This window comes from Pezoporus occidentalis, unplaced genomic scaffold (assembly GCF_034315485.1).
Source record: "Pezoporus occidentalis ecotype Australia unplaced genomic scaffold, CSIRO_AGI_Poc_V1 ctg61, whole genome shotgun sequence".
Taxonomy (NCBI): Eukaryota; Metazoa; Chordata; class Aves; order Psittaciformes; family Psittacidae; genus Pezoporus; species Pezoporus occidentalis.
In genome coordinates, this window is record NW_026915955.1 from 1,233,554 (window position 1) to 1,305,642 (window position 72,089).

Below are 72,089 nucleotides of genomic sequence, written 5' to 3' on the forward strand. Positions count from 1 at the left end.
CTGGGAGTGGGCCAGCCACTGCAAATATTTCTATACTGGTATAAATTACAGATGTAATAGCTTACACATAAAATGCCTCAGCTTTTGTTCCTAGGCAAGATTTTAGTGAAATGACTTTTATTTGAAAAAGACAGATATTTGTGTGTGGTGTTTGTTGTGAAGGTATTTTCTGAAGTGCACAGAGCCCATCACTGATGTCAGCTCCTCCCCTCTAACCTCTGTGCCTGCACAGGATGCAACACCAGAAGGAGGTAAGCCAGGCAGGGACTGAGGATGGGGTTTAATGCAGGTGTGTACACTGAGTGCTTCTGTCTTCCTTTCCTTCATTACTACCAAGTTATCCCCCTTGCCTGTAAGGGCAAACAACAGGCTTTAGGACTGGCATCAAAGACTGTTCAACACCATCCCCTCTAGCTCTTTGTCAGAAGAAGACATTTTCTCGTCCTGTGAAGTGTCCTTTTTAGCCTGGAGAAGCTTAGAGCCGATACCACATGTAGATCTCTCAGGAGGCAGCAGAGAGTGCTGTTCAATAAGCAGTTACTTTTTCAGTTTGGTTCTCTCTCTTCCCCCCAGAGTTTTAATACAAAAAAAAAGAAAACATGAAAAGGTGAGAAAAATAAGTATTTGACTCCTTCTGATCATAGGAAAGAGCCCTCCATTCTCTGCAAATTAAGTGGTGTACTAAGTACAAGCTGGTGTGGGACCAAATAAAAGACATTAACGTCTTGTACAATCTTACATCTCTCTGTGTGCTTGGCAAATCCTTTTCTTCTGCCTGGGCACCTCAGCAGCACATTAGTTTAAGGCTAGCAGGGGGTGCATAGGGCACCAGATTCACAGCATGTCATGAGGAAGGTGTCAATTACCTGCTACGAAGTCCAGAATTCACCCTTTTAAAATTGCTCTTCTGCTGTTACCACACTCTGCAGACAGGAGCAGCACCCTTGTTCTGGCAGTCATCAAGGCTGAACAAGCAAAATAACTAATTTTTTAGTGCCAGTCAAAGTATGTGGCTTTTCTTCTCAGGAGACAAAAGAAAAATGAAAACCTTGGTTGTAAAAGCAAGATCAGCAGGGATCTTGCATTAGATGTGATGAGGTAGTGGAGGAATAGGAAAACTCTAGTGAGGGCTGCGAAACAGGAATAAAGGGAGGGAAGCTAGAGAAAGGAAACTATAGCAGCAAACCAGCTGGGAACTAAATCCAAATAAATGAAGACAACCCCTAGTCCAGCAAGTACTGATTGAAAGGGAGCAGCCCTACTTTTCCCATTGCTACAGAATCTGAAAACTGAGAGTTTTCAGTGAAAATTAAACTTTGAAGAGGATACTGTATAGATGCATCTATTTTAGTGTCCGTGCTGGGGTTGAGGCTAACAAATATATACAAATATTTTTCTGATATGAAATCTTTTCGTCAACTTGCAACTACCAAAATTTCTAACCTGTTCCAATGTCATACATTTTTTAAAACCATATACATAGAGACACACTCTACAAAATGATGTTTAGACAAACTAATAAAGAAACAAAACAAACTTAACAAACTAAATAAACTAAACAAACCAAACTAAAGAAAAGAACAATTTCTGAGTATCAATTTAGACAAACAGATATGAGTCCTTTAACAAAGTTTTGGTTACGATCATGATGCATGCAAAAATATACTTACAGAAAAAGGAAGTGTTTGGAAAAGGCATGTTTTATCTTTGGATTGACAAACGAAAGTTCTTATCTTGTTACCAGACTGTCTTTGGCCAATAGAGGAATGTTCTGTAAAACAGACAGTTTTTAACAAATCTAAGATTACCTTTCTGGATAGTAAAACCCCAGAACTTCAAATAGGAGATGAACAAGTGATTGGACAGATTTCATAATCTAGAATTCTTGGCTAGTTGTCTTTTCCAGCCTTCCATAATTTCAGTTTGCCTAATTGTCCCAAAACTCCTTTTAATAATTCCTTCTCTCTTCTGCAGCAATATACTTGCTGTACATTTCTGGCAGCCCTCTATCTGTGTGGTATCCAGCTCATTTTCACAGATTTATCCTCATTGGCCTGCTTGAAATGGTTTGGAGTATGTTTTAGTTGAACTGCAGATATACTTCTGGTGATGGCATGGGAAGGCTACTGAACTTAAGACTTCTAAGTCTGGTTCAATGCATTAGATATGAAGCTAGTTGTTCTTTCCATCATGCCTTTCAAAAATACCTACAGATTTCATATACAAGGAGCATCTCTCTTCTCTCTTCATCTCAGTTCTTCCCCATCTTAGCTAAAAAGCACTAACCTTTGGAGATATGTTCGCCTGGACACATTTATCTTTAACTTTTTTCCCTGCTGTCTGGTTCCTATGATAACTTTCTGACCTGCTTTTCTACATCTTGCTAGTCTTCAAGGAATAACTCCTCTGCTGCTGAAGCATGACGTAGACTCATATTGCTCTATAATGGATTTGTGTCACCTTCCATCAACAGTGAATCCAAACCTGTTAAGTCTGAAAATGGGTCCAGGTTCAGTATTTCAATTACAGGCTCCCCAGAGAGGCACAATCTGGGAATAGCTTCTCCTGGATTTATTACATGATGCCACAAATAATGGCCAACACTTGAGCAGCTTCTATGGCTTTCACAACATACTGCAGACTTGTAACTTGATGTCTAAAAGACATAGATATTTATAGAAGTTTACTGTATTCCCCAGAAATGCCTTGCAAGGTTTGCACAGGTTTTGAAGTTTTCAAAACCTTTCCCATTAAATATCTTTGAACATCCTTTGATAACAAGCCAGTCATGCGATCTTAAGACTATCAGTGAAAAAGAAAAATACTGCACAGCATCCTTTTTTAGACCTGAGATCAGAAATTCTCTATAAAACCAACAGAAGACCCACAGAAATGCTGTTTTTCTAATTGAAATAGGTATTTTTAATGTATTTTCTCTTGTACTGATAATTTGTGCTTAAATAAACCTGAAAGGCATTTGAGATTGTCACTGTTTTTATTCCTTCATAAAGCAAGATTCTTCACAGTATTGTGTCAAGCTGTAAGAACCTTGTATTCTCTAGTCCCCACGTTAGAGCAAGGGAAAGAGTCAGCAGCTTGGATTTTGCCAGGTTTCCTTCCAAGAGATTAGAAAGTGCTAGTCAAAAAATTTATGTTTCTTAAAAATCCCTGCAAACAGGGAACTTAAAGCACAATTGAATAACAGTGTGCTGAGAAAATAGTTGCTCAGGCCTATAAAATTGAAAGAGTAATTTTCTTTTTTTTGTTGTTGTTTTGCCACTATTTTGTAGGGGAATTGTAAACTACCTGTAATGAGACTGCCTGGTGGCTAATTAGTGAAAGAAACACATTCAGCTCCCAGCTGGTTTCTTGCTTACTAGGATGGAAGAAGGTGGAAGCACTTACAAGGTGGAATATATGTAACCCATGGGAGGCACACATAGGAAAAGAGAGAATGGCCTTATAAAAGGCAATTTACTTTGCCAGTGACTCTTTGAGTCTCCAGGAGTACTTATACAATCTGTTTGTGTTTTACAATAAGAATTTTCTCTCTCTCTCAGAGCTCACATTAACACTACAGTGTTAGATGCCACCAATGGTGAAATTGCAATATGTTGTCCCAGATCAGATGTGGTGCCCCCGATCCACAGTTACATGAGTCTGGCATAGGGAATAGCAAGTGTAGCAAGATATTCACTTAAAGTAAATATTTTGTCATTATGATCTTATGTAAATCATTCCTTCACATGAAATATTGTCAGGGGAGAGTTTTCCATCAAGGAGGAGCTGTGTTCTGCACTGCCCTCCTACTAAAAAGCAACTAGAGGCCTCAGGTGGCTTGAAGCTGGGTAGACAGAATAACACTTGGTGTCATTTAAGGAGCTCTGGCTTATCTATCCCAGATAAAAATCAACAGGAAAGGACGGCAGCTGTGGAAAAAGGACTGCCTTTTGGACAAGTAAATACAAACAAACAAAAAAACCACACACACAAAAAAAAACCCAAACCACATGCTTTTAGCAACTGAGGCTTACAATACAAAGAAAAGATATGTTAAATGAAAACTATGTCCCACTGTGTATTCTGTATCTTTTAAATGATTAAAAGGTTGTGATATTTCAAAATAAGTGGTCAACCCTCTCCCAAAAATCATGCTCTGCAAGCTAAGAACTGCTCTGCTGCAATATATATCTCTTAGTTAGTTATCTATCTATATGCTGACTGTAACATAATAGAAGTTGATTCCTGCAATATGGTCTGGACATGACCTTAATTAAAAACATACCAGAACTCAAAATTGAATAGAAATAGTTTAATAGTTTAATCCTAACAAGTCTAGGACATAAAAGCTTTTGCCTGTCCTAGCTAACGGAAGCTGTGCTCTGTCCTGCACTTGTCCAGTCAAGGGAGCAAGCAAAGAATCACACAATGATTTTATTCTGAGTAAGAAGTGATAAGGCAATTGCTACTATCTAAGCCTGTAACATTATCACTTACACACTTTCAGCATACCACCCTTTCTCTTTCTGAAGTCATTCATTTACACTTTAGGATTTGTTCACATTTAACTGAAAAGGTGGATATTGAATTCAAAAGATTTCTTAAGAATCCCAACAATACGTCTGTAATGTTAAAAGAACACTCCAACAAGTGTTTAATGAGCCACCTCTACACCATTCATCAACCTTCCTAACGGTGCATGATGGTTATATGCTATAATGAGGATTTTGCTTCTGAGGCAGGTATTCACAGGGTACTGAACATTTTATCTGTCTATCAAAGCAAACATCCTCCTTTGCACTATTAAAATGTCCCACTTTCCTTACACCTTTACATTCAACAGCTGTGCATATTTAAAATCTATACAGTATATACAATCCATCTATGAGTTTTCTTCAGTTAGAGTTCCCATCACATATTAAAACACAGTTTTACCCATTATTTTTGGTGCATTTTAAAACCAATTAAATGTATTTCGCCTACTTCTTCTTAGTTTCATTGAGACCCAAGGCAATTTGCTGGGCAGCCATGAAAAAACTGGTGGCCACCATGAGTTCCAGCCCTCCTAACCACAGCCAAGGGGCAAAGAGCAGCAGAGCCTTTGAACTTCCCCATGCACAGCCAGCACAAAAGTCATCACTGAAGTCCTAAATGACAGGTCACCATCAGTGCTACAAAGGCTGGGAAGGCAGGACATGGAGCAAACAAATGCTGATGGGGTCAAAGCCTCGCTCACACAGTTTCCCAGGAAAAGCTTCCAGTTCACTGCATATTTTTATAGCTCTGGTACATGTAGTCTTGACAGTTCCTACAGGTTGTCTTGAAGGTAGATTTAGAGCAGGTACTGGAAGCTGGATTCGCTGTTATCCTCTGCTTTCTGCAGCTACATGGACCAGGGCAAAGTAGATTTTAGAACAATTACGTTAATGACAGCATTTAAAAATCATTTTGCACCACTTAATGTTGGCACTTACACACCATGCAGAACAAAATAATACTCCAGGAGCATTACCTCATATAGGTAATATTCATCTCACCTTGGAGAAGGATGAGTGAAAGAAACAATCACAAATTTAGCAGAGAAGCACATTTGTACCTGAAAAAAAAAAAATTGCAGTGTACCTGTACCTGTTGAAAATGCTTTTTAGCACTGGAGTAGATGCAAAGAAAACCAAGTGGGTAATAGGAAAATCCCTATCTGATTACGTGGGATTGTTCAAGTGGTGATAGGTGTGATTCTTGTTCAGCAGTTTGAAAGAGCTTGCACTGAATTTTTGCATGTCTTCTTCTGAGTGGGAAGCAATAACTCATGCTGAAATGGCCAGCCCTCAGAAGCAGACTGTAAGTCACGTTTTCTAGTCTTGATGTACAAACAAAAATTGTCTTCATACCTTTATACTAGGTCAGTGCTTTAAACACCAGACTTTAAGTTTTGGTAGGTGGAAGTGGCACCTGCTTCGCAAGAACTTTGAAGGGGCTTAAGAAAGGAAACTACATGGCTGCTGGATGCTGCCACTCCTTTCTTCATCTTGTGCCAGGCTTAGTGTGCCCACAGGACACTGGTGTCATGGCCACAGGACACTGGTGTCATGGGGGAAAGATGCTCTTAGGGGTACCTATGGCCTAGGGAAACCTGTGGGGATGGAGGAAGCAACCCAGAAGAGCTCTCAGTGTCACGCCTGTTATTTTCTTGTCCCAGCTTTCCCCTCTTCTAAAAGGTTTGGGGTAAGTTTCCTCTCTCCCTCTCATGCAAGACAGGGATGTAGTGAAAATCAGAAATAAGCGTCAGAGAGCAGAAGGAGTGGAAATTCTTAAACATTCCATAAGTAATAATTGGTCTAAAAATAGTCACTTTCTTCATGAAGGGAGAAAAGAGGAGAATGAAGCCAGTGTTTCTGCTGGGGTTTATTTATTAAATTCATGCCTCTTCAGCATCTGGGATAATACAGCCATACAGTCCCTCTTTTTAACTGGCCAGTCTGGCTACCAAGGCAGAACTCCCAAGGGAAAGGTCTTAAGCCCACCACAGTCTTACTCCCACTAGCTGAGGCTGCTTATCGCCCTTGCATTGGTCCACACTTACACCCAGTTTGGATGTCACTATGACGGAGGCACGAATGGGCTGACATGGTGTAATACAATGCGCCTCACGGATGTGAAGTGTGAACAGAGAATGACACCCTCCTCTACAGGGGCAAGTGAAAGAGCTACATAGAATTCAGTGCTCCCTTCTCAGTCTTCCTGAATTCTGGTTTGATGACACACAAGCAAAATTCCAAACCGTTGTTGATTCAGATAATGTGAATATTTGAGGAGAGCCATATGCTCATTAAGTGGAAATTTCATAATGAATAAAAAACAAAGCCAAAAGGAATCAAATAGTATTAATAGTATATCTATAGACAGTCTACAGGTGACAAACAGCTGAACCATTGTGTGGGGCATCTGTTTTAAGCAGAATGGAATTTTCAGTTTCTATTCCAGAAAACAGCTCTTTATCCTACTAAAATAATTATATATTTACCTTCTTGCTAGAAACTCTTAACACATTTTTTCACACAGAAAAGCTCTGAATGGCAAAATTGTTAAAAGAAGGTATTACTTTTAGTCTTTCTGTGCTCATCATTCCTAACTCATTGATTTTCCATTGTATACTTAATATCTTCTCTGCTACCATGTATACTTATAACTATTAGGAAATATTTGGAAAGCAACACAGTGCAGGAGTATATGCTTTAGCATAGCACAGTATTAAAAGAAAACTACAGAAACCTGTGCTTTAGAGCTTTTTGAAGTGCAGTCTGACTGGGTATCTGTTTGTCCCATCTGTTTTTTCTTCAGCAGCAGAGTTACCTTGTGGCATTTCTCACCTTCATTCTCGCTTTGAGTTTTTGACAATTTCAGACTTGAATCTTTTATTTCTTATTTAAAGTTTCTTTAATAACGTAATGTACTCACATTTGGTTTGAATCCTTTTAGTTGGAAGCATCTCAGAACTCCATCACTGGTCTATCTTTTTATTTACCTGTGAAACAAAATTTTCCTTTCCATTATTACAGAAGTCATAAACCAGTTTCAGGTTAAACAGAAATGAGCTTTTAGTGTATACAGCGGGTCTTGCTGATATATTGCCAGTTATCTCTCACAGACATGCTTTCTGAACTGGCTTTGCTTTATATCATCTCTTGGCACACAGGATGGCAACAACAAACACCCATCTGTTCACATACTCTTAGAATGAGTGCTCATGGAAAGGAAATCCCCTTAGATAAGAAACTGCATCAAATCAAAGAACAGCCAAGTAAATGTGAAAATACCCTAGATCTGCTTTATCTCTGTGGCAGACCAAGCCAACGTAGGACTGATGCCAGTAGCCCATGCCTATTAGCAAATGAGGCAGTATTGTGTGTGGAAGGGCTCCCCTGTCCAACCAACACAAATGCTCTTTTCTCATTTCATTCCAAATTATTTTTCCCCTTGCTCCCTGACAAAAAGCTGTCAGAACATTCCCACTTTAAGGATAGCTTTAAAAGAAAAGTTAAGTCTCCTGCTGACTGCTTTTACAATAAGACGTACCCTGGACTCTGTGACATCTTAGCTTGCGGATGCCCTAGCTTTGATCTGTACAAATAATGACTCAGATTTTTCTGCGTATAATTCTCCATTACCATTATTTGATTTCCATTTTCCAATGACTTCTATTCAGGAACTTAAAAATAGAAAAGCACAGTTCTTCTGTTGGCAGGAAGGAGACACATAAATGATTACGTTTCTTCATGCAAAATTCAGGGGTTTGACCCAAAACAATATGCTATTTGACATACACCTTTTCCTTACCTTATCCAGCACCAGTAGGAAGGACAGCAGAACACACTACTGACCAGGTATATTTAGGGCAAGCAACTGCCCAACAATAGAAAAAAAATTTTCCCAGGATTTGGTGGGAGTTGATCTTGCCCTAAGTGCAGACTACAGCATCAGGAGGGTTTTGTAGGCCCTGTGAACCTCTATCTTCACAGCATAAAATTTGTAATGAGATTGTTATAGCTTCTAGAAAATTAATCTATACTTGATTAATTATCTCATCTCTACTTGAGGCATTAGCTGCCTCAGTGCCTCTCTTCTGTGTCGATTATCACACACATTGTCATGTTGGCTGGCTGCCCATAAAGGTGTCTTACCAGCTTTGTGATGCTTTCTTTCTCACTTTTCAAATGCAGAGTAGACAGATCCTAAATCATTTCCTCATTTGCTTTCTTATGTGGTATTTCTTTGCATCAGAACAGCTTGCCCCCATTAAGAGGTAACTGCACAGGCAGGTGTCACTGTCAATGAATGAAAGTGTTTAGAAAACCGGTTTATCTCATCTCATCTCATCTCAGTCAGGTTTTTGACCTGCTCTGGACTCAGCACACTGCACAAGAGCGTGCTCAGTGACATAAAACGAACATAACAAAGTCTGTACGTAACCAAGTCTACAGAAGTTGTAGTGCAGGTGTTGCAGGGGTCAGGGAAGCATTCTCTACATCCAAAACAACCTATTTTTGTAGCCACACACCAGTAAAGTTCACATAGCACTGTGGAAAAATTGTAATTTACTGTAGCTGCAGCATGACTATGAAAAGAAGGGGCTTTTTGGATGTTCAAAGTCCTTTTCTACTGCATTCATAATTTTCTGGGGAAGCAATAAATTAGGTACCTTTTGGGAATCCTCCCTGCCCAGCATCATCTGAGCAAAAATGTTGCAGATTTCCAAAGAAAGAAAGAAAAAAGTGTACACATGAGACCCAAAGATAATCTCTTAATCAACAGTATCTTGACGCTCGGCATGTGCTAACAATAGCTCCTGGCAGGCTCGTACTCTGTTTTCCCATGCATGCCAGAGTCTGGCTGCAAGACAGATTTTTATTGCTACTGCTATCCAGATCAAATCTAGCAAAGGTGTGCCTATCTCTGGCCAAAACTTTACTCATTCTACAAATACCTTAAGATGAAAGAAATACACTGATTTGCCAGGGACTGGAGAAAAGAAAACCCCGCCAAATTGAAAGACTTATACAGGAATCACTATGGGGAGATTTGGGGTTCTGCCAGCATTTTCATCACTTTCACAGCCACAGTGCCTGCTTCTTTCAAGAACTGAGATGGTTCACAGTGTCTTGCTTCCAGAAATGTCCTCCCTGAATGAAATCTTCCTGTAGCTTTATGGCACATGTCAGTCAGACACGACCAAATATCTGTTCACAAGACCTGCCCATATAACAACAATTTCATATGATGCAGATGTTAAGAACAAAGACAAAATGATACAGCACACACCAAGTTGAATGTGGTTAACTAAGTTGCTTTTAGTTTATTAATTTTACCCATATACATAGTTGATTTTGCAAACACCATGTGAAAGAGCCAGGACAAAGTGTAACAAAATGGTACAGGAAAATGTTTCAATATGCAATGTGCCAGTGTACCTATTGTGTTTTACACATACTTTACATTGAAAACCGATACCTCCCCCCAGTTTTCAGAGGAATACACATTTTATTTTGTACTGGCAAATTTAGTTTATTAATATGTAAAAAAATAAATCTACTATAGCAACAGTGCAAACACATCAGAACTTGCATGGCATACAGAACACAAATGAATAAAAAATATTATACAAAGGGCACAATGTTTCCTATGGCACTGGCTGTGACACGTACAACAAACAACAGAGTTAGGAATAAACTGCAATGTAAACAGGAAGATGAGCTGCATATTACTGGTTCTGTCTTGTATGGTCTTTCTATTTCAGGGGGTAAAGCTGTCATGCCTTGGATCTGCAATTAAAATAATAAAAAATGTCACAGATGTGTCTCATAAAATTAGAAATCTGTACTTTGTCCTCTAACAAGTTGGCTGCTTGGCCACTTGCACGAGAATCTATTGGTAGTTTTGTGTTCAGGTTGTGACTTTTGCTGTGGAGATATTAAATTCAGTAAAAATATTAATATATTGCCTGCTGAATGATCAAGCCAGTGTGCACATCCATTGTTCTCAGCTCAGGAACACCTGTACACACTGGTGTCCTCTCCTGCAAAGCAAGGTTAGGCTTGTGTTGGTTGACTGCTATGACCTTATTTTGCTTTGTGGGATTGTTCAGTTTGTCTGGGTTTTGTTTTCATCTTTCTCACAGATAAAAATGGAAGTTTACAGTGTTACAGTACTATAGAGGTGTTAGATGATATTTTAACACGTTCATTTGTATATAGAAAGCTTACACTTGCATGTGCAAGGTAGCTAATCGTTACACATGATTTCACAGAATCACAGAAAGGTTTAGGTTGGAAGGAATCTCTGGAGGTCATCTGGTCCAGTGTAAAGCAAAGTGACATGCAGTGTCATGTGTTGTATTTCAATATATTGAGTATTTTTTACTATTCCCTTAGAACTCAGTGCAATTTTTATGAAGCTGGACATAACTGCCAGCTTGTAATGGTTTTGACAAGAAATTAGAGAGATTTGGATATGCTTTTCCTAAACGTATTTGCCTATGCTTTTGCTAAATGTACTCCTTACACACTAGAGAAAAAAAGCTCTGCAAAATGTGAACTCCTAGGACAAACATTTTTGGAAGTCTGAATGGCCACTTGCACAACATATCCTTGCTTTGGTTTTGGTTTATTTTGATATGTTGCAACTATCCTGCACTGCAGAAAAAACATCTAAATATTGTCCTAATCTTAGCAAACATAACACAAAACTAAAACTGATTGAGGGGCCATCCCTAAATAAGGATTAAGGTATTTTCAACTCACTTCCTCTGCTTTAGGTTTTTCCTCCTGGTAACAACTCACTGGTTGACACTATGAATCTGTTCTTGATTTTGAATGTCACTAATAAGGGAAGGGAAAGGAAAAAGTCCTAATCTTAGCTTTTATGAATATGCCTTAGTCATTTGAAATAGGAAACTATGATCAAAAGGAAGAGCTAAGCACTCCCAGTTCCAGTGAGCTCATTCTTTGATTACATTTTTTAAGTTGTAAGTATTGTTCCTTCATCCTGCAAGACAAAGGGGAACATTTTCCAGAAAGTGTATCATTAAAAAAACCCAAAGCCTATTCCCTCTTGATAAAATTTCTGTGTGCTTTTCATCATCTTAACTTGTCCTCTGAAAATAATTAGTGAAAGAGTGGCTAAGCAGCTGTACCAGCCAGTAGTTGCAAAGGTTAAGAAGTTTAGCCGAAACTGGTGAATAGTCACATAGGCTGTCAGTAACCACTTTTCACTTACTGATAGATGGCGAAGCACAGTAAATCACATTTATTTCATGGTATTGTTGCCTCCTTTTTAACAGTTAGACTTACCGACCATTCTGCATTATCCGTTTTTGAACATCTCACATTCACTGGTAGTTTAAGCACAAGCTCATTATAGGAGACACCCTCTGATCTGGACCATTTGAATTTGTTCATTGCATCCATAAAAGACAGGTTTTTATATTGCTTAGGGCTCTTGATAATGAAAGGCCAAGTCCTAAAGAAAAATAAATAAATAGTTTTTTTTTTTAAAACAGATAAATACCATCAAGTTGTAACTGATGAAGGAAAGAATCTACTCAGAAAAACAAATGTACTGTTAATATGGGTATTATGCCTCGCTCATTCTCAGCCAAGTTCTCTGCTACTGATAACTGATGCAGTTTCACGTATTTTAACAGATTTGCAAAAGGTTGTCAGCAGTTTAGGACTTGCTACCAGGTGCTTTTAGAAATTAAGGACTTTAAGTTAAGAAAAATAATTACATTGCTCTTCTCTGATCTACAAACTCAACACACAGGCAACACAACACACATCTTCTGTTGTAATTTCTCAAAGACTCAAACCAAAACAAAAAAGCCACACCCTCTACTAGGTTTGGCAGGCAGTGTTGCAAAGAAACATTTGCCACTAGAAAGGTGATTCCGCATGGCTCTGCCAAGCTCTGGTCATAACTCAGGTAATAGGTCAAAACTCAGCCCAGTACAGGAGTTGCTCTAACATGCATCAGCTGACAGCAGTGCCAAAAGATCAAACAAATTACTGGTGCTGTGGACAGAGACCTGCTGCTCTGCTGTGAGAGATCTGACTATCTGCCCACATGCGGGAATCCTCCCCAAGAACAAGTGAGGCCAATCCCATTGCCCACCAGCCGAAGATGTGGAAAGGGAAGGAATGAGATTTCTTGTCTTTCATTTAGTAAAGAAAGCTCAAAAATAAATACAAAGGAAAATAAAAATAAAATAAATAAATAAAACAGCTAAAGAAAACCTTTACCATTGTTCTACCTTTCTCCTTATTTGACTCTACTAGGATGAATGGAAACAACATGGTAGACAGGTCAACTTTTTAAAAACAGAAAATCCAGCACAGCTAGTGGAAGGATGAAAGCAGCTAAAACTTTATCTAAATAACCTAATTAATAGTTTGGCTGGAGGATGAGTTATCTTTTCAAAGCGCTTTAGACAGATCTGTATTATCATGCAGTAGGCTGTCTCCCACTTGCTTCAGGTAAAGCTCTGCCTATGCCAACTTTCTGCTCTACTCAACACCTAGGCACAAAGGACATAATTTTAATCAAGCAACTATTTTACACTATTGTGGCCCAATCGCTTTCATCTCAGCCTCTCATGATTTATACCACTATCTGTGCCACCAGGCTGAGAAAAGAAAATACTTTTAAAGTAACCCACTGTGCCTTGATCCTGCTTTCAGTTTGCCTTCATGTGTAAGTCAAGAGAGACATTAGAGGAGTCAGTGAAGCAATTCCAGTGTAAGACTGACACAAGAGAGATGAGTATCAGGTCACATATCCTTAGGCTGACAGAGCTTAATGAAACAAGAATTGTGGATTAGGTCATAAATACTAGAGGCATTAATAATCTCTTCTTCTAATTACTATTCCATTTGTGGCAGACAGTCTGCATACTTACTCTATTCAAAACATCTTTTATTTCCCCAGGCCAAATGTGCATTTTTTTTCTTAAGTACAGTTATCATGAATGAACACTCAAAAGAGCATACATTTGTTAGAATATTTTCTTCCTAAGCTCAGAAAGACTCTTTTAGCTAGGACTAATTTAGAAACTATGTTCTCTCTGTATTAAAAGGGATTGTAAATAGCAATAATGTGGAAAATGAAGTAGACATTGATTGCATGATGACTTTCTTCAGACTCTTCTGTCTTGAATATAAATTTCAGAACTAATACAAGTAAGCCTGCCATGTCAAATTCCTTCACAGTAATACTTTTATATGGTTTTGTTAAGATAAACTGTATAACAAAAGGCAAGTTTTAAAATGGAAATAATGACGACACACTATTAGTCTATCCATTTCATTTTAAAATCTTACTCTCAGTTTACTGCAAATAAAAATAGAATTCACCTTTCACTGATAATAATGCATTCTACTTTCTATTGTTTGATTCTTTTTCTCCATTTCATTCATGTGGGAACTTTCTTTTTTAGACTATTCTTACTTTTTTTTTTTTACAGTCACTTCCACTGCTGATCTGCTATTGAGGTGCTTTGATTTTAATCATTGTAAGGAACACTAAAAAACCTGAATACACTATGTATTGTTTTTTATATATTTACACAAATTTATCCTGTCTATAGAGGGCTTCCTCCCATCTCCTACCAAAATTTAGATTTTATGTTATATTCTGCAAACCACTCTTGCTCTCAGTGAGCCGTATCATTGTGCAGATCACACCACTGATATTAAAGGGCAGAAAAGCAAGATCCAACAACGTGATCAAAGCATTTTGCTCTTGCCAAGGACAGCAAGACTTCTAATGACTTACTGAAGAAACTGTAAAACCTTGTTTAACATTCAGTAACCTGTAGTTTACCCCAGCAGCCAGATGTCAGCTGAATTGCATGGACCTTCACGGTGGTTATTACAAGATCCTGAGTTGCCTAAATGGCAACAGCACCCAGTCCCCTCCACAGAGGGGATATTTAACATTTGTGGTGCACTATAGTAGACAGATGTTACTACAAAATTATATTACTCCTTTTGAGCTGAGTAGTGAGCCAATTTTCAAATTTTTGTGGGTTATTTTATTAGAAAGAAAAATTCCTGAATGAGCTCCATCTTTTTCTTTCTGACATGGATTTACATCTCAAAAATGTGCAGTGTCCTGCTTTCCTGAACAGTAGGACACCAAGACTCAGAAGACAGTGCCTTTGCACAGAACTGAAAACCCCTGCAGCTAACAGCTCACCTAAAAAGCCCTTTTCTTCCTCTTGGCTTCCATGTTTTACTCTCTACTTACTTTACATATCCTCTGATTTGTTATTCTTCCAAAGCCTCCATTCTTTCATTTCTCCCCATTATAGTGCTTATTTACCATTCATCTTTTACTATGAACAATTTAATATTTTCTCAATGCCTCCATTTCCTTTCTAACTTACAGCTTCTTCCCCTTTTGTGCATTTTTGTCAGTGTCACCAAGACAGTGTTAAGCTTTTTATGTGAGCAAGAGTTCTAGGATCTGGTTCCATCAACTTTATGAGGTTTAACCATGACAAGTGCAACGTCCTACACCTGGGTTGGAGCAATCCCAGGCACAGCTACAGGTTGGGCAAAGAAGAGATTCAGAGCAGCCCCTGCAGAGAAGGACTTGGGGATGTTGGCTGATGAGAAAATGAACATGAGCCGGCAGTGTATGCTTGCAGCCCAGAAAGCCAACTGTATCCTGGGCTGCATCAAAAGGAGCGTGACCAGCAGGTCGAAGGAGGTGACCCTGCCCCTCTGCTCTCCTCTTGTGAGACCTCACTTGGAGTATTGTGTGCAGTTCTGGTGTCCTCAACATAAAAAGGACATGGAACTGTTGGAACAAGTCCAGAGAAGGGCCATGAGGATGATCAGGGGCTGGAGCACCTCCCGTATGAAGACAGGCTGAGGAAGTTGGGGCTGTTCAGCCTGGAGAAGAGAAGGCTGCATGGAGACCTCATAGCAGCCTTCCAGTATCTGAAGGGGGCCTACAAGGATGCTGGAGAGGGACTCTTCATTAGGGACTGCAGTGATAGGACAAGGAGTAACGGGTTAAAACTTAAACAGGGGAAATTCAGATTGGATATAAGGAAGAAGTTCTTTACTGTAAGAGTGGTGAGGCACTGGAATGGGTTGCCCAAGGAAGCTGTGAATGCTCCATCCCTGGCGGTGCTCAAGGCCGGGTTTGACAGAGCCTTGGGTGAGATGGTTTAGTGTGAGGTGTTCCTGGCTATGGCAGGGGGGTGGGAACTTGATGATCTTAAGGTCCTTTCAAACCCTAACTACTCTATGATTCTATGGTTTCTACGGATTCCATGATTCTAATTACTGACAACAAATCTACCCAGGGTAATTCAATACCCATGCTCCCAAACTCCCTTCTCAAAACTATCTCTAGGTATGTGTGAAACACTGACATGTTTTAATAAATGGATAGTTTTGAAACACTGATAAGCCATTGATAGTCTTTTTAGAGATGGTTGTGGTGAAAAAAGATGCTGTGAGAAATATTATTTAACATAAGAAACTGCTTTTTAGTAAAAAAAAAATAAAAATAAAGGACGCAAAATAATTTTGCAGGAGAAATAAGTAGCAGCATGGCATATTGATCAAAAAGAAGTGGCATGAGTGACCCTGCAACAGGCTGCACTAACAGAAAGGAATAAAGGTTGTCTAAAAATGACCTTATAATCTCACAGACAGAAACAGAGGAGCTACATATATTCATAAACACTTTACTTGCCTGACTGGTCTATAGATTTCCTTAACACCAATGAACTGGAGCTGCTCCATTATATCTGGAATACTTGCACATCGAGTGAGGTTGATTCTTGGGTAATAGAGCAGATACGATAGGCACATTTCATTCCTGGTGCTCAGACCACCCTGAAAATGGATTTTTCTTTTAATCAAGATAGCACTGGAATCCCACAGATAAAAGCACTGATTAGCATTTATATGTTAATGAATTGTGTATCAGGAGGCCCAATTCAACATGTTTATCTTGCACTTTAGGTTATCAAGCAGCAAGAAGTTATTACATAATAAATTACAAAATACACTGCAAGCTCAAGCAGTATCTGCCCAGCTTAAAAGATACAAGAAAGTAAGAATAGCAATAAAATAAGCCTCCTATTATATTGAAGAGTACTATCTGAGAAGTTCAGTTTTAATTTCAGCTATCTTCAATGTACTTATATTACCAGGCTTCAGCAAAAGGCCTTCAAAATGAAGCAGATTTAGGAAAAAACTGGTAAGATAATTAGCCTGTTCAAATAAGAAATTAAATGTGCTTTGTCTGGTAAAATAGAGGCTGGGATGGAAATATATCAATACAGACTATTCTTCTACATACACATGCAAATAGAGTAAGAAAGCAGTTAATTAACATACAATGTTGACTCAAGACCAAATGAGCACTAACTATACAATAATTAATTAGGGTAAGATTTTTATCTAGCAGAAGAAACAGACTGTTAAACAGTGTTCCATTGAGAGCCACAGGGCAAGCGACTAATTTGAAATCAATCTTGGCAAATATGGGAAATATTATGAGCTGCACATTCCTAAATCCTGTGTGGGAACAGTTCCACAGATCTCACAGAACCATGGGAATAGGAAAGGAGAAGACAAAGCACTTGAACCAAGGGCCTGTGTGGCCACCACACAGGAAAACAGGACAAAAACTCAAAATCCTTTGTTCTCACTCCTTTGCTTCTCTTTATATATCTAAAGCATGGACCTGCATGAAAGCTGTGATTCAGGGAGAGGTATCCCTGTACTCTCTGCATGCCAGAAGCAGCTTTTCCTTTCCAAACAGAAACCTCTTAGGTCTCACCTCTTGGAGGTTTGGATCCAGCCCCTCCAGAGGAAGCAGGATCAGCCCCTGCCAAAGGCTGGGTGCCAGCAGCTACATCCCTCCCATAAATAGAGTGGGTCTGGCATCACTCTCTGCTTTTGTAGCCAGCTGGCACAGTCCAGCTCATGTCCCAACAACTGAATTTGCTTCACCTCCAAAAACAAGTGGCCACATCGCAATGGCCGGTGCCTGGCCTCTAACTACTTGCATCTGGGAGACCAGGTGCTGTCATGTGGCAAACCTGAGCCGGACCCTATTGATCCCAAAAGGGATGCTCACCCCCTGGGCATGGCCCTGCCTTGTCCACTGCCAGAGACATGCACCCAGGGCAGCATAGCTGCTCCTCGTGCCTTGGCTGCAAGGCTGCACAGGTATAGCACAGGCTTCTCCTATGCTGCCCACAGCATGCAGCTACAAAACATATCGCATGAGAAATATAACTGTGCCAGCCTCCTCCTCCCAGCCTGAAGGACCTGCATTCTGCCTGCATTCTGTTAGGCACAAAAGTAACTGGTCCTGTCTTGGTCGTGGCATGACTAAAAATCAATATGTAAGAACTCGCAATTACAACTTGGGGAAAAATGCATAACAATATAAAAATAATTATTGAATATGAAGAATTTGCATGTTAATACATATCATGAAGAAAGCATTCCCTATACTAGAGAAGTCTGATTTTTAAAGATTTTTCTATGAGCTGGCTTTCTTATTTTTATAATACAGTCATATGAATGCCTTGTGCAAGAAAGAGATCAGACTATGATCGTAACAGTTCTGATGACTTTAAAACCCAAGAATCTATGAAAGGAAAGTTAATACATAATTACTTGTGCACAGGCATTAGCGTAAGTTCATACTTTTTAATAACATTTTATGAAAATATTTTAGTTCCCAATATTATCTGTGTACTTATTTTGATCTATTAAAACTTTTCTTACCCATGTCATGCGAATTCTGTCCACAGTACTGTAGTGACATTCTGTGATTAAGTTATCCCCCTGAAACACAAGATTTAGTAAGTTCACAGTTCTGAAGTTTATCAAGACCAACTTCAGGTAACCACAGATGACAGCAGAAATAAAGATCAGAGCAGTGGATATGACTTCTTGAAAAAGCAAAGGATTAGGTAATTGGCATATGGTAAGTCTCTGGCACTTAGCATTCATATTATCCCAGATCCTCAGGAATTCCCCCATGGATTTAAACAGAGATTTATTAAAAGTCTTGTCTGCTTTGCTGGGGTTTTTTTAATAGCAATAGAAGTGCCCAGTTATAATCCTATTTTCAGGAAAATTATATATGTAGATGATGCATACACGTGATTCTTGCTCCAAAACTCATCCAGTGCTACTTTGTATAGCTTCCCCCAGGCCAATTTATCCTGCCAACTACAATAGAAATACTTGCCAAATGAGGAAAAGGAGGTTTTCCACATCACAATAACAACTGTTTATCTGGCAAGCCTGGAAGTAGAGGAGTGGCAGGCACAGACTTCACAACATTGACAGGTATGTATGGGAAAGGCTGAATACTCACCTTCTCAAGTACATACAATTAACTTTTTGCTGTCTTGACAAACTGATCTACAGTTTAGTAGTACCGCTATTCCCTGTACTTAATCAAATATAAATCTCAAAATCATTATGATAACAAAGTGGAAAATAAAATATTGAAGAACACAGCCAGATGTCAAAGATCTGATTTTTCTGAGCAACTTGATATCACAAGGATGCCAGAGGCTTATTTACTTTGGTTCATTTTTTTGTATTGTCATCTTCCTTTGTTGCCCATTGTATTATTCTTCCATGAAAAAAATCATATCAGCCTTCTAAGGCTGAGAATTTCTCATTTCCTGTGGGCTGTCTCATTGCCAGATCAATGCTAGCACTAACTGTTGCTGCTGGAAGAAGGCGTGTCAGCCTCATGTTGGCCAAATGGAGACAGAGGTTTCTGAAGCAGCATGAATTTACACAGCTTCACTGCTCCCAGTGGGAATATACTGGCTCCCACCAGAGAGGTCTCTGGCTTTCATGGCTTACAGGATGGATAACATTCACTAAAAGCTTTCCTTTCTGAGATTAGATCTTTTGCTGCCAAATGCAGAAGAGAGTGCTAGTACGTGACAAAACAAATAACCTGGACTCCACAAGCTAAAAGATGGATACACCCTTGGAAAAGCCTACAGAAGGAGAGAACAACAAGAACTTGTATGTAATTTTTAAATATTATTAGTTAATTGATTAGACTGTGGTCCGAATTACACCATCAAATGTATGTAAAGCTATACCATAAGTTTTGCATAAGATGAAAACAATGAAAAGCATGAAAAAGGCTTACTTCAGAGAAAAATTCCAGCTTCTACTTGAGCTGTCTTTTTTAAGTTGCTGATATTATCAAATGACTCTTTTAGTTCTTCTGCAGTCTACTCCCTTTTGTTCTTGAATTTTAAGAGGCCTTTCTCTATAATCTGCATGGATTTTCCTAAAAATATTACAGGCTTTTTCTGCAAACCTGTCATCTTCTGCCAGCCATCTTCCTAAACCCTTCAAGACTTCTTTCCTGGAGGAGGTAACACTAGTTTGCCTTTGAAGTCCCTGCGGAGTACAAGCAGTTTGACTTCAAAGAGTAAATGCTGCACCTGAACATCAGGTTTTGCTGTACAAATTAAATCAGAGAGTTAGCATTTTAGCTTCTTCCTTTTAAAGGACAGATATTAAAGTTTCCCAGTGTGAGAGAAGAGATGTAAGAGAGGAAGGGCCTTGAAAAGAAGCCTGAAGTTTAGACCATGGGGCTCCTGACCATACTTGAAGTTCAGTTGTTGCAAAGGTCTTTTTAGCTCCCTTTCCCTTACTGGCTCCAATTGTAAACAAAATCTGGTTGTAATCCAATTGTTTGATATTTTGCATCTAACCAATTCCATCAAATAATGGGCTTGTTTGCATGAACCAGGACACGCATATCTCCAACTGCTCTGCTGGCCAGACCTGGAGCACCCAGTCTTTGCAGCCCTTAACTTTGCGTCCTTAGGCCAAAGCTTCAAAACCAGATGCTGACAGGAGCTAACAAAAGATGAGTGAATAATTTTTAAACGAGTGACTCATCCAAAAATATACACTCTTTTCATGCAATACCTGTGGCTAGCTACCACTTTATGATGTAGTTGTAGTTGGGATTTTTCTGAAAGGTATATTATATCATATGTGTATATTATATCGCAAAAACAGCAGATGGAATTGCATGATTTCTTCAACCAAATGGTTTTGTTTGCGAGTGAAACTTCAAGTGGAACATGAGCATGGAGTTTTACTCCCAACAACAAATAAAAAGGTGAAAACCAGAAGACTTGGCTGATTTGTAAACATGTCTGCAAGGCTGGATACTTGCTGTGTGCAAATACTCAGGATGGGCTACTTGGTTCCTACAGCTCTGTAAAGCCATGAAGTGGCATTTCCATTCTTCAGCTGCCTTCATGCTCAAAGACGGCACAACCAGGCACATGTGTGATTTTATAACCTGATTTCATATAAACATAGAATACTAGAATCATAGACTGGTTTGGGTTAGAAGCGACCTTAAAGCACATCTACTTCCAACCTCCCTGCCATGGGCAGTGACACCTTCCACTAGACAAGGTTGCTCAAAGCCCCATCCAGCCTGGCCTTGAACACTTGCACGGATGGGGCAGCCACAACTTCTCTGGGCAACCTGTGCCAGTGTCTCACCACCAGTTCTAGTAAAGAACCTCTTCCTAATTCTAAATCTACCCTTTCAGTTTTAAGACCCCTAGTTCTATCCCTATGATTCTATGATAAGAATTTCTGTAGCAAAATTAATCCTAAATCTGAATCAGTGTTAGGCACGCGATCTCTTAAATACTTTCAGGGCAAGAATTAAGAGCATCGTACTGGCATGATGGTTCTTTCTTCTTTCAGATACTGAAATTCCTGGAAGTTGAAGTCAAACTCATCATCATAAGCAAGCAGCTTCTGCTCCTCGCCGTTGTGGAAGTGGCGCATCCTGATAGCTCTGCCAGCAAGATGAGCATGAAGAAGTACTGCAAACACATGAATCCCAGCAGGTCTTTCAGCACCTAGAGCCTAGCCAGGGGAAATGAACACCATCAATGTGCCCAGATGAAATGTAATGTAATGCAATGTACAAACAGTGAAAATATATTAATAAATGCATTTTACATTCCTTCAGCTTACAATAAAATTCAGTCTAAAACAAAACCAAAACTCTATGTGAAATTAAGGGTTTATATAGAAAATAAAAAGGCTTAGGTTTTGTGTTTTTTTTTTTTTATAATAAAAATATCATCAATATCATGCCAAGAGAAGCACTTTAAGAGGCTGTAATTACAGTATGTTCTATTACCCTCCTTCAAGTCAACTGGTAGCAAAATACTGTAAGTTTACATCTGAAACATTTTTCCAGATCAGAAACATTTTAAAATTAAATTTTCCAAATTGACACAAATCTGACATCAGCCTCATTCTAGCTGAGACCTACAGATTCAAACTTACCATGTCCTAACCTTTGATTCTTGTTCAGAGCCCAAACTGGAAATAATCTGTTATCACAATACCTTTCAAGTATAGCCTTAAGATCAGAAACCTCATTTTAATGAGGTTTTTTTTAATTACTCATTACTAGAGTAATCTATTATCAGCCTATCAAGTAGGCTGAAAAATGCAATAACAATATGAATATTTAATGCCACCAAGAAGAAATCTAAATTATGTATCTAATTTGCCCTTAGAATCATAGAATAGTTAGGGTTGGAAAGGACCTTAAGATCATCTAGTTCCAACCCCCCTGCCATGGGCAGGGACACCTCACACTAAACCATCTCACCCAAGGCGTCGTCCAACCTGACCTTGAACACTGCCAGGGATGGAGCATTCACAACCTCCCTGGGCAACCCATTCCAGTGCCTCACCACCCTAACAGGAAAGAATTTCTTCCTTATGTCCTAAACCACATCATAACAAGCATTAATTCTTTATAAATGACAAAGTATATGAGAATCTCAAGTGATATATCAATCACAAATTTTGGGCAATGCTTTTGTTATCTGCAGAGATGTTTAAATTATCTTAATGAAACCAAGTGTTTAATGAATGCATAATTTTGTCTTTGGGGCCATACAAAAAAACCTGTTCAGGTCTTTTGTTTCTGTGGTTGGTCTAATACCTTTCAGGCTTTCACTTCATTGTTAGGAGCCTCTGGCATATGCAAATATCCTAATTAGTCTTTCTCAACATTTTTTCTGGGCTAGCTATTCCAGGCTATTAATAGCTTTGCCATGGAAAGCAATGTATGCTTATATATTGACACATAATCAAAACATTGCAAGCACTGTGTCATCCAGTATTACTCATACTGAATACTGAGCATCTACCCAGATCAAAAATATTCAACATTCTGGAGGGCAACATGGAGCAGATGTCTTTGCTGACATGTATTTAACAGGTAAATATCAATCTTCCCTAGAGGTTAAAGTGCCTGTCCAAAACTATTTCTAAGGATGAAAACCAATGGATTCAGTCAGGAGACATACCTCTTCTAGACATTCCAGCGTGCAGTGACCCTCTGACACAAACTCAGGCATGCCTGGTGGAATATTGTGGAAGAGGCTGACCCAGAGACCAGCTTCAATAACCCCAGCATCATATTTCCTTAAAACCGGAGTATAAATTAGCCTCAGACCAGAGTTATCTACCAAGCCTGCAACGAAAGAACAGAATCAGCTGTGGCTGTAAATTGGTATTTTTTTTTTTAAATAACAATATAAAATCCTATTTTTTCACATTTTTCTAAGCATGTCCTAAGTTTTTTACACAAAAATCAAGGACTTATCCTCAATAACCTGGAAATGAGTCAAACCATGTGCAGGAAGTAATAAATAGGGCAGCCCACAGAAGGGTTATTAAACATGGTATCTTGGTATCTGTGGTGTTGAATGTGAATGAAAAATACATGCTGTCCATAGTTATCCAACACTGACCTCAGAGAAAAGTAGTCAGAACACAGGAAAAGCAAACAACACCAAGAAATAATAAGACATCAGAAGGTTCCATGTATGATTTTCAAATGACATATTTAAAGCATACCTTAAAGTTGTTACGAGTTTGTATCCTGGGTTCAGCAGTAGCAGTCATTTTTCTCTTCCTTGGTAGCTGGTGCAGTGCAGTGTTTTGACTTTCAGCTCGGGAACAGAGCTGATGACAATGATGTTTTGGTTTGACCAAGGACTTTGTGAGCCTCATGCTCTGCCAGGGAGGAGGGGAAGCCGGGAGGAAGCAGAGACAGGACACCTGACCCAAACTGACCAAAGAGGTATTCCATACCACAGCACGTCATGCCCAGGATGTAACTGGGAGTGAGCCGGAAGGGCTGGGGGACTGCGGGGTTGGAGGAGGTATGGGTCAGTGCTTGGTCGGGCTGGGGGGGGCGAGTTATCGGTCGGCTGGTGGTGAGGTGTTGTATTCTCTTCCCTTGTTATTTCCTTTATCATTGTCATTATTGGTGGTAGCAGTAGTGATTTGTGTTATACCTTAGTTACTAAACTGTTCTTATCTCAACCCGTGGGAGTTGCATTCTTTTCGATTACCCTCTCCATCCCTCCAGGAGTAGGGAGAGGGAAGGAAGGGCGGGGAGTGAGTGAACGAGTTACCTGACTGGGTTTAAACCACGACAGTTTGTTTGGTTTTGTTTGTGGGTTTTGGTGTGGTTTTTTTTTCATTTTCCATTTGTTTTCTCCTACTTCTGAATTTATCTATTCACTCACCTTGAGCCCTAGCATTAATTATATTTTTCCTTTGTTTTGGATTGCCCGTCATGTTACAGCATACCCCAGATGACGAAATACATCCCTTCTACAATTTGCTAAATTAAGAAAACATCAACCATCCATGAAAATTGGCTTCCTTAATCACAAACTTGAAGATAATAATAGCACATTGAATAAAGTAGACAATGACAGAGGATTTTTGTGCTGCACTCATTCAAGGACTTCTCTTGATTTCAGAAAGTGGATTAAAGAACCAAAGCCTGCTGTGAAAAGGCTGAGTTTTAAAGAGTCTAAATTATATTAATTTATTTTCTTCACCTACATATTTAGCCTTAGCTTTGTATTTGTTCTGTTTGCTGTGCAATGCAATGAGAAGCACTTGTATCTAGTACATTTTCCAGTTTTGCATGTTATAGAATCATAGAATCATAGAATGGTTTGGGTTGGAAAGGACCTTAAGACCATCAAGTTCCAAAGCCCCTGCCATGGGCAGGGACACCTCACACTAAACCATGCCATCCAAGGCTCTGTCCAACCTGGCCTTTAACACCGACAGGGATGGAGCATTCACAGCTTCCCTGGGCAACCCATTCCAGTGCCTCACCACCCTTACAGTAAAGAACTCCCTCCTTATATCCAATCTAAACTTCCCCGTTTAAGTTTTAACCCATTACCCCTTGTCCTATCGCTACAGTCCCTACGTTGTAGAGAGTGTGAGGGTACAAACCTTCTGTATACGATGGATTGTCGTAATGTACCTCCATAAGAACAAACAGAGGGTCAGCTGCTGTGCCAATGGATAAGCCAACATGAGGAGGGTAGGTGAAGCCCTGGAAAGCATCACACACATACAGATTTAAGGTATTTTGGCATGATTAAGAGTTAATTTCTTTTTATGATACATTGACTATTTTTGCAATCATATTAATGATAAAATTTACAAGGGCAACTTTATTTCAAACTTTGTGAACATGGCATTGTGGCATAATACATTTACTATATAGCCAATGTGCTAAATAACAATGTCAATATAGAACGGTAGATCCCATGCTTGCTAGAGGATAAAGCCTTGGGCAAACTGGTCTGACCTTACCACTGACCCTGCTTTGAGTAGGAGGCTAGACTAGAGACTTCCTGAGGTCGCTTCCAACCTGCCTTATCCTTTGATCTTATGACTATTTATCCTGTATTTATTGCTTGAGCGGAAAAGGAAGATTCCATTTTAAATATATAAACATTGAATCATCAATCAGTCAGTCTGACAATAAAACCCTTATGAAAAAGTGAATCTACATTTTTTAATGTTCCCAGTTTCTAATAGCAGTAATTTCCAGGGAATACTGAGGTTGTATGTGATTAGAGCATTTTTCCTGCACAAATCACTTCATTCCAAGTAAATTATTTGAATAATAAAGATGATCTTCATGGCTATATTTACATTAGCAAGTCATGTAGTGCAAAAGTAGCTCTGTACAGTTCAACAGCTTGTATTGGACCCACTGTCCCCAGATGATGCTCCTTAGGACAAGCTGTGGTCAGACCCCATGCACTGAGACTCGTTTACTGCTGGAAGGTGCTAGGTTCACACCTGCATGTTCAGTTTAACTTCATCCCAAAGGGGGTTTTGCAAGTTCTTAAACCACTCATGATGATAAACAGAGTGTGGGAGGTGGGGATAACTGGCAGATATACTTCAAAAGCTCACTCCTGATTCAATCCAAAATTGCCAGTATCTTCTAAGTCAAGTCATTTACCAAATTCACTTTTATAGGAATTAATCTGCATAATTTTATCATTTATAGCTAATATTTTAATACACAATTTGAGATTCTAACTTTCTGAAATGGGCAATTTGATATACAAACTTTCTAAAACTTGGCGGACATTAATGAATTAATTGTAGAATATAGTAATAAAGATTATTACCTCCATTTCATTATCACCACCACCTATGTACGAGTGAACTGAATTAAGTGAAGTGAATACTCTGAATAAACCCGAATGTAACCCAGATCTGTCAGATTCCTCTCTAAAGATCTTTAACAATGGGATCCTCCTTGCAAAAGCCTCCACGATGCTTGTCAAATGATAACTTATTTATATAAGTTTTTTATTTCACTTAGATTAAGACAGTTAAAAGTACAAATACTGGGTCAGAGCATAGCTGATGGCGAAAATGCACAAAGCACACATCAGGGATAATGCTCACAGTAGATTAAACTTCTTTTGATGGGTCCATATAGCAGCTCTGGCTTCCTCACACTGCAGCACTTGAAGACAGCTTTGGACTATAGACAAACAAAGGCTCCAGAAACTATCATCAGCCTTGGTCCCCCTCTATGCCCACACCATCATTTGTATGGGCACACAGTGATCAAGGAGGTAAAGAAGGGGTGGGATTCTTCTGGCAGTAATGCTGCCTTGTGTCAGCTGAAAGCATTAACTACAGTCTAAATTAACACATGAAATAAGCTAAAGACAAAGCCTGGGGTCATCAGAGACTCTGTTTTCTGTAGATATGCCCCATATATGCCCCATTTTTTTCTTCACTCTCCAGAGGTATCAGATACTGGTCATTGCTGGAGGCAGTGTACTCCCCATATTAGATGCGGCAAGCTGACACAGCAACAGCCTTTCGTGCTCTCAAGCCATCTTTCTTTCCCTAAGGCATCAACTCTCTATACTCTTTCCATTACTTTTGGCTTGTCATTCAGGATGATCGTTGTTGTATTTCATACTTAAAAGTCAACATACTCAATAAGAAATTGAGGACCTACTGGTGAGGCATTTAGGGATTGTGATTGAGTATACTTAAAACCAGACAGATTCAGTAATCACTAATACATTAGCAACAAGTTTAGTATGATACACACCCTCCTAAAGCCCCACTGATGAACCATGTTAGACAGCCATGCATCCTACCTCTCCTCCAATGGCCCAAGCAAAAATGACTGTTTCACATGTGAGAAAAGAGTCTGGCATGTTGGGATGGTAACACTCATGCCCGTAGTCCAGCACACTGTCATTCAAATTGCTGCTGCACTGATAGAGCAGGATATGGTGCACCAAATTTTCGTGGCCTTTCTGGATCAATGGCTCAACCTGTCAATGTTAAAATGAAAAAGGAAGAAAACACATCTCAAATTTGACTATTTCAATACAGGAATGCAGATAGAACTAAAAATTATATGGTGCATTTATTTTAAAAGAGGAGACTTGATGCTAGATTGCAGTTAGGTTCAGACTTTACTCAACATTGCAACCTCAAACATTGAAAATTTCATTGCCCAAGTGCATCCCTTTGTTGCCATCCATCTTGGTCTCTCTTTTCTCACCCCAGTCTTGCTCTGTCACTTGTCTTTTTCCCTGTCCAGTCTTTTTTAGCCACATTCCAGCATGAAAAGGATACAAACCAGCTGAAAGTCTGTTCAGCTCAACCAGCTTGGTATCTGAACCACTCAGAACTTTTCATCCCTGTTTCTGCCTCTTTTGTGCTACTTCAAATTAGAGCTACTCATAGATTTCATACATCTAGGGTGAGCCTGGAGGTATACCCCGCATTTCTCAACAGTTCAAGATGGACTTTCACATTTTTTTGACATCTACAAGGAATTAGAATTATTTTACAATCTGCTCAGTTGTAAAGACTTTATTAACATAAAGTCATTCCTGAGAGGTTGGGTGCCGCAGCCTGTCTATGGCAGTGATGAGCTGGAGGGCTCTCAGGGGTGCCTGCATGCCCTCAGTATAATTTGACCACCAAACTTCAGGGTAGGCTGAAATTATTTTATTCCCATGTAACAGTGCTCACTCTCCACTTGGACGCATGACATTAAATCATCTATGTCAGAGATGACATCCCTGGGGCAAACATGAATACTTCTGGGGGAAAAAAAAAAATTCCTTTTCAGGAAGATAATATTCTACAAAATATCAGCATATAGAAAACAGTATTAAAATGAAAGGAGTTCTTCCCCTGCTTTTACTTTCAAAGATTACATCCTGTTCCATCGTATTCAAGTTGAGTTAGATAAACATTAATGTTTTCACAAAAAAAGTAAAGTTTTGGCAATGCACCTCTGAAGATGGTTTCATGCAGTATTGCCTTTTAATATTAGGAAAGAGAAGATACTTTAAACAGGCAAAAAAAAATATATACATCTTAATTTTGCATCCATGTGTTTTGCAAACATACCAGAGGACCAGAATGGAATAAGCAAGAACAGTTTATTCCATTATTAAAATACTGTCAGCACAATATTGTTACCAGAAATACATCTCTCTGCACTTTGTTCAAACCACTAAACCAATTAAAAAAGAGCAAGGGCAGGAAGAAGCAACCAGAGCCTGTGCATATCAAGACCACCCTCATTGATACGAATCTGCAAAATACTATTGAAGTTGGGCTCTCAGGGAGTCCAGCTGCTGCTGAGTACCTGCATGTCTGTCCAAGAAGTGCACAACCCAAAACCACCCACTTCACTGCACTTAGAAGTCAGTGGAAGGATGCCAATTTACACAGATGCACCAAAGTTTTGTTCTGATGGAGACTGAAATACTTCACAAGAGAACTTCTACACTGTTCTCAGTAATCCTTATTTCACTTAGCATTACCATCATCATGAATTACCGTACTATGGAAATAAAAGGTATTTTTGAAGGCTGTAAGAGCCAGTTTTCCCATCTGATAAGAATTTATTCCCAAATAATATCAGACTGACAAAGACTGAGAAATCAATTTCAGCTTCTTCTTTCTGCTCTATCATATAACACATATTTATCCAAACCCTGCAGAACCAATATACACTCATATCATGGCAGCTTCTATATTAAATAGCTGCATATATCTCAAGAATTCTGAAGTTCCGCATAATATATAGATTAGTCAGGGAAATGGTTATGAGAATATTATCCCATATCTACCCCCCAAGTATTTTTGTTCCAACATGTGATAGTTCTGCCTGCTGCTACAAGCTCCCAGCACCTGCTGTGCTTACACTCACTACTTCAAAACCAACTTCCCCTAAAAACAATGGGACACCACCAAAATTAGAAACTCACATCCTGTCATTCGTTTTTAGTGTCAGTTACCTAAACAATAACAGCATTTCAGAAAGTAGTTTTGTTCAGCTTACTTTAGTGAAGACAAAAAAAACCCAAACAAAACAACAACCCCCCAAAACCAAACAGAACAAAGCCTTAAGCATCTTTCTGATGCATCTTGTAGGACAACTTATATTCTTCAGAAGCACAAGTAAATACTAAAAAGCAGTAGCAAAGTTACACTTTTCACACATCTTATTACAACTTGGTTAAAGAAGTGCCACCTTGCCCTCTCCCTTGTTAAATAACTAAAGAAGAAAGAAACTATTAGGAGTGGGTAAAAATTTATTAACAAAAAACTTAAGAAAATCTCAAGAAAATCTCATTAATCACAATCTGTTCATTTCCCAGAAATGTATGAGCATTTTTTAACGGTCAGCTTCCTAAGGCTCACAGCATTATTGTTGATTGAAACAAGAGAAGAAAGAGGAGCATACGCCCTAGACACTTCGGGTTCCCTTTCTCTGATCTGATAAATAGTTAGCTGTACTTACTTACTAGAATAACTTCAGCTGAAAAGAAAATTTAAAAATACAAACTCATTTTCTATTGCAGTGATTAAGTGCAGCAGGGATTTAAACATGCCATTCTACATCCCAGGTAAGTGCTGCCCTATTTACTCAGCCATTTGTTATTTTAGCTTATAGAATAAGCTGGTTATTCCAGCTGCCTCTCTCTTCCTCTCTCACTTTCCATAAAGAGCTTAGTTTGCTCTAAGCTGAAAAGAAATTCCAAAACCTTTTCTTTTTTTTTCTTTCCAAATAAACAAAATTCTTGTTTTCCGGCCAGCCTCACCAGCAACGATGAACAATGACTGAGCTTCTCAAAGATGGGGACAAATACAGCATATTGCCAATGCATTTTAAGTGCACACAAGTAGTCTCAGGTGTAAAATTAGTTTCTAGAGCAGGTATCTACAAATAAATATCTAGATTAGGGTGGCCTGGTTTACAGAGTACTTGCAGCTTCAGTGAGTGACAACACAATATGTAGGGCTCATCTCCTACAAGGTTATCCCAATTTTAACAGAGTTTTATCAGTCTTCATCTCTAACTGTGGGCATTCATTTTTCAAACACAGACTGTTTAATGTACACATTCAAAGTTTCCAGTTTTTTGACTTTTTAAACATAAAGGTTTTTGTTCTTTGATAGACTTTATTCCCTAAATCATGAAACTGAAAGGTAAATTATACTGAGGTCTGCTTTTGCACGTCTCTAGTTACAACAATAGTGGACCAACCCCCAAAAGTAATCGTGGCTGTCTTGTTAATTTGTCTTGGGAAATAGTGCAACTTTTAGGGTACTTACGAAAAGATAATCATTTACTGTGGTAAATTAGAGCAAAGGAGAAAAAAACATAAAAAAAAACAAAAGATAAAAACAGTCATAGTACATTACAATTGATAAACCCTGCAGATTTCAGTAAACAATTCATTTTTATTTGGATTCTCATTTAAACATAGCCTTATTTACTCAGTTCTTGTAGTGTAAGGGGACTGTCAAATGACGCTTTCAGCCACCAATAACTGAGTAATTTAGATGGGTTGCAATGAGAATGGGAATCTGCCTTTCAATTTCACCAATTATGAGGAAACCTGTGACTTTGAAACATAGTTCTTTCCCCTTTCCTTGCTAACTCCTACCCACATCTAGATAACCAAGGGAGTCAAGAAAGAGGATGAAAGAAAACTGAAAGGGAATATGCATATAACTCCCTATTTTCTCCATTTTACCTCATTTTTGAGGTTCATCATTGCACTTCCATCCATCCGCTGCTGCTGACATGCAAGGAAAACACAGCTGTCAGGGTTCATCTCTCTGCCATATTGTGAATAAGCCTGCAGAGATACAGCACCACGAGGGCACCTCGGTGACTTCTTCCCCTGCAGGCAAAGTGCATTTTCTGCTTGACATTTCCTAACTGCCAGAGGCTTGGAGAACGAAAGCCCTATATCCACCCTGCATCAAAATGCCAAAAGCATTTGGGCCTGCAGAAAGTAAATGCATGCAACAAGAAAAAAATATCTCCTGCTTTTCATGAAACCTGCAGAAAGAAGCTCCTGTTTTATTATTCACGATGATTTGCTTTCTGCATCCTCTCTTGAAAGCCTAGGTGAAAGATATTTCTAACTGAGCACACTGAAATATATGAACCTATCAGACTCCCACTAACAAGAAGTAAAAAATAGTAGATGCACAATAGTCCCCCACCACATCAAATCAAGTTTTCCAGAGAAGGAGGTACTTAAAATACGCTGCATTTAAATGTAAAATGAAGACACTGCCTTCTGCAACCAAAAGTATGAGTTACGGTTATCGTGTTTGGTTAGCATGCCCTGTACTTGTCGGACAGGTTAAGAGGTTTTACAGAGCTCCTTTCATCATACTGTTAGATATGGTGACTCTTCGTACATCAGAAACTCAGTACTTCTGAAAATACTTTCAAAGAATAGAAAATAACAAATTTTCCATTTATTACCAAGTTAAAACAGATAAGAAATATGCTTTTGACCTGTTAATTTAACAGAAACCCTATTCTAGTCAACAGGCTGACATCACATGCACAAAGAAAATGCTTACATCTGCCATTGCCGGGTTATTCAGCTGCAAATTTCCCTTCCTCTCTTCTCTATTTCCTGTTATCCCTTTGGCTACTGGGCAAACTGAACATACCGCATGCAGTTGTTTCTTAAAAAATACCAAGCCAAAACTGTAACGTAATAGAGCCTTGCATCTCAAGCTGCTGATAAGCAGGGTCAAGATATTGTGTGTCTGATGTATTAAACAGGATAAAAATGCAAACAGCTAAAATGGTCCAAAAAGGTGGATTCCCTACAAGGGAAAAACATTTCCAGAAAATTGGAAGTCTTTCTTGCGTATTGCTGGTTTTCTCCCTTTTTATTTGCTTTGCTTTCTTTGATGTTAATAGCTGTGGTTTGTTCCTCATGCGAATGATGAAAGTGAGTAAGCTATATCCATAGTCTCTCCATAGTCTCCCTGCTAGAACACATAGGCCACTGAATGTCCCAAAACAAAAAGCTGACCTTATTTTTATGTATGAAAATGGAAACAGGCTGTTGATTTTATCTCAATCATGCTTCTACACTGAAATGTCAATGAAAAAAACATTCTTTATTCTGGCTCATGAGGTAGCTTCAACTTAATCTTACATTTTAAAGACACTTTGGGATGGAATTTCGCTATATAAATTAATAAAGCCACAGTCTTACACAGCACAGGATGTAGCTGGTGGTGACACAAGGAAAAAACATTATTCTATAGTCTCAAAGCTTAGAATGAAAATTTGACATGAAATTTTTGTCTGGTACTGCTGCATCTAAGAGAGTTTCTAGTCTGTGGCTCGTTATTTTACTTACATGAGATCGCTGTGTCTGACTGACTCAGACCAAAAAGTGATGATTGTGAAACTGAGTGTTGGCTGAACTTGAGAGAGTTCCTATAGTGAAAGACAAAGTTATAGGGTCTCTCCTTTCTCTACTCAACCTCAGGAAAAGCTATTACCTTCTTAATGATTACTCTCATCTTTGCTCTTCTCCCACAAATGTCTGTCATGTGCATACATTGAAATATTAGTCTTAGAAAAGTTCTTCAAAGGTATACACATTGTCTTCTTATTAGGAATTGACAAGATTTTTTATAATTTTCCTTTTCAAAAATGTAGCTCTGGAATGAACAAATATTTATCTAATATATCTTTTTTAAGTTTTTAGATTTTTCTTCAGAAAAACAAATACTTAGAATACTTGGCTCATAAATTGTTTTTTTTTTCAGCAAAAAACCTCCATGCATTCAAAAAAAAACCCCTCAATGATAATATGATTTTATTTTCATATTAATGTTCTGAAAGAAAAACACCAGTCGCTTGCTGCCTAACATTGCTTCTTGCACACAACCCAGAGGTGGGCTGAGCAAAAACTCAAGAGCTGGAAATTTGCCTCTGAGCTGGGGTAGATAAGTCCATGACTCCTGGATATACCAAGATTTTAATCCTAACAACCTAACAGCTATCTCGTATCAGTCGAAAAGCCTGCCTAGGTCAGCATCACATCTAGGCCACTAATCTGCTGCAGACTCTCAGCCTGGAGTTCAGGCATCCCGGGGTCAAGCAGGGACCACCCTCCCAGCACTCCCACCCCACCCTGTCTGTCAGAAAGCATTAAATTAAGTCCACAAATAGTTGGAGCTGAAAGAGATGCCTCCAAAACACCCAGCTGCAGTCTAGCATGGGCTAGCTGCCTTAATCTTTCCTGAGACCAGCGGTATCGTTTGCACATACACAGCTAAGTTCCCATTTCTGTTTTCCTCACTGTACAAACCAGATACTAAATTCAGTCATCATTACTAACAAAGCCCTCAAAATTACTCTCTGTCCCAAGTGCTTCTGAGTCTGTACTGTTAGAAAGTCTGTATTTTGGTGAGTGAACTACAGGAGGCAGAGCAAAGCCACTTGTTTTCTAGTTCATTGATGGTCATCTATGTACAACAGGAAGCATTACTGCTTAACTTGAATTATCCCTTAAATGTAAAAATATTCCCCCAGATTATTTTCACACATATGTTCCACATTTCCACCTGAAGAAAAATATAAACTGTGCAGTTATTGATATCTTGATTCTCGTATTTTAATAAAAGAGAGATGGAGATGAGAAAAAATCCCAGGTAACAGCAACCACCCCCAACCTTCATAATGTGATTAGGTAAGGTTTCCTTGGAGGATGAAAATTTTCCAGACCAAAAATATAGGTTGCATACAACTTAAGGCATTGAAATTTGCATGATTCGGTCCTTAGTATGCGTGGAGGTAGGTTTTTTTACAAAGCGAGATTCAAATAGAGGACATAAGCCATATTGTTGGCATTTGGATTTAAGCTGGTTTGGGTATACTTTAAAACACATAACAAAAAACCTAACATCACTGTGAAGAAAAAGTCCTTGTCACATGAATGAAAATCCTTAGTTAAAGCACAGGTATTTCCTGTTCTTGGTGTAAAGAAGAAAGGATTTGTTTATTCAGTGACTCCTTTGTTTAATGAAGGTTCTTATTTAAGTTTTATTAGTATACTGCATTAAGAAGCAATTACCATACCTCCATTTAAAGCTGCAGATTTTTTATTGGAAAAGAATATGTACTTTCAGGTAAAAGTTAACTGTTGCTGTGCTGTTAACTTGGAGTGGAGGCTATATATCTAACGCCACACAAATCTTTCTATCCCCATGTACTACTGATAATGATTACACTGTACATCCAAAATTTCTATAGGTCGGTGTGCAGAACTACTTAGATATTTTACTTAGGAAGAGGAATTAAACAACACAATAACTAATAAAACCAAACATTTAAAAATGAGAACTAGAGATATGCTTAGGGCTTCTTGGTCTCTCTGCCATCAAGTCTATTGCTACGTTCTTATTCCTAATTAATTGCCTGGAACTCTGCCACTCGTAAAGAGTGGCATGCAGTAATTCAGGCAAAATCCAAAAGAAGCATACCTTAAAGAAATATTCATAAAACATTGTTTCTGCCTGATGCACATCTGAAGATCTAAGATAAAGCATTTAGTCACAGTTAAAAAGTATAACCCTGAGGAGCAATCTGATAAAACACTCAGGTCAAGAAAAAACATGTTTCCTTTGGTTACGCTTCCTGGTAATACACCCATTATACTCCTAAGCAGCAGAAACAGTGGCAGAGTGGTTGTGGTCTTCAGGGAGGCCATAGTTTCTCAGTGCAGTTGACACACTCCAAACATAATCGGCAATTAATCAGCAACATCATTACTTTCTTGTGAAAACAATATTATAATAATATGTAAACAAATATGTTTCAGATCTGAACCCCAAATTGGTAGCCTATAAATAGTTTATATTTATTCAAGAGGAACATACAGTTTGAATAGTATAAATAAAGTCAGCAAAGGTATTCCCTTTCATATGTGAAATCACCATTTGTGCACAGGAATAAAAAGAAACTATTTCTTTTGAGACGACAATGGAAGAGGTTTTAATTCTATTGTACAACTGCAAAACATTCCCCATTTAGTCGTGTAGCTTAATAACATTATACTTTTTCTCCTGCTGCCTGGGATTGAACACACAGCTTTGTCTGAATACAGAGCACATCAGAATTTACAGCATGTCCATTTCTTGTTTTACACAGGGACAAACTGTTGGGAAAAGTTTTCTGACAAGGAAATGCTGACTACTGTGCAGGACTACCAAAAGAGTGCACACAAGAAAGACCTGAGGTATTCAGATACTGAACTTCTACAGAAGTCACCAACCTGGATGCTCTGGAACCTAAAGCTTGCTTGAGATACAATAAGCACAGCACAAGGTTCATGATTTTGAAATGACACAGCCTCCTGAGTCAGTACAACAGAACAGCATCCATGAAGTCACACAACAAGGGCCATTTTCAGATGACATGGCTCTTTTGAAGTCATTTGAGACTATTATACAAGAGATAGTAATGGAAATGTCACTGAAATGAGGGGATGGAGAAAGGAGAATGAACAGCATTAGTCTACAGTTTATAATAGTTCAGTTAGATTATGATGCTTTCTCAGGTTAAGGTGTTTGGGGCTTGTTTTTGTTTGGTTTTTTGTTTGTTTTGTATTTTAGATGCAAGATGTAAATTGTTTTCATACTAGGTAAAACTTCACTCCTGGTGCAAACAAAAAGTATGCACCATCTATCTGTAGTTTAGTTGTCTGTCATTTGTGTGGATTTTGATGTCATGTGTCCTACGTATGGACATGGTGGAGTTGTATTTTCTGACTATTGTCTGTCAATGAATCTATGCTCTGGACATAGTTGTGACTACTGTTCATTGCAAGTGGAAGCAGAGATGAAGAGGGTATCATAATATCATCCTCTGAAAACTAACCCCAGTAGCTAATGCTGGGGTTTCAGAGTGAGGTCAGTACTGAGGAGAAACTTACTAAACAGATCAGAAGTGCAATTTCCTCTCCACTTAAATGACATTGGAGCAATGAAATGTGGCCCTACAGAAAATTTGCTAAAGATGAATGATGCTACTGAGTGGCTTGTCTGAGCTAGAAAGTTGATCTTAAGACACAATGTCAAAATGCTAATAGGACAAAGTTAGATCTGTTCTGTGATCCATCCAGACACTCACTTCTCACTGTGCAAGTCCCATCAAGTCAGATTTTACTACCTAGGAACCTGCTGTTTGGGTATTTGCAGAGAAGATGCTTTATAACTGCTCATCTAAGGCCTAATTCTACTCTGAAATAATTTATTGCCTGCTATGGTAACAAGCGTTGATCAGTTGGCTGCAATTCCCAGACATATATTTTCAATGTACTACCTCATCATTGGCTTACTCTAAAACCAGACATAAAGCTAAGGATGAGGAAGAAGAAACAAAGACATGATAGAAAATGGGGATAATCAGTATCAATCCTCTCCTGAAGATCATCCTACACATCACATCAGAATTGAGAGGCTGAATGGAGAGAGCTTCACAAAAATTGTACCCTCCCCTTCCCCCTTGTCCTGGGTTCAGCAGTAGCAGTCACTTTTCTCCTTTTAGTAGCTGGTGCAGCGCTGTGGTTTTGACTTTCAGCCTGGGAACAGCACTGATAACACCAATGTTTTTAGTTGCTGCTCAGTAATGTTTAGTCTGACCAAGGACTTTGTGAGCCTCATGCTCTGCTAGGGAGGAGGGGAAGCTGGGAGGAAGCAGAGAAAGGACACCTGACCCAAACTGACCAAGAGGTATTTCATATCACAGCACGTCACGGCCACTACATAAACCGGGGGCAGTTACCCGGCAGGGTTACATCACTGCTCGGTCAGGCTGGGTACCGGTCGGCGGGTGGTGAGCAGTTGTATTCTCTTCCCTTGTTATTTCCCTTACCATTATTATTATTGGTGGTAGCAGCAGTGGTTTGTGTTATACCTTAGTTACTGGAATGTTCTTATCTCAGCCCGTGGGAGTTACATTCTTTCAATTCTCCTCCCCATCCCTTCGGGAGCAGGGGGAGGGAAGAAAGGTGGGGGGGGAGTAGACTGCGTGGTTCTGATTTATGGTCTGGGCTTAAACCACAACACCCATGCCCACCATTGGTCATATTTTAAGTTAAGGCTCCTGTCATCTAACACTTGAACTTAACTAGAAATTACACAACTTCCCACTTTCATTTAACCAGAAAATAACACAGAATCATAGAACAGTTAGGGCTGGAAATGACCATCAGTTCCAGGATCATCTAGTTCCATCCCCCCTGCCATGGGCAGGGACACCTCACACTAAACCATGCCACCCAAGGCTCTGTCCAACCTGGCCTTTAACACCGACAGGGATGGAGCATTCACAACTTCCTTGGGCAACCCATTCCAGTGCCTCACCACCCTAACAGGAAAGAATTTCCTCCTTATATTCAATCTAAACTTCCCCTGTTTAAGTTTTAACCTGTTACCCCTTGTCTTATCACTACAGTCCCTAATGAAGAGTCCATCTCCAGCATCCCTATAGGCCCCCTTCAGATACTTGAAGGCTGCTATGAGGTCTCCACGCAGCCTTCTCTTCTCCAGGCTGAACAGCCCCAACTTTCTCAGTCTGTCTTCATACAGGAGGTGCTTCAGTCCCCTGATCACCCTCATGGCCCTGCTCTGGACTTATTCCAACAGTTCCATGTCCTTTTCATGTTGAGGACACCAGAACTGTACACAATACTCCAAGTGAGGTCTCACAAGAGCAGAGGGGCAGGATCACCTCCTTTGACTTGCTGGTCATGCTCCTTTTGATGCAGCCCAGGATATAGTTGGCTTTCTGGGCTACTAGTGCACACTGCTGGCTCATGTTCATAAAATATGTTCATAAAACATAAAATATGTATTTTCCAACCACATGCTGGCATACATTGCCATAATGGATGGATGCTGGTTTAATTTCAAAAAGAAAAATCAAAGAAACTGTATTAAATTAACTAGAGGTTAAAGTTTGCTGATGATAGAAATTAGGTAGATTGCTTTTGCATACTGAATATTGAATAAATAATGCAGTAAAAATAATGCTTTAAAATTATACAAGTGAAATGAAAGAAGACTAATACAAAATAAGAATATGACCCACCAAGAAATATAAAGTCTGTGGTCATATGTAGTTTCACCTTTGATCATAGAATGAAATAATACATGAAATAAATTTACATATGAAATAATTCAGCAGAATACAAGAGAAGACAGTATTTTTGTTATTTCCTGAGAGAGTTGCTTGGGAAACTTCTAATTTCCAGACGGTTTAGTTATATGATTCTTTAACACTTCAAAATCTAATGGTCAGTTCAGGCTTGCGCTGAAGAGACAGCCCTCCAGATCAAAGGGCAGATAGCTTACAAGCTCTTCAGCATAAAATGATCGCTTGGTTGCCAATCTAATTTACTGAGGCTGAAATGGCTTTGCAGGGGAACACACAGGAAAATACAGACCATCTGTTTATGTCAGGCTGCATGATGCAATTTGCTAGTTATCACATTTAGCAAAACGTAAAAGTTGAAGCCAGAGAACAACAAGCAGTTACTGTCTGGTATGACTCAAGTTAAAAATCAGTGCCCTCATTTAAGTTCTGACGGCTACAAGCTGCCCGTCTGGCTTTCAATCAATCAGTCTCTTAAACTGGAGTCCCTTTGTATTTTCACACTGGGGTCTTTCGTATTACTAAAGCATTCCACTGTCAAAAAGCAGAGTTACCCTTGGCAACAAGTTTTTTTCGGAGTTTTTACTTCCTTATCAGAGATTGCCCCGAAACTGAAGATGAAGATTAACTAGCAGCTGCTGGTGTACACTAATACAGGCCCTTCTTTAATTGAAAAGAGGCTCCTTTTTCCAAGGAGATTAACAATGGAAAACTCTGGTGCTCCTATGAAAATATGCCCAATGTACTGCTTCTCAGCTAATGCTAAACAATTAAGTTTTTTCTGGTGATATGCTTGACCTATTTTCACTAGCCACATCCAAAATTCCGTGACAAAAAATTACATAGGGCTGTGGTTGAAGAAAATCAATTTTTCCTAAAGGCAAATTTTTAACGTATTATTTTTGCAATTTTTGCTCCTATCACAATCTTTTTTCTCCCCTGACCATTTTGGTGGGACATGCCTCCCCTGATTCATCCATTGGAGAGCTACGTATCTAATTCAGGTTGGTTATCCAGGTTCCCTCATCCACCTGTGGAAAGAGAGGCTGAACCATACAAGGGATGCTTGAGTTCATGTATTTCAAACACCTCCTCTGGGATGATAAAAACAGTTATTTTCTGCCACTATAAGATCATTTAAGCACCTGGCTCAGACCTGTAGATAAGTCAAGTTATATGAAAGGAAGCCCATCTTTGTGGTTGGAAATTTACTGTCTTTAATATGTTGCCTTAGTTTAATACGGTAGTCATGAGGCATGCTTAAGAGATGCTGCGTTTTGACCATGGAGCCTAATCCCCAGCATGGGGTTTCTTCCCCATTTCACAGCAGCACTAAACCTTCTCACTTCACTCTCATAAGCAGGTTCAAATAATGCATGCGAGAGGAGTGTTTTACACAGGAATCCAAACATTTAACAGCTGGCAAAATGCAACCTACTGTCCTCCTTTCTAACGCCAAATGCCCGCTAAAATTGGGCATCCCATTAAAAATGTTCTCTTACAGAACCTGAAGTATTTTATGTTCTTGAGCACAGCTGCATCACAGCCTTTCTGCCAGCATTTCTCTGACTATACTAGTTTCAAAAAATCCGCAAAGGTTTGGAACTATAGGAAAATGACTAATTCTGACAGAAAAGACATGTAGACACAGCTAAATGGGACCCTACTACCCAACTGCATTTGTTATTTTACTTGAACAGGTTTTCCTAATCTTAATGGTGAAATTCAATGTCCAGCATGTTTTTGTCTATGGGATTATTACTAGTGAAGCCCAGGAAACTACTTTTCCTGAGGAAAACACAGCATATTGCAAAGAAATTAAGAAAACACAAGGGGGGAAATTTACAGAGTGATGAAACTAGCATGGACACACTATATACTGAACCTGAAAAGCTTCACACAAATTGATTATGGCATATCTGGCACATAGAATATACACACCATTCTTTCACCAGTATATACTGTAAGTTTTCAGAAGTTTACATAGCATTAACAATTTGCCAGGTATAGTGGACAGAATTCACAGAAAATCTAGAGACAGTAGAGGAAATACTGTATCTTAAGGGTTTTTTAATTGTGGCAGGAAAAAGACAGTGGAACAGATGGGAAAGCTGCGATTAACATGAAGCCAAAGTAATGAAACTTTAGCGGATACAGTTATATTAGTAAGCAATACAATTAAACTAACAGAGGACATGGAGTATTGAAACCTAAGAGAAGGACAGTAATAATAAAAAAGCTGTATCTATAGAACCACAAGTAGGATAAGCAGTAAAAACAAGCTTTGAACGTAAAACAAAAGCTGTATTTACTGAAATATTGCGAAGTATTTCTCATGAATGTGAAACAATTTTCACTTTCATGTCACTGGTAAACATCTGCATGATGCCAGCTCACTGTAAGCAGAAAATAAATTCAGCAAATAGGCAGAAAAAAAACCAAACATCAACACATAGTGTTATGAATTGTCACAGTGGTGTCAGCACACACATATCTACACACATTGAATATCATGAAAATCAGACACCTCGATAAGAGTTAAAGGACTTCACAAGTTCCAGTGTGCTGCCACAGAGTAACTCTCTTTTTAAACAGAAAGAGCAACAAAAGACTTTTAAAACGTGTGATTTACAAGAGGGAGGGTGCTGCAGAAACTGCCCTTTTTGGTATGTGCTCCTCTGGGTCAGCACCTTTCGCTCTGCAAACCCCGACTCCCAGCCCTGGTGCTGCACAGACTCTGCCTGCAAGGCATCTTCCCACCCAGGTTGCTGCCCTCGAGTGGCTTCAGCAGGGGGACAGAAACCTTGCTATGCAGAAGTCAGTGCACGGACATGTCTGTGTGTCTGCCCTATCAGCAGGTCACCCCCACACACACCCCGAAAGGTCCTGCTGGAGCTGAGGTGCTTCCCCTGGTGCAGTCAGTGAAACCAGAGAACTTTCTTTAGGGATGAGATTAAGAGGTACACTCAGGACCAGTCAGAATAATAATACAGAGAACTGTGAAAATCCTAGCAAGAAATAATCTTACTCATCTCCAGAAAGTCTGTGCTAGTAAGTGGGATGCTTTTTTCCTAAGAAAGCTACTTCTGAGAAAGCTCCTGGCTAACTGCTCTATGTGAGAAAAGTAAAAATCCCCAGGATAGTAAGCCTGAGGCACATACCACAGCCTGAAGCTCAAAGCAGCTGAACAGGCCAATGCACACATAGCTGTAGGAGAAGTTTGCAGACAGGCTATGATGCATGCTCTCCCATGCAAAGAACAGTCAGGGTCCACCACTCCAGGACCATCCTGCAAACAGCTGATGTGAAGAAAGTCAGCTGCCTGCTATTTATGGTCCAGTGGGAGGTGTCCCTGCCTGTGACAGGGGGCTGGAACTAGATGTTCCTTAAGGTCCCTTCCAACCCAAACCATTTTGCGATTCTGTAATTACTTCCAAGCAAACCCTTTCATCTGTTCTGCGTATTGCTATTTTAAAAATTGACCTATTAGCCTGATAATGGTTCTACTATCAAAAAATACACAGGAGAGAAAACTTGTATAAGTTTAAAGTATTTTCAAGCAGCCACTGCTTAGCCAGGTAAGCAGCTTGAAGCTGAGGAATGACGTGCTCCACCAGAGTCATAACCGAGCTCGGTGCCTCATATTGGTTGTAATCTGAGTAATCTTAACACTATTATGCCCAGCTGTTGAGAAATCATATTATTTTGTTTCATTTCTTAGCAAGCATAATGTCACTATGAGTTAGATCTCCAGGATTTCCTGGAGGCATCAGAGAAAATCTCGTAACAGAAGGAAGGCATTGTAGGGACATGTAAGAGGACACAATCTCTTCCCTAGGGAAGAAGCTGCAAGAGATATAAAACAAAGGAAGATTAAACAGAAAGTCCTAACCATGGCTGGGTGCCCTGTTATCACAGTGAAGCTCTGTTCTCCATTGGTAAATGCAGCATAAAGAGAAATTACTTATCCATGTCCTTATTCTACCTATGAGATGAACACAAGATTACAATCTTATCTCTCGCACAATTTACATGTCATGAAGTGCAGCTTGATCAAGAACAGTCAATGAAAATATGCTGTTTCCCATTACCCAAGGTTCTCGCAAAGTAGCACGAATATTATGTAGAGAAAGAAAAGACATAAGTCTTAAATAATTTACCTATGACTGATTCTGAGTTCTCTTATGCTACTTATCTCGTGCTCACAGAAGAACCCACACCTAGCAATCACTACCCAAACAAGCCCTTTGATTCACTTCAAATCAAAAGCTTCCTCATGCAAGCAATCAGGTAGAGAACTGTGCCTGAAGTGCCTGGAAGGCAAAGGCAGCACATAGCAACATCTGCAAAAAAAGTTTCTCATTGCTCAGAGAGTCATTCAGTTTGGGGGACATTTTTTATTCCATGAAAAGTGTGAAAAAGGAAAAATATGTGTCCTGGACATTCTCACTATTCAGCATCAGAAGTGTTTCACTTGTACAAGCACTGGTCTTGTTTCATGGACCAATGGCTCATTTCCACCTGGGGAACTCCTGTTGTGGTCCCGGTGCACACCCTCCTGTTAAGCTTCACCTAAGGAGATTCAGTTCATGAGCTCCATGACTACTCCATGCCAGTAACCATACCAAAGTCAGGAGGAATAAAGCAAGAATAACTTAAAGATTCACTTCAGAAGCGTGCTTCTCATTCAAACTAAAACACTACTGCAGATGCACCCTAGGACCAAGTATTTTTACTTACACTAGATTGTATTTATGAAATCTATTTGTAAATGCTTTGAATATGTTCTGTGTGACAACATACAGTTACTATTTTTTTCAAAATAATGCATGGTCAATGAAAGTGTTTTTATTTTGGAATCTGGATTCAGAACCTGACATTTGTTAACCAGAGATAGCTAAAAGTCTTGGCCTCCACCTTTAATGATATGTATAACTTTTTCACAGATGGTTTTCCTTCATTAAAATATTGTGATTTCCTGATGAAATTGGTATTGCAAAAAATACATAATTATTAAAACGCATTATAAAATGTATTATAAAATGCTCAGAGCAATTTTCAAGAATAAAGGAACAACAGAGAAAAGCTGAACAGTATGAAAAGAAATCTTATTGTTGCACCTACTTGGGACTCAAGATCACCAGCAGATCTACACATGCACACAGCTAAGCACACACTTCCATGATGCTGATGGCACGCATGGCCCAACGAGAGATGAACTGCACTTCAGTGCTCTACAGAATCATACAGGAGGACAGAAATGGGCAAAGCCAGCTCATATGTACTCTACTTAAGTAGGGTGAGTTATACCAGAGATGAATTTGTATCATTTTCAAAACCCTTTTTTTTCCTGCAAAAATGATATTTTTATGAAAATGGTGTACAGAAGGAATCCAGAATCAACATCTATCTAAGTATTTAACTAACACAGACAGTTTGATCGGGCCAAATATTCATTGTCCTTCTCTTAGTGAAATTCAATCTGTTTGCATAGCTAATATCCTCCAGAATAGCCATAAGCCCCATCCTTTGTCTATCAGTGGCTTTAGGAAATGTTTAATCAGTATGCATGAGTGCATAGATGATACAATACCACAACAGCCCTCTATGTGTCATCTACAAAAGTCACATATACATATACATATACATATATATAAGTTGTGCCCCTGAAAAGAAATGCTAAGGAAGTATTCCTACATAATTCTTTCTTTCTGTGATCATTTTTCTCTCTCTAAACATTTTTTAAAAGGCAAGATGAAATTTGTTTGCTTTTCTGAAGGCAGTAAATTGCTGAGGATTCTACTTTGATTTCTGCCTTTATAAAAAACAAATTCCTGTCTTCAAAATATAATTTGTAAAATTATAACATTCTTCATAAATTGTCATAAAAAAAAAAGATACTAAACTATTCTGAAAAATTAATCAGTGTATTTTTGAGCTAAAATCATGATTTAGCTTCCACCAACCATTTTTAAATGAGCAACTGTATGTGCAGTCAGGCAAAACATTTTAAAAATAAATATAGAAAATACAAATAATAAATAGTTCCAGAGAACTTGTAAGCAGAACAGCTTCCACCAAACTTAACATGGCAAGTATGATTCTGATTGATACACTATTTTGAAGCTCTCTCACTTGAAAGCAGAAAGTTAGGAATCCCAATATATATATACTGTATTACAAGCAAATTCTGCGTTTCATATAGATCTGTGAAAAGAGCTGTCATAAATTTTAAATATGATTAAAGATCAAGTACCAGAAGGCACAAATTTGGGTATAAAGTTGCGTGGTTTAAACCCAGTTAGCTTGTTCACTCACTCCCAGTGAGTGGTTGACAACAATGTCTTCCCCCCCTGCCTCCCCGCACCGGGGCTCTCCCCTTCCCCGCTCCCGGAGGAACGGGGAGGAGGATCGAGAGAGTGCAACTCCTACGGGTTGAGACAAAAACAGTCCAGCAACAAATCACCACCGCTACTATCAGCTACAACAATGATAAGGGAAAATAACAAGGGAAGAGAATACGATACCACCGGCCAAGAGAAACGAGCTCCACCCGGAAACCCCTGTCCTTCCGGGTCACTCCCAGTATTTCAGAATCGGTATATAGGTATTACTATAGTATGTATACTAATAGGTATATAGGTTATACTATAGGCATTTCTCAGACATACACTGGAGATCACATGTGAAGTTCTCTGAGTTAATTTAAAATGTCAGTCTTACTGAATGCATTGGAGAAATATAACTGACAATAATAAAAAGAAAAGGAATATAATTGTATACATAAAAGCATTAATAGGTTCTAAGACAGGTAAAAATGAGGGCCAGAGCTATCTCACTGTGCTATCTTAAGCATTTTAGAACAATAAGTTGCTGTTCTTTTAAGAGGCCTGCCGTATATTGCTCCTGGGAAGAAATGTGAAAAGTCTTTCCCCCCAGCACTTTCAGTGCATTCAGTTTTCAAAGTTTTCAGCTTTCAGTTCCAAATCAAAAATAAAAACCAGAAAATGTGCTTTAAGAGAACATGTTTGTGCACCTGGGTTTTGAAATCTTCTTGGATTGCACTGAACCTTGTATGGATGTTGACACATTTTCAATAATTTTTAAATAAACTACAACATCTGTCTTTTTTTTCGATAATATTTGGCTTTTACACAGCTGAAGATAATGATGTCTGTGCTCATTTGATGTCAGGTGGCATAACTCCACTGTGGTAATCACAAGAGGGATGACTGGAATCAAATAAGAACCTGGCCCTTTGAACAAACTTCACCTTTCTTCTTCTTTTTTTTTAATCTAAATCTGTTCTCTGTTAAAAGAAATTCATTAAATTCTTCCACAAAAGTAGAAACTCGATGAAACATGCTTTTAGGAAATTTGACTTTGTCTTTGCCAGAAATGTTTAGAGACAAAAAAACAATTTTCAACCTCATTTTTTTAAGGGAGAGAGGATATAGGGGAAGAGAAAGGAAGGGGCTCTGTCCCTACTTGTGGCGGTTGTCAGGTCCTAGGCACACACGTACACATACACATACACTTACACTTGACCCATGTTTGCCAAGACAGACAAGAGGTATTGTTCTCCCTCCAGTAAGTAAATTTTGAAAGTGCAAGAACTGATTTGAAGCATAACTGTTATCTAAACTTCTTTAAATTTGCTTAGTCTGAATCACTTACCTTTGTCACATGATGCTTTTCATGTTGTACAGGAATCTTAAACATTTGGCACCAGTATGTTGTATCCTTGTCTGGTACAGGCACCTGTCTTAATAAAAAGGGCAAGGACACAATATTATAAAAGTCACATTACCCTGCTGCATAAGCCCAACGCTTTGGCTACAAATTTATCTCCATTTCTGCATAAACCCAAAACCCGGAGTAACTTACGTCTTTGTTTGTCAAGTCAAAGTATGGCAAAGAGGCAAATAAGACTTCTTCTTTCTCAGGATTCAGTAAACGGAGGCTCTTTGTACCACGATTAGACCCATGGTAGTTTTGACCTGCTTCTCCCATGTCTTTGTGGTGGTATGCCCATATTACCCGCACTGTGCTCTCCTGGAAAAGAAAAACCCACAAAACCAACAAAACCAAAAAAGTCCGTAAGGAATAGGAATGAAATCTTCTTTACATAGTTCACATAATTCCTGTGATAGCTTTGATGTCAGTGTTGCTGTATTTGAACAATGTCAACATGTACTAGAGGATCAGTCAATCAGTCATCTACGGACATAATCTTCCCTTTAAAATGATAATGTTTTATACTCATGGGGGTCATTGCAGATATGCAGAAGATAAATCTCTCTCTGGTAGATTCCTTCATTAATGTTGTGAATTTAAATCATATCTACAAACAGCAGGCTCACAAAGAGGTAACCAGCTAAATGCATGAAAAAAATAGTTTTTTAGACATGTCATTTATTTGGCCAGCAATCAGAAGGTTTCCCAAAAAACCAGGCACAGCTCTGTAAAGATGTGAATACCTTCTGTGGACTGTTGTCCTTACATGCTAGGGAAGATAAACATTCAATTACAGAGCAGATCTGCATCTTAAAAATCAGTCTACAGCCACAGCACAGAGCAATTCTCTGTAAACCATTCTCAGGTTACAATAATCACCCTTGAGAAAAAGTACTCTAATAAATCCTGAAGTGTCCCACAATGTTAAACTACACTGAGAATCTGGAGCAGGTGTGGAAACCATAGATCCATTGACTGCTTAGAAATCTGGCTGTTTATACAGCTGTGGTTTGCTTCCTGCATCTTTCAGCTCATCATGTTGTTATTATTGCCTATATTGTAAAAACATGGATAATGATAATATTGTTGAACGACTATAGCAAGGCTTTCAAAATGAGTAGTAAACAAGCCAAAGCATAGGAGGCCTTGAAAATCTCTCTAACCTATCTGTCATTTCCAATACAGAAGTCATCACCTTCATATAATTTAAAATTATGGTTAAGAAATAGTACAGCAGTTCCTAGGGCAACAATGAGAAGTATTTTACCGTGGAAAGAATTTTATGATAAAACTCTTCAAAGTCTTATTTTTGAAAAAATAAAAGAAACATATATACTTTAAATATATCTGCTCCAAACTTTATTAAAAGTCTATCTTTAAGATCAATTACAAGTTAGCATAGGACCTAAAAATTATTTCTCAAGCTGGCATCTCTTGAATGATTGTAACTGTAGGATATGGGACTTTATTGCCCAGAGGTACCTGTTTCAATCCTGTGTTCACTTCACGTGTTAGAAATTAGAGAACATAATGCACTAGAGAGTGGAAGGACAAAGCAAGCTGAAATTAAAATATAAGAGTTTAATAAAACTAGTGCAAGTATTTCACCCGGTTAATTTAAGTTGACCAACCAGATGTTTTGGAAAGTGAATTTCTCTAATTCTGTCCTTTTACTAAGATGAGATTTTAATAATCAGCTTCATAACCACATATATATATTTAGTCTATATTACTTCATCTCACCATGTATAGGCAGATCCTCTTACCGTTATGCTCTTGTCATTTGTGTCACAAGTGTGCAGCTCTCTGCTAAAAGCCAATATTGTATGTGTACTGTTTTCCATGGCATACTCCAGATGGTAATCCTGTTGAGGGTCCTTTTTGAGCACCCTGTTTTCATCTGTAAAATAATCCTGTTGAAAAGAAAAGATGGCCCAGTATTAAATTAAAAATTAAACTTTATATCCAGTACTGAACCCTCTCAAAACACACCTTTATGTGAACTGATGAACTGTTTTGAGGTGGTATTAAACTTGTTTTTATTGAAAATCTCCAAGAAAGCATGCCTGCTTGCTAAGCAGCTTGAAGAGTATCTTGAGTAACTTTAACACGTTGCCTGTACCTAACTCCAGAAATAAAAGCTATACCCAGCAACCATCATAACTGGGATGTCATGGACTTTGGGAGAATTTACAGAGAGAATAAATTTCAATTCATATTCACATCAACAATATTGCCATTCCCTCTTCTCCCAACTTCTCCTTTGTTTTGTTCTTCCCCACAAAAAGCAAACCTCTTGAATGCACATTGTCTGGAACCAGAAGCCCTACAGCTTAACTAGCCCAAGAAGTGCTCAGTTCATACAAAAGATGCTGGGTTGGGGCTAGGTTGGGGTTTGGGAGCTGTTTGTAAGAAAGGCGCTCCATGTCTAGGGTTCAGCAGAGGCATGGTACAATGGAGGAGCGGCTGCAGCGATGCTGGGTCATTAACCTCCTCACCCCAAATTCCTGCAGCCCCTGCAGCTGGGATTCGACCTTCCCTCTCCTCCTACTCTGGCCACCTGGAAAAGGCTGGCCACCGCCTCAGATGTGCCTCCTCTGGTCGCCCTTCTTTGAGTTTTAGGCTGTTTCTGCCCAGTTTGGTATAGGGAGGGAGCTTTTAACTAATAGATGTATTTTTCACACCGAACAGGCAGGCACCATTAATTGTGTGGTGCCCTTCACAAAATAATGCAGTGTGGGCTGCTCCTGGAAGGCCTTTACTTCTGCAGCTGTTTAGACCTCCATTCACTTTTAGAGAGATTTATAGCTTTCCCCTCTTGTTAAAGTGAAGGTAAGCCAGCTGAAAAACTATAAAATGTTATGCCCAAGTATTCTGATACCAGTAAAAGTAGCTGGTACCTGATTAATTTGGTAAAGGATCATTTAGGAGCTGTAATCTTAAGCTTATACCTCCCCGCCCCAGCTATCTGTGTGTGAACAAGACCACATGCATACCAGTCAGAGTTCACAAGCTGGTTTGCCTTCTATAGACATACAAATAACTGCATGATTAAACATTTCATTAAGATATACTAATTTGGGTAAAAATTTGAATAAACTTATCTCAGTCATAACGCAGTTTCAAGGAAAAAAGGGTTAAAAGTTGATAATTTTTTATCAACATCAAATAAAATTTTAAATATTAATATAATAATATAATAAAATATATAACATGACATAAATTATTATATTAAAATTTAATTCTGTCTTGCCAAAACCACTGAAACAGTTTGGATTTTTTCACTCTGGAACAAATCTAAACTTCAGAAATGTTGAAAGCACCAAAAGGGTGCTTCTTTTCCTGTCAGCACTTGTAATGATTCTAAATGAATGAGTATATATGTGAAAGAATACACACATGGAAAAATAATTACCAAAAAGAGCAAAAGAGAGGTCTGGGACCTGAAGCTGTATGCTGAAAGGAAGGGAACTGATGAGTTATGTTTGTTTAGAGAAATAATTTTGGATTTGCTTTTCCAGATGGAAATAAGGGTGTGTTCTGGGATGGTTCTTGAAGATAGGTACTTTATGGGATCAAAATGCTCCACTTTATCCCTGCATCAGAGCTTGGTCAGAGGCAATGTATGTCTATACACAGCACCATCCCTGCTCTGAAAACACTCCTCAATGGAACCTCCATTTCCTTCTTAAAAATAGTTAGGGTTTGTCTGGATAAGAAATGTAAACTTGTCAGCATCAGCTTTTAACAAAGTGTGATATCTTTGCTGAAATGTTACACTGCATCAGAGGAAGGCACCCTTGTATTAGAATAAGCACCAACACATTGAATTATTGAGGAATATGAATTCAAGAACAGCTTTTCCTCATGCGAACAGGTTGAAAGTCTTTGCCTGAAACTGGCGTGAAGGAAAGCTAGGAGCTGTGAAGCAAAGTTAGGTGTGCACACTGAATTATTTTGCTGGTGAACTTCACCATCCCTTAACAAGTCTAGAGAGCACAGCTGTAACCAAAAAAAACCTGTTGTGATGTAGACCTGACTTCCATGAGCCTGCAGGGAGCATGCAAAAATAACTCAAAGAAGGTCTGTAATTAAGGTATTAGCTCAGATGTGCCTTGATAACGTGATTGTCAGTGTCATTATTTCACTCGCCTGGATGATAACCAAAGGCAGGTCAAAGCTCTGGCTCCCTGTGAGGGGCTGATTTTGTGTCTGCTGGCAGATGCATTGGAGAAGGTAGTCCAAAAGCCCACACCCCAGGAGAGGCACACGCTGCTCCCTGTGGGAAGAGCTGCACTGGGAAAGCTGTGTTTGGTACTCACAGCGCTGCCTGCCCAGGAGCTCACTACCTTCCCCTGCTGTTGACACTGTGCAGCACCTCATGCAACGACTCACCTTTAATTATTTTGTGGGTAGATGTTAATCTGACCAACTAACATCAATCTTTTCCATGTGAATATTTCTGTGAAGTAATTAATTCCTTTTCTCCACTTAGTTTCGCTGCCTGACACACGCCACCTGGAAACAACCCTGGAACAGCAAGGTGATGAGAATACCTGGGAAGCAAACTTAGGTAGTACCCAGGAAGACAGAGATGTCCATTTATTTCCCAAGTGCTGCAACTCCCCCGAGTGATGTTGGACTGCCCAAGAGGAATCAAGTGTGAGTATCCTTCCCAGGAAATATTTAGGAGTTAGCAAGCTGCCTCTATTACTTTATTCTTATTTCCTTTGTTGAAAATATCCAGATGCTCATCACAAAAAAAAAAAAAATTCTTGAACAGCTCAAAATTTGATTGCTCAACCTCTCACAAGAAATCTGTTTATCCATTTTAAAACAAAATAAGGCCACACTGCCAAATTACACCAACTTTGATCAATGTACTCATCAGAACTTAAAAGCCTTTAAGAAGTGTATTTATGTACAAAACATAATGAACAAAAGGAGGTTATAAAAAGTGAAGACACACTGACAAACTGTGATGCAGCAATTTCTTGGAATAGGAAGAACAAGTTAGTTGTAGATATAGCTGTATAGATATGTGTATCTTTATACATCTCCTATGCTTTCAGAGCATTTTCTACTCTTTCAGAGTAGAAAAATAAGACTAAATTGAAGTCCTGCTCTTATGGTACAAATGCAATCATAACTACCACATTTGGACAGCCTACACTCCATTTAAGTCCTTGTGCCTACTGAAGGGAGAAAGCTGGGTAGCTCTGAAGGCCTTTGAAAAGTGACATAGAGGATGGATTCACCAGGACCAAAGAGCGGATGTCAGGCATCTGGGCTTTGGCTGAACTGAGGATACCTAAGTATGGTTTGAAACTCTCCCAGGGCTGGACTACTGTAATACAGAACTCATCTAAAGTCACAAGTTTCATTCATGTAATTCTGTAGAGAAAGGACTGAGACATTTTCATCAACAGAATTACAGCGCTTTGTTATCTGTCACACATGGTCTGAGATGTGCCTCGTATTGGAAGAGTTTGTTCTTAAGAGGTAAGAAAAAGCTCTAATGTGGCAACCTCTTTTACACAGATTTGGTTTTGCTATCCCATCCAGCTAGGTACAAAACTTGTGTCTTTTGTAGGATAGATTATACTGATACAAGTCCCCCTTAATTGCAGGGAGTCCCAGAAAGAGCTACAATCATTACCAAGTGCTTAAAACTTAATTTCTGAAACACTCACAGCACAAACCTAACAATATGGATTGACACACTGATTCGGAGCTTGCATCCAGATTCTTCAGTTTCTCATATACACAAAAGTATATATCATACATTACACGAAGATAAAGCTTTCAAGTTTCACATCAATTTTACCGAAGTTTAAGCATTACAAAAAGAAAAGGGTGAAATGGCTGTATTTTTCTAGTATGAATACTTTATTTTAGTTATTTAAACAGTGTTTAAAACACTTCAGAAGTGTTATTAGTCATGCTACATAATAACAGCTATGTTATTTTTACTTCAGAATTTGCTTATGTAAACTATTTATGTGTGAAACATTTAAAGTTACCGTACTCTCTTTGATACTATTGCACAAAATGGCATATTAAACTCTGGACTTGTTTGTACAATCAGTGAAATAATTAGTCATCTCGTTCCTCACATTACATAGAAACTGAAACAACAGATGGATGATGAAAAACCTTCCAGACTTACAAGTTTTTTTCTATTCCTTTCCATATGTGAAACAGATCATGTTATACTGTTTCACAGATCCCATTAACCTCTCTCTCCCTTAAAAAACATGTTTTGTGGCATATATGGTTTCTGATTGCTGCTGTACAAATAGTCAGGGAGAGTAATTTCTTAAGGATGGGAAAAGACGCAGGTTTCTCCCTGGAGAATGTAAGCACAGCTGCAGAGGGAAGCCTGACCCCAAAAGCATTATCAGCTGTCATCGCAGGCTTGAACAGGTGTTCATGGGACTCCCTCCCCAGATCTTTACAATGTACAAGATTGTTTTGTTTATGATACCCACTTCCCATTCTAAGTTATATACAGCTCCCTTCAACCTCAAGGAGCATAAAATAACTCTCACGTTGTGGCCTCATCCAGCAATCACCCTGCAGGCTTGGCTTACTAGCTGAGATTTATACACTGCCTTTCTCTAACTGAGAGATGGGAGCTGTGTTGCAACCAGTCCTCACCGATGGTCTGTAGCCAACCCATGCAGTTTCAACTATCCTCAAACTACCAAAGTGATGTCTTTGACCAGGACTGAAGACAAGTTTGGTAAAAGGAATTGGGAAGCATTAACCAAGATGAAAGTTGGCGCAGGACAGGATCTATCTTAGTATAAACAGGATGAATAAATAGCTACAGTATGCAAAAGAACTGACCAAAATGTGTGTTTGAAATAAGCACCAAGCTATGCCTCTCTGGGTTTCCAAAAAAATAACTGTGGTTAACATTTCTCTGTTTTATTGTCGTATTCAATTTAAATGGAATCCTGCTGTTCATGGTTCCAGCACACACTGGATATTGCCACCAAAAAGAAGCTGGTTTTACACTGTATTTGGCAAGAAGCAAACAGAGCATGGGTTTACAAATAAGCAAACCAAACTTTTTTGCAACCTCAAATAAATTTCAGCTTGAGTTTCAGGCAAAGATCTTACTATGCTTTTATGTTAGGGAAAAGCAGAGCTCAACCACAGAAAATTAACACGAAGCATCACTCCTCTGTATAAGAACACCTTGAGAGCATTCCAGTTGACTGATCAAATCTTGGGCTTGGCCACAGATGAAAAAATAGCCTCAGAAAGGGTACAGCAAGAGCAATCAAGCAGATGCGAGAAGTTCCTAAAGTAAGTGAGATGGCTAAGTTCAGCAGCTGCCCTATGAGCAGTCTGCTTGTAATTAATTAACTGATTTTGGTTTTAATTATTATTATTTTTTAACCTAAACAGCAGATTATCATGCAGTGATTCAGTCCTTGCCAGGAATCTCATTCACACAGGCAGTTCCGAGAAGCTGCGCACAATTCCACATTTCTTGGTACAATTCCAATTAAACTGGCTGGAGTAAATATGGATTATTTACTTCAAGCTGTAATACTAACTTTGACAAGGACAGAAATATTTTATCTGTAACAAATAATTCTCTGTGTGTCTTCATTTTAGATTCAGACATACACGTATACACCTATACACACACAGACACACACATTTTCCACTTGTGTATTTACAGATGCAGTAATGCATGTATGTGTGTGTACATGTACATATATTTTCTTTGCAAAAAGAGGTTGTGTATTTTTTACACATGAAACATAATTATTTACTTAAAGACATATCTTTCCTCATTCAGACTGTGTCATCTGCATACACTTCAGTGTGTTTCTTGTATCTTGTTAAATGCTGCCCAGGGCAGCTTCCTGGTAGCCTTCAGCTAGCAGTGACAACACTTGGTTTCTGTGGCATTCCTAGGAGACACAAAATTATCATTTTCTCCACACACATGTGAAAAACAATGAAATGTGGAGAGCTCCCTAACTTAGTGCACAAAGGCGTCAGAAGCACGAGTGGTTAGAAGCTGAAAGACCACATCGCTTATCACTGTGGATAATTTGACTTTGCAGAAGGACCTATCCAAGTCTACATCAAGAATAAATCTTGATTTAAGAGGTCATATTCCAGTTATATCAGAAGCTATAAAGCTAGATTAAAGGCTGCCTTAACACAAACAGACTAGACAAAACATGTAGCAAAGGGAAAGAAAACCTGTAAGTAGGAGATACTGCGTGATCCAATCTTAAAACTGCACCTTATCACAAGGAAGACTCCTTACACAGGAGCCACATTTAAGCAGTACAAGTTTTCTTGGTTTAATTACTTTAATGCAATTATGAGGAAGCTTTAAAAATACTTAGGGATTTTCAAGCACAACTGTTAGTGATACTTGTTCACCAAATTTCTCTGTGTGCTTTAGAAAATCTCCCCTCTTCCCTCCTGTTTATATTGAGAATGAAATCATTCCCCAATTATTTTAAGTCTCTGCATCACTCACTGTGGCAACATTTCCATAGTGCCCCAGGTACTTATTTTTGGGAGCTGTAAAAAAATTTCATTTTCTTTGTTTTTCCAAAATCCAAAGGACAAGAAAAAAAAAAAACATGAAGAACAAAAAACCCTTGCAAAACAGCCCTACTCCCCAAGCCTGCAAAATACAAGAGCTACAGAATTCTTCTCATCTTTTGTTCACCAACTGTTGTTTCCATGTCCCAACTATTGCACCTCTGAAAGGGAGCTACAAAGCACCCAGCCAGTAGAGATGCACACTGGAGTGTCTCTTTGTGCCTCACATGGAAGCCAAGAGGGACACATTAGTCATCTGGAGATTCTGCCCCAGTGGCCAAAGGCATAAAATACCTCCAACAAAGCCCCATCTAAGATATGTCAGTGTGGCACCCGCTTTGCATCTCTTTCTTGGTGCCTTTCAAATTGTTTTCTAAACAGTTCTTTTGTTGCTGTTGGCATGAGTGCACTTAAAAGCAGCATATCGTTAAGTACAGAGAATGCTCACTGTTTTCTGTCCTTTAAAATCTCTTCCAAGTACTTCCCTATGAGCAATTAAGCTAACTCTATAGGATACATTTGATAACAGATATTCTTTAGTTTGGGTGACAGTTAACAAGCAAGGCTGTAATGAATAATAAAGTACTTTTTAGTGACACACAGTCCCTATTCACCCTAAGTAGGGACTATTTTTGTGCAAGTTCAACAGAAGATTCTAACAATGCAACCCTCTTGTATAATGTGCACAAAATAGGCATTCATCAAGGAGGATTACTCTCCCCAAAATGGGGCTCTCAGCAGCTACGTGCTGCGGGTGGGGATGCACAATTCCAGACAGGGGTGGAGACGGAGGAAAAGGCATGGGTCTAGCATGAAAATGCATGCTGTGTCAATTCATAAGCATAAAAGAGATGCATTAAAAAACAAAAAAAAATGGAAAGAAAGGAAAGGAGAAGGAAAACAAGAGGAAAGAAAACTAGATGCAAAAGCTAAGCCTGCCCCAAGAACTTTTATGACAAGTAACACATGCTGCAGGTGACCATGGCAATATTTCAAGGTAACATTTTGCTAAGTATCAACTCTTCTTCCAAGTCCACTCCCTCCCTGTAGAGACAAAGGCAGCTCCTGGCTTTCCAACACCAGCCCCCACTGGGATCTTCTACTTGTTCTCAAACACACTGACCCAAAACTCACATCCTCTGCTACTTTGTCACCACAGGACTCTTCACTAACATGCGAGTATAATCTGTTCACTCATCTTTTTTTCCCCTTCTGCTGGGTAGAGGTACCTCCTTCATGACAATGCAGTAATGTTGTACGTGTATTCATATGTATTCATGCTATGCCCTCTACATCCTCCCAAAATATATCTAGGTTCCCACTCCAAATACTGACCTTCTGAAGCATTAGGATAGTAAACGTATAATTCTCCGATCATTCAAATGCTCTACAAAACAACTATTCTAGTGCACCATGAAGGTTTGTTCTTTGTAGCACTTCATAACACTTTTCACCTTGGTATATTTAGAGAGAACTAAACCTCAGACTTTCAGATAATTTTATCCTTTACTTATGCCAGACACCCTTTATCTTAAATACAGCTCAAACACAGAAAAGCAATCCAACACAAATGACTCACTACACCCAAGTTCAGGATACACCTAAAAACTGGCAAAGTAAATCCCAGTCTCAGATACCCAGAATTTTGAACCACCAGACGTTTTTTCAAAGCAAGCACTGCCTGCCAATGGTGGGAATATCATCTACTTGCTCTGAGAGAATGAAGTGGAAATGTTTTCACTCTTCTCTGAAAACTCTCTGGAAGTTTGCCTCTACCTTGATACACAGATCTTCCATAGACTAAGGAGAATCTGCTTTTACCTTTACTGATGGCCGAAGCCTACATTTACATGTTTGTTCTGAGAAGAGGACTCTTCCCTCCAAGAAGATGTTCTATTTTTAAAGGAGGAGAGAGAATTTATAGGGAAAAAGAGTCTAAATTCTCCCAGGAGACTAGCAATTTCATTGCCCACTTGAAAGGCTATAAAGGTGTTTCAGAACATCATCTGAAAATCAGGCCACTAACAAGCATCTCGAAACTTTCAAAAAAACCAAAAAATGACCCTTCTAAGAGTTTAGACCACGATGCACATTTTCCGACTGATGATCATGGAATAAAAACATATTTCTAAAACCAAAAAGAAAAGTAAGCTCTTTCATTATAGGGTGTACTTATTTTATGGAGTGCAGCTAGGCATAAAACCACATACTTTCAAGGGTACTATCTATGAAAAATTCTTTCTCATTAGTAAATAATGTAAATGATGCTGATGCACACTTAACACAGAACATGGTGTTAAAATATTAACTGTATTTGCTTGTCCAGTAAAGGGAAGAATTAAATATTATTGAAATAGCATTCTAGAACAAGTTCTTCATTTTATAGCAATCCCGCTGACTGGACAGAAAAAGCCTTTGGACAAATTTTGTTTCTTCATGATCTTTGTTTCTGTTCTTTCCTTATTGGTGCAAGTTCAGAAATATTTTAACTGAGCAGCTTTTAGAAAGACCTCAGTCCAGTTTAAAAAGAAACCTTGCTGCCTAGAACTGAATAAGGAACAGGCATGGAGAAAACCTCATGCTGCAAGCAAGCTTAACAGTTTTTCTTCTGTGCCTTACATACTCAAAAGTGCAACAAAACAACTCATACGTAGCTCTTAGAATAGGGTATGTTTGTGTGCTAAATTAGGGTTTCAGAAAAATATCTGGTGTTCTGTAACAGGAGGCACTTGCTACAGTCCTTCCCTCTTCTAACTCAGTTGTATCTGTCATAGGATGCCAGTGAGTAAAACCTGTGAAAGAACGGAATTAATGTGGGGTCATTTTTAGAGGATGGTGAACACTTCTGAGGGATGCAGAAAAGAGCCACAAAAGTGCTTTGAGTGCTGGGGAAAATGTCCTGCAGCAGGATGCTTAAAGAGGTCAATGTACTTATAGTGTGTAAAAGAAAATTGAGAAGTGATTTGATTACAGCATATAAATAACTTTATGGAGGTGGGATGTGGGGGGAATTTTTAATACAGTAGAGAAAATACATAGCTAGAACCTGAATCCAGACAAGCTAATACAGGAAATCAGGAACAGCACAGACTCTCCATTGCCACAGACTATCAAGGGAAGTGATGGATATTCCATCACTGGATGTCTTTACGCTGGGTTTGGATGCCTTTCTAAAAGGCTTGCTTTACCCTAACAGGATCTATCAACTAACCAAGCACAAAGTTTGGGTTTCTTTCAGTGGTTAATAAGTTTATCTTCCAAAGTGTAAAGCTCCAGAAAGCTTTACATCCTGTGAGCCAAGAGCTCGTCGCCTGATGACCAGAATAGGGGTTTTTTATGTTTTATTTAGACTGTTTTCAGGAAAAAAAAAAAAAATTGAAATATGGAGAAAAAATACTCTGAAAATCAACAGTCTTAACTTAGTTAAGACAAGTATTTGCCTAACTTCATATAGCAAATTTACAGGTGAAAAAAAAAATATGCTAGCAGCTCCCTTTTTTCAGAAAAGTTTTGATTTTATAAGATCTTGATAAATATTAGGGAGAACATATTAAGCATTTAGTCTTCTTAGGGTGAAATGTTAATAAACATCCATATTCTTAAATAAAAAGCTCTCAAAATTTGAGCAGCAGCTTCAAAGATCAACTAGCTCTAATACAATGAAGAAAAGACAGACAACTTCTCCTAGACCAAACTCTTAACAACTGGGTGTTACTCTCTTCTTAAATCACCTCTCTAAATGTTATTATTTAGGCAACTGGGGAGAACAAGGTGTCATGCCTGGCCTGATTCCCCCTTCACTCACCCCTAGGACAAGCTCCTCCAAGCTGGAGCTCAGGTCGCTGAGAGGCGACGGATGGTGCTGGTCCCTTCCTTTCTCACAGCTCATACACCACCAGTGCCCCTCAGATGGGATGGTTTGCTGGAAGCCCCAGCAGAAATTATGTCCCATGCTCCTGCTTCCAGCCCTAGCCCTGGCAATATCTAGACACCTACAGAAACATACTTAGAGAATTATGCCAATACAGTCAGGGTCCTCTGAAATTGCTTGAGAAGAACAAGCACAAAGACCAGGATCCACAGTGGTTACTCTGTAAATCCTTTCAATACCATGGTCAAATCAGCTCCAGGTGAGGAAAGGAGGAGTACCAGAGAGAGGAACAGCATCGGCTGTGCCCCAGCAGGCTGGGAAGCTCGTAGGATCGTGCCCTCATGCCGGTGGGATTACAAAGAGACAGGTGAGCCTGCACCGGGACGGCCAAGTGCCCTCCCTTGCTGGCAGGGTGAGGGGAAAGGAGCCACACCTCGCTGGGAGAGACTGCCACCCTTCCCCAATCCTCCTTGGGTCTGGGCTAGGGGGGCGGCAGGGAGAGAGTGCCCAAGGGGAGAGAAAAGGGCTGCTGCATTTTCTGGGTAAGGAGGAAGGAAACTTGACACCTTTGACAAATCCTGTGTAAAAGTTTAGAGGGAAGGTTAGCAGGGAGCGGATGGAAAAGGAGCAACTCCTCCGGGGGGGGGGGGGGGGGGGGGGGGGACACAGAACAACAGGGGTACCCCAAAAAATGGAAGAAAGAAGCAAAGAGGTTCGGAGATGAGAGGCGAAGAGGCTGCAAAAGAAAGAGGGGCAGGGAGAGAGGGGCGTCTCGGGAGAGAAACAGCCGGGAAAGGCGGGCGGACAAAGAGGGTCCGAGACGGGATCGGAGCGCCGGGAGCGCTCCCAGGCAGGGAAGCCGGGCCTTACCTGCAGGTAGGGCTGGCCCCGCTCCACGCCCCCCACCACGATGTCTGCCGAGGCCATACCGCCGCTGGCCGAGAGCCCGAAGCCCACGTATCCGCGGGTGCGCACCTCCAGGCGGAAGGCGAGGGCGCTGCCGCGGCGGCCCCAGCGCAGGAGGTACGCGGCCGCGCCGTCCAGCACCGCGCTGTGCGGGTAGCTCCGCGGCGGCTCGGCGACGGTGGCGGTGGCACACAACAGCCCGCCCAACACCAGCGCCCAGGGCCGAAGCCGCCGCATCCTCCCGCCGCTCACTAGCGGCTGCCGGTGCCTCTGTGTGTGCCCGAGAACTCGTGTGTCCGGACGTGTGCGCGTGTGTGTGTGTGTGTGTGTGTGTGTGTGTATGCGCGGAGAAGGGGGGCCGTGTGCCCCGGTCACCCCGCCCCGCTGCGGGCGGCTCCGTGCCGGCCAGCCCCGTCGGGGCAGCACGCACTCGGCAGCAGCTTTGTTCGCTCCCCGCCCCGGTCAGGCGCTGCGGCCGCCCCCTGTTCCCCCGCACTCCCCATCGGGGCAGGGCCGCCCCGGCAGCACCTGCCGTGCAGTAGCCGCGGCTGCGGGGCTCCGGCGGGCCCTTCCCGGGGAGGCGCTCGGGGTTCGCGTTAAGGGGTGCAAATCCTCCTCCTGACCTGGAAGCGTGGAGGAGGCTGAGGATGAGGCTCCCCGCTGCGCGCCGGTCCTACGGGAGCGTTAACTCCAGTGGATGAAGTCCGCGAGCGGAAGCCCGGAGCAAAGGAGAGTTTTCCAGCTCTCAGCTGCACCTTCCCTTAGTGTGAGAGCACGGTGCCGCTGCCGGGCGGCCAAGCAGGAGATCCCCGTCGGGAAAGAGTTATTTTTGCTCCGTCCGTAAGTGGATACTGAGGAGCTCCAGAGCGATTTGCACTGAGAGGGCTCCAAAAGCACAGCCCAAACCCCCACCCCGGTCCCCTGATCCCCGCGTCTGTTCCCACACGGCTGACGGGGACGCGCTTCCATAACAGGAGGTGCACCCCCTTCCCCTCCCGCGTACCCTCAACTCTACCGCTATTCGGTGGCAAGGTAAAGATAAGAAACGTGGTTTTGGAGGAATGCTCCCCAGCCCCCTGCAAATTAGGACGGAAAGAAAACAATGCATAGCACCCACAACGGGGAAATCACGGGCCACAAGAAGTCGTATTGGCCTTTGAAAGCTCCACGCAGTGCAAAATCAGTTTTAAAATGAAGGTGTGCTGTCTGAATTGTGTTTTGCTCATGATTAAACAAAAGGGAAAGAGCCTGGCAATCAACCGAAATGAAACATTAATTGTATGAAAACCAATCAAACTAGTACATGAGGGAGATTAGTAATGCTTCCTTTTTAAGTTTTTGCATAAAAATATTTCACAAATATCACTGAGACTTCCAGAATATCACCACCTACTGTGCTGTGAGGAATGCATCAAACTACAAAACAACCCATGGAAAAGAAAATACTTAAAAAATGATAAGCACCAAAAATTACTTTCACCTGAGTCATCATAAGAAATAAGAATACAATTAATAGGAATTGGTGACATGAAAATGGTTTTTAAATGGAATAGATTGGCGTGATCCTTCTTCCAATTACAGCAGTAACTTCAACGGTACAAAGTTAGATGACTGACAAAATAGAAAATGGTGAGATGCTGAGTGTTCGGATTCTCTTCTAAAAAAGTGCTAACCCCTACAAGTACATGTGGATTAATATAAGGAGAAATTACAAATGTGCAGTACCTCTCAAGGCCAAAAGTGTGTCCTCAGCACCCAGCTGGGGGATCACATCCTTTGTAAAACTTTGTGTTAAAGGAGGAATACTCAGAACAGTTACAAAAAGGTATGTTTCTGTCTTCCGGGGGAAGGGACAAAGAAGGAAGGAAGGATGGTTCTTAAAATCATATTTTTCATAATTTTCTTATCAGACTGTCTGCTATGTTTTTACATAACAGAAGCCCTGGATAAAGTTTCACTCATGTGGGCATGACAAGCTCATACCACACTTCACTTTTTTCAGAAAGAACAATTGAATTACACATCTGGTAGGAGAATTGCTACCCTGCAACTACAGCAGTGGTCACTGAAGTCCAACTAGTGTTTCCTATTGCATGCACTGTAGAAGCATTTGAACAAAATAAAGGAAAATACTCACTGTAAAGTACTCCATCATGTCTCAGTTTGATAAGGATGGAACTGATGACATTTTAGAAGCCTGTACACAACATGGAGTATTGTTATATAGGGAAGGATGATGGAATATCCCATACAGCATGCTGTGCTGCATGGCAAGCAGAAATAGGGTTCCTTCCCCAGCCAGCCTGCATGCAGGTGCCATGAAGGAAGCAGAGCTGTAGGTAGGTGTGCACTGTTTTCAGTAAGAACTGTGCACCTCTCCTTATGAAAGACTGGCCTCCATCCCTTGCACCTCCATCCAGATCCCTGCTCCTCTTACAGCACACAGGCACAGACAAAAGTGAAAAACAGGCTCTGATGAGCTCAAACTTGGGGTCAGCTGAGATCATTCAGTTCACTCAGCCAAAAGCCAAAGCAGCAGGATCAGCTAGTAACTTGGACAAACTGCGGTATCTCAGCCAAGCCAAACCAGAGGTTTGTTATAGTGGGTCTGGTAAAAGAGGTTTCACTCACAGGAAACAGTCTGCTGTTTCTGGTGAGTTGCAGAGACCTTGGTGGTGGACAGCCCCCCCACAGCCTGGCATGCCAGTGTCCTGTGCTGGCAAAGCCTGTGGCCAGGGTGTCTCTATTCTGTGGCTCTGGAGCTAACTCCAGACTGCTTCCAAGCTTTATTTCCTTTTGTGGAGGAAAATGTCATTTTGAAGCCTGAGAACTGGAATGGAAACAATACTCATGTTCTTGAAATCTCCTGTGGGATCAAATGATCATCTCTTCACACAGCTCAAGGGTCAGTCTGCTGCTTCTTGGCAGCTCTTATTCCCAAAAGCCCTTATTCCCAAAGCCCTGTGACCTTCGACCAAAACCTGGGGTTGCTAGTAAGATGTCTTCAACAGTGGAAGCACACTCAGCGACACAGTTCACCCCATCATGCTGGCCATGTGCAGACTAGTAGAAGTGCAGGAATAGCATCTCTATTCCTTTCCAGCCTCCAGCAGATATTTTTCCATTAAAGCAAACCATCCAAATGGTTTTGCAGAGCTGCACACTTGATCTACAAATATTGTGGCAAAACCAACCTTTTTGAACTTGCTGCTATTTATAATCCCAAGAACAATACGCATGTAATAAAACTTTCCTAGTAGAGCTAGAAGAGGCACTTTGTGGGTAGAGAAGCACAATTCCCAAAACTCACATTAAGTGACTTTGGTGACTTCACCAAAAATCCTTTGCATCATTAGGAAACCAAACATATGAAGAAAACACAGTCTAAATCTGAGCCTTGGCCTAAAAGTAATGCTGCTGGCAGGAGCACAGGGTGACATCAGATGACCACCTTCTCCTGGCTGAACTCGGTCCCACCACTTCTCTTCTCGAGTAAGGCAGTCATCTAACCAAGCTCAGCAAGTGTTTTTCTTTGTAAAATCTCTCACTACTGTTACTGATGATGATATTGCCAATTGCTCCCTCACATGAGCAGCACGGTTCATGTACTAAATCGCTGATTAAAAAATGGCACCTTCTTGTTGACTTAAAGCAAAAAAGCACAAGATCTATAAAGCATTAAAACTTACTAATAAGGTAGACATCTTTTGATACAAAACAGTGCAGTTTGCTGTAGGAGTTACTCTGCTTATCAATTCCCAAAAGTGTGAGAAAGAACACGGCACACTGAAACAACAACCTGTGACTATCCAGAAGAGTGGCCCTCAGCTAGAGAGCTAATTGAGTTGCATGAGAAACAAATCTTGAGAATCACTTGAAGCCAGCAGTGACAGTGGGTTTCATAAGGAGCAACAACATGACTGTCTTCCCCAAACACACCGCTTACCTGAGAAACACTCCTGCACCAGATACCCCTTGTCTAATTAGTATAGAATCATTTGAAACACTCAAGGACCTTCTGATGCATGCAAATACTTCACTTACAAGTGCGGCACCAAGTACCTGTAATGCTGTGAAGAACAGTACATAGCACCTATTGTAAAAAAAAGTCTGCTATGAAACCTGTGGAAACATTTAAACTGTGCATGCCTTGTGTGACAAGCAGATGGACAAAAAGGTAGAACTACAATTACATGTGTATTATCTTAGTAAAAATAGATATGAAGCATATGTAGCATTTTAAAATGCTACTTAGACTTAAAGGTACATATGTTAAAATGTGTTCCTCTTCAGGGAACATCAGTGCCAGAAGAGATACACGCAGTGAAAAGTAAAAAAGCTGAGATTGGGTTAAATTCAAATGAAAGGTAATCAGTTCTTCCCCGTACCTGAGGAGATACAACCATGCAGAAATGCCACTTCTGAGGTATCTCACTTACTGTGAATCAGCTCCCAGCACCACACTGCATGACTGACTGCAGCTAAGTGCCTCCTTTCGCAGAATTGCTCGTAAAAGAAGGGAAAAGACAACAACCACAACCAAGAGAAATGAGAGACTCTTTGCTGTAAAGCCTTTCGGCTTTCCCAACTGGTCTAATAAAACTCTTGCCCTCCAATTTTCTCTCCCAAGAGAAGTAAGAAATTTTTATGAACTTGAGTCGAAGTATTTGGAAATTTGGCAACGTGTGCAGAAGCCAGCCTGCCAGTGAGGAAAGGAAAGGCTAAATCATTCTGCAGCGCCCCAAGCATAGGATTGGGAAAAAAAAAATTTTCTAACAGTGATTTTATTTTTCTGTCCTGGGGCAAGTCATTTAAAACATCAACTGACATGAGTCCAAACTCATCATAAGGATAGCTGAAAGCACATTAGTCTTTATTTATGCTAGTCTGAGATTAACAGAGCGTTTAAAATGTAGGTTTTAGGTAGCACAGCCCAAAAACTATTCTAACTTGAGCCAAATCAAACTGCTTCAAGGACAGAAGGGTAGAAATCGCCCACCTCTGTGCTCACTAGTGCCAAGCATTGCTCCCAGCTCCAGTAGTTAATGTATATTATTTCATAAAATTAGTTTGTATGCCAACCTGAAAGTAAAAACAACTCTGTCTTCTCTACTAGCCCCAGCAAAAGAAAAAAGCAGTACAAATATAAAAATGCATAGAGTTAAAAAGCCGTTCAAAAGCCTTCATGTAATTATGCTGTTTGCAGCAATCAATTAAATTGTAGGCTTTTTCTACTTTAAAATAATTATTAATAATATAATACTATAATAAATATATATTATAATAAAATAATTTTCAAGTACTGGTGAAATGGGGTGGAAGAAGGACAAGGGGAAAAAATACAAACTTTAAAGACCAAAAGATGAAATAATAGAGCAAATTCCAGGAAAATGTATACTGAAATGATGGAGAGCTTGTATCCCCACTTTGATATCTGAGGCTTCCCTTTCAGAAGGCTTCCATTTTCAGAAGATACAATGGGGCCATATACTTCCCCTCTTAGATCTAGTCAATGCTTATGATATCTTTTCAGACAAACACAGGAATACATAGGAACAGTAAATGCACAACTTCTGGTGCATTTACATGGGCATGTTGCTGTTCTCCGAAGTCCAGCTTCAATAAACATGAATAAAATAAGCACGACCATCTGTTGTCCTACCTTAATTGAGTAGGTTAAGACAAAACAGTTCTTTCCAACTTGAAGGCCTGTTTTCTGTAAGTTAAATGTTTAAGAGCAGCCAGATCAACGTGTGTGCCCGAGGAAATGTTTGGCACTGGCGGAGGCACAGGTGGAACCTTTCCACCCTCTTCTTGAAGCAATCTTGGCCTTGGATCAAGACAGAAGAGTTTTCCAGCTCCTGTTGTGCTGGTAGTAATGTTCCCTGGGAGCCCATCCTGCTGGGTCAGCATTTCAGAGACTGTGTTAGGTTCAACCCACACAGCTTCCTGCTCTCCATCCTCCATCTACATTGAACACAGGATTGCCAGTGAAGCTGGGTTTATTCTGTGTAGGTATTATCCCACTGTAACAAGCTTCCAGCTGAATCTGCAAGCTACTTCTCTATCCTTCTTGCATCATGTTGATGTCAAAACCTAGATTTATGTAGGTCATTCCAATAGGGAACTAGAAATCATTGAATTAAAAGAATAAACAAAAAGCACTTCATTTTCACAGGTGAGAACAGATTTCTTGTTGCCCTCATTTTAGCAAGGTGGTGTTGCTATTGGCTAAGTAGTTTATAAAACATTTCAAGAAGACTTTGAATTAATTATAAATTAATAATCAATGCTCAATATTTGTCAATTTCCTGAATGTAAGCTAAATTGCATAAAAGAAGAGCCAGAAGGCGTCTAACCCATAAAAGTGCACCACAGAGAACAAGAGACATTAGAAACAGGCTTCAACAAAATGTTTCTGTGTCTCTGGGATATCCCGTTGCCTGCAAATGGCCAGAACAGACAGCTCTTGCTAGGCTGCTCTCTCAAGAATCCGGCAGTGCCGCTACCCACCAGCACTGGTAAATTAGGTGTTAGGTCACTACCCATGATCAGGTTAAGTCTTCATAATTAATTAACTCATTAAGGCATCACCTCTCTGTCCTTTGCTCTGCAGCTCCTATCAACACCTAGGAGCATCTTCAACAGGGTAGCACCAGGAGGCTAAGTACATCTCTTATTTCCCAGAACTCACTATCATCTGATAAATGTGGGTATTCTACACAGTACTAAAACCTGCCATGTTTAATTTACCTGTGGATGTTATGGTTGTAACATGACAGTTGTAACATAGGTCTGAAGATAATGTATATATTTTGTATATATGAATATACATACTAAAGAGAAAATCATTATATATATGAGTATGAAAACAATGTATTTTTGAGAGAAATCTCTCTACGCACAGACAAACCATAGATGAAAAACTAAAACAAAACAAACAAACCAACAAACCCCCAAAATTTAGAGTTGTATACATTAATTATTGGAAACAAAGGAGCAGTCTGAGGCTTTTTGGTTTGGGTGGTTTATGGTACACTTCTAAATTGGTTTCTCGTAGTTCCATGAAAAATTCCACCCCAAGTGTTTTGGTGATTACACAAAACATCTGGCAGGATTAAGCACTGTGCTTCTTTTTCAACTATTTCTTTATCTAAAAAGTACCTCCTATAATCTTCCTCTCATATGGCAGGAAGCCAGCCATTCCCAGGAAGAGCAACTGCCTCCAGGTGGACTTCCACCACAGTGACACCAGTGAAAAAAACACTGCTTCTCTCTGCTGAGTCTTTGTAATTTCAAACATGAGTAGAAATCCAGAAAACTAAGGTTATTCAACTGACTTTTTTACTGGTTGCAACAAAATTGTAGAGAGATTATCATAGGTTTTATTGGTTAATTAAATATCGTCTATTGCTGTCTCCACATGGTACTATATTTCTGAGACATAGTGACAGAGTATATGCTAATGGATTAATAATTATTTAATACTAACATCTCCTTTACTAATAAATAAATAAATAAATAATGCAGGTTATCAAATAATTGTCAGATTGAGAATAGACCTGGTGGTTGTTGGTTTTGTTTGGTGATTTCTTTTTCCTTAAAACAGACTGGCTAAAATCGAAATACAAGTCTTTATCAAAGTAATGCACTTCCCAGGTGAGAAATAACTTCCTGAGACCACCTAAGCTAAACCCTGACTCTGAGGCAGGATCACCTTTTACCTGTGTCAGACCTGAGAGATATCTGTCTACTCTCCCCTTTATGTTGTCCATCAGTGCAAATTTTTTTCTTTTCTCCTCTCTCTGTCTCCCTCTGAATAGATTCGACTCCAGTCCACCTCCACTCCTCATCCGCTAGGAAGATGTCAGGTGGTTAATTTTGGAAACAGCGGTTTAAGCCCATAACCACTGTTCTGCACCTTACAAATTTATTTGACTGTGTGGAAGCCAAATAACAAAATAACAAACAGCTGCTCTTGGAGGGGAGGGACCCCTCACTGCCTTGTTCTCTGTCTGATATAGTTCAGAAACCAACTGGTGGATATGTGTTTTCAACCTGTATGACTTTTGTAAGAAGCTGAAGATATCCCTCCTGTGCAGCCTTCACAAGGCCTTCAGGTTTCTAAATCTAAACGAATAATCTCTACTTTTACCCTAATTGGACAGATGGATTCAGAGGGCATAGCTTACTTCTGGGTTTAATCTCCCTCTCTTATTTATAATGCAAAATTAGCAGAACAAATGCAAAACAGACGGAGAGCAGGAGGTGGGACTTGATGCCTTTGGGGGAATGTGTTGTTCTGCAGAAGTGGAGAGCATCCCTGTGCCCTACCCTCTGTTCAAACAGCCTGCATAGCCAGTCAAAGATATAAATACACACAAGAAACAAAAACATAGCAGAAAGAGGGTGCCAAATGTACTGCATCCTTTGGACAAGAACAGTAGCATCTGTCTTCCCAACAAATTATGAAGATTAGCTTGCAGTTACTTCATCACATCAAAGTTTCCAGAATTTTTCAACACAGCAAACTACTGAACTCAATCCCTGTTTCACTGAAGTCAGTGGTAAATTCCCAATGCAAACGGGAAAAGTAACCTTGCTTTTAAGAAGGAAAACATTCCTTGGTGGAAAAAAAAATACCCATCTTTAAAACTTTCAAGCACTTGGCTAAGTTTTTTTGCTTAGAACTGATGCAATACACTTTGCTCCTGTATATATAAAGCCCCCCCCCCCCCCCCCCCCCCCCCCCCAAACACACAAGATGGTTTGTACTGAGGCAAAGAAGAAAGTTTTGTTGAAATGTGGAGTTTATAAATACAGTGTATGCATAGAAAGAGTACACAGGTTCAAGAATGAGATTCTTGCCTGTGGATCCGAAGGTAGGCTTACTGTAAGATTTGGAAAATATGGTGTTCAACATGGTCATCATTAAAATGTCTGCATTTTCCTCCTGGATTTGCTAAGTTACTTGTCATGGTCATAACTGCTTTTGTCAACTTTCAAACCTAAAATGACAAGCACTGTTAATATTAAAGTGAAAGGAATATGGCAATAAGTAATGAAATTAAAATCCTTACAATTAGCAAATGCTATTACATCCTGACATTAGTGATTAGCCTGGAGCTGTGGTGCAGGAATTTCTGGGTGCAGAAATTTCAGGGCAACATTTGATGGTGATCAGACATCAGAGCCACATCACAGTAGCTGTTCTGGCTTTTACATCAGCAGTAGATAGCCGGATATAGATTTTAACTAAAAATCTTCAAAAAGAAATGAAAGCTAAAATCTGATGCTTAATTGCAAGTTATTTTTGTAACAGATTTTCATTGATTTAATACAATCTGCAACACATTTGGGCTGCCACACATACCCTGTTCTTACTGCATCTGAGTTGGGTAAAAACATTGCTCTTCAAACCAAATCCCAAATATTCACCAGCAGCATTTTTCCCCCATCTCTTCCTTCCTTCCCTATATTATGTCTGCTCCTCCACCTACTGCCCCCTAACTGCTCCCTAATTCAGTACTTTCCAAATGAGTGGATCCAAAATCATGCATTCAAAGGTTTAAAACTAACCTAGCTGTTTTGACAAGAAACTGCCTTTTTTTTTTTTTTACTTCCAGGTTTGTTATACAGCCCTGCCCCACATTTGTATGAGGAAGTGTAGTCCCTTTGCAACATTTCCATTCACCTTCTCAGTAGCTGGCTGTGCAGAGAAGTAGCTGTCTGCACGGGTGGTTTATGATCATACATGAATGGCATTATCTGTTAAAATATTCTCCCATGCTCAGTTTGGTCATTCAAGAGTTACTCCAATACAATTATTTATACTTTTGCATTCCGATTCTTTTCTGACACAGCTACGTTGAGGATACAGTGTCATCAGTACATGTTTTACGAATCGCTGACATTCTTTCAAAGACCTTACGCAAGTGTTGCAGAGGAAACAATAAGGATGATGGAGATTTGAATTCAGACCACAGCAGATTGCAGGTGTTTCTTCCAAACATCAGGAGAAAAGCAGCTGTCAGATGTTCCCATATGAGCACTACTGCAGTCTTAACATTCATAGGCACAAACATTTTCAAATGAGAGCTGGTTTCACCAAAGTTGGAGTCTTCCAAGCAAAACTACATAAATCAGTAATTGTTTGGAGGACACGATACTGATCCAAAGCATGAACCTGTCTTATTTCAATTTTTGGCAACTACAGGTTTATTAATGTACCCATGAGACTGAAGCCTGAAACCCATACTTATACAAGAAACCTTTCTACGTGTGATTCTGCAAGCTGAGCTCAATAACCACAGACTATTTGTGGGGACTTCTGTGTGAAGCTGTATTTAACATTTTCTGCTGTTTATATGAATTTGAGTCCCTGTTTGCTGTGTAAGCCATCAGATGATCCCAGGTACACTGTGGGTGCAAGGGGAGAACAAAGATCACACAGAATCTGCCTAGTTGCTGGCTTTTGTTTTAACTGAGGCTTTAATTCCTTTTGTATTAGTCGCAAGTCATGACATTACCAAAATACATAGATAATCCCATTTTGACAAGATATTGCTGGGCTGCAGGGAAAAAGGAACTACCTCTTCCTGTAACTGAGCTTGCTTGGAACTTCCAGGAGCTGCAGTTCTTTAATATGAAAAGCTGACAAACAAAAAGAAATATCTTAAATATTTATTTTAATTTAGGAAAACATTTACTTTTAAATACAAGGATCAAGACCACTTACTTGATTCCTAAATTTATTTCAGGCCAGGTTTTGTGGTCACCTCATGGCTGGGGTGAAGGAGAGCAGGGGATAAGTTGCATGAGGAGATGGGATCCCCAACCCCTCCCCACTCTTACCCTCCCACAGAAGTGTCAAAGCAGGGGCTGTCCTTTACCCCCTCCCAAAGAGAAAATATTTATATGAGGAACAGGCATAAAGATAGGAAAACGGCTCTGTCCCCATTCCTGCAAGCTTGGGGTTACAGCTGGCCAGTCTACAAGCTGTAAATCAACAAGGTTTGTTCCTTTCACAAAGCCAGTGCTGGGGTCCAGACAAACAAGATTTCTGCCACAATTGCAGAAACAAACTATCAACAGTGCGAATACAAAAGCAGTGGCTTTTGTGCAATCTGTACATGGGAATAAACGTGCACAAAACAATCTTCATAAAACCTTCCCCCCAGCAGAGGTCAGAGGCATTCCCAAACTGCATTTTTGCCTTACATGCACCATGCTGGTGCTCAGATTTCAGGCAGCTGACTTGGGTAATGCTGTGTAATGATGTGGCCTGTGAAGCACCTTGCAAACAGAAAATACTCACACAGTCCATGGTTTCTTTATGATAAAGCATTTTAAAGACAACTAATGTTTTCATAAACTACTCTAGCTCAGAGCAGAAAAGAAGCCTTTTTTTGTGTGTCCCGAACACCACCCCCCCCCGCCCCTTTTTCTTCCTCCAATAAAAGAACCCCCCCCTTACTGAGACCAACCAGAATCAGAAATTGCTCAGCAGGGAAAACTACAGGGAATTACAACCTCTTCTGGGAAGGGCAATACCATTAGAGAGGTTCTCCATTTCTCTTTTGGGAAGTGATATAGGATAAAGTAAGACAGGCCACTGAGACAGCAGTGTTGGGGAATCACTCTGGGCACAGAGAAGTTGTCCTTCTTCAGGGACCATTCCCAGCAGCTCTGCCTGGTGAACTTGCACTTCTGACACTGCTTTGCCACATCTTCCTTTCCCAGCTGACACACTACTAGCATTTATCAGCATAACTTACCCACAGCTTTTGCTTTCTGGTGGCCCCTTGCCCTGTTAGTGCTTTACACACCCTCTTTAAAATACCAATACCACTGCTGCCAGCGGATAGTTATTTGCTCTGCCAGCATAATGCTCTGGAGCTCACATATCCCATAATAGTTCTGCTTTTGAAGCAGAGCTCCCCAAGGAGGCAGTGAATTCAGCGCTCTTCCCAAACCCTCTGTGCAACCTGGACAAGGCGGTCACAGTACACATCCATCTGTGGTCACAACCTCAGAAGACTCATGTGATACCAATGCTGTTGTTGACTGCTTCTTTCCAACCCAGTCGGACGATGTGTCATTTTCAGTAAGTAGCAGCATTTTACGGACTTTATGTCATGTCTTTTTTATTTAGCTTCATTCATCTCTCTCTGTTCTTACAAGCCTGATTTTGCAACAGGCAAACTCTCAGCTTTCCATTAAATAGATGGTCTACGAGTAATGAACTTTTGTTGGTTGGTGCTGTACTGTAATTTGACAGTGCTAAGTGCAGCTTAAAGTCTGACTTGGAATTTTTCAGGAGAGACTGTGTTATTTGAACACCATATTCTTGTTATCCTGTTAGGATGAGAGGTTACGGTCCAAACCCAAACTTCCCTGAAAATTGCTAGTTTACATGCTCACAGCCTCTTGTCAGAGGTTTCTCTTAGAAGTACATCACCACTAGTTCAAGAGACACCCACAGTCACCTGTTTTTCTTCTAGCAAATATTCACTTGGACTAATGA

General features: G+C 39.8%; 1 protein-coding gene across 1 annotated transcript; it reads right to left on the bottom strand.

The window, feature by feature from the left end:
* Positions 1-9,823: 9,823 nt before the first annotated feature.
* MOXD1 (monooxygenase DBH like 1) lies at positions 9,824-59,996 on the bottom strand. The gene is made up of 12 exons (XM_062639602.1): positions 59,528-59,996; positions 47,967-48,113; positions 46,351-46,518; positions 46,141-46,224; positions 27,098-27,277; positions 24,903-25,005; positions 22,943-23,109; positions 21,285-21,476; positions 18,318-18,377; positions 16,264-16,406; positions 11,847-12,015; positions 9,824-10,319 (listed from the first exon to the last, which is right to left on the bottom strand). Exons 1-12 carry the CDS (start codon positions 59,798-59,800, stop codon positions 10,155-10,157), a joined length of 1,851 nt encoding a protein of 616 aa, XP_062495586.1. The 5' UTR covers positions 59,801-59,996; the 3' UTR covers positions 9,824-10,154.
* Positions 59,997-72,089: the final 12,093 nt, after the last annotated feature.

Coding starts and splice junctions, on each gene's coding strand:
- MOXD1 (XM_062639602.1), bottom strand. CDS start 59,800: ATGCGGCGGCTTCGGCCCTGGGCGCTGGTGTTGGGCGGGCTGTTGTGT. Junction 25,006..27,097: donor CTTGGGCCATTGGAGGAGAG/GTAGGATGCATG, acceptor GATGCTTTCCAG/GGCTTCACCTACCCTCCTCA. Junction 12,016..16,263: donor GAAATCTATAGACCAGTCAG/GCAAGTAAAGTG, acceptor ATTTTTCTTTAG/GACTTGGCCTTTCATTATCA.